This window comes from Nicotiana tabacum, chromosome 18, assembly GCF_000715075.1.
Source record: "Nicotiana tabacum cultivar K326 chromosome 18, ASM71507v2, whole genome shotgun sequence".
NCBI classification, from domain to species: Eukaryota; Viridiplantae; Streptophyta; class Magnoliopsida; order Solanales; family Solanaceae; genus Nicotiana; species Nicotiana tabacum.
Window position 1 is genome coordinate 82,199,924 of NC_134097.1, and position 72,089 is coordinate 82,272,012.

General features: G+C 38.0%; 1 protein-coding gene and 1 long non-coding RNA gene across 14 annotated transcripts; one reads left to right on the plus strand and one right to left on the minus strand.

Annotated features, from left to right (window-relative positions):
* Window positions 1–23,973: 23,973 nt before the first annotated feature.
* LOC107823697 (phosphoglycerate kinase 3, cytosolic-like) lies at window positions 23,974–36,783 on the minus strand. Of its 2 annotated transcripts, XM_075237021.1 has the most exons (5): window positions 36,099–36,717; window positions 25,428–26,133; window positions 24,890–25,207; window positions 24,643–24,798; window positions 23,974–24,555 (listed from the first exon to the last, which is right to left on the minus strand). In XM_075237021.1, the coding sequence occupies exons 2-5, from the start codon at window positions 25,434–25,436 to the stop codon at window positions 24,352–24,354; spliced, it is 687 nt and encodes a 228-aa protein (XP_075093122.1). In that variant the 5' UTR covers window positions 25,437–26,133; window positions 36,099–36,717; the 3' UTR covers window positions 23,974–24,351. The 2 variants fall into 2 exon arrangements, with proteins under 2 accessions (XP_075093122.1, XP_075093121.1); XM_075237020.1 differs by lacking the exons at window positions 23,974–24,555; window positions 24,643–24,798; window positions 24,890–25,207; window positions 25,428–26,133 and adding an exon at window positions 30,393–32,595 and having other exon boundaries at window positions 36,099–36,783.
* A 1,195-nt stretch (window positions 36,784–37,978) lies between these two features.
* Window positions 37,979–43,399, plus strand: LOC107769096 (uncharacterized). Of its 12 annotated transcripts, none has more exons than XR_012702168.1 (7): window positions 37,980–38,207; window positions 39,375–39,496; window positions 39,582–39,713; window positions 40,034–40,354; window positions 40,425–40,595; window positions 41,357–41,476; window positions 41,908–42,228. It is a non-coding gene; the product is annotated as an uncharacterized LOC107769096 (long non-coding RNA). The 12 variants fall into 12 exon arrangements; XR_012702169.1 differs by having other exon boundaries at window positions 37,981–38,207; window positions 40,425–40,545; XR_001644319.2 differs by having other exon boundaries at window positions 37,983–38,207; window positions 40,034–40,102; window positions 40,176–40,354; window positions 40,425–40,545; window positions 41,357–42,228.
* The last annotated feature ends 28,690 nt before the right edge of the window (window positions 43,400–72,089 follow it).

Sequence of the window (72,089 nt, forward strand, 5' to 3'; positions counted from 1 at the left end):
AAACCCTTGAAATGTTGGGCTCCTTGTTGACACTTCTTGAAGGCTCGGTATATCTCTGCGAGGATCATGGGCACTAAGCTGAATAGTTGCCTACCAATTCCCTCCATTATAGTTTTGGTTACCATAGCTAGCCTGGTGTGGATCCTTGCTTTTTTCATTGGAAACACTATCATCCCCAAGAAGCAGAACATGAAGACAAAGACCCTTCGGTGAATATGCCCCAACGATGTAAGGGCGAACTCATCCGGATAAGTACGGTAGGATTTGCTATGACCGTACCTCTCGCACAAATAATCAAAGGGAATATATGACTCTTTCAAGAATGTCAAGTTTGGATTCTTCTTTAGGCCCATCATTTTGAGAAAACCTCTACCCTTGCGATTTTCCGACATTAACAAACCTGGAGTCTCCCATGGTATACCAGCCAATCCTCCTATTTCCTCTAGTAGGGGTGTCATCTCAATCTCCCCGAAGCAAAACACGGACCTATCACAATCCCAGAACAGAGTAGCAGCTTTTATGATTTTGTTGTTGGGTTGGACCTCCAGGAGGGAAGGTAGATTTTCTAGGTATTTCCGAACAAGAGTCTGATCACTGGAATGAAGATACTCCCACCAGCTTAGCAACCTTGGGTAGACGTTAGTGACCATGCCGAATCTGGGAAATTCGTGCCTCATGTTTCTGCAAGACAAAAGGGTTAGGCCCTTACCCCCACCAGACTCGACTATTAAATACCAATAATTGGCATAAGATATTTAGTTCTCCAAATAAATGCACAGAACGTGGTAGTGTCCGTTTGGATTTTGGGAAAACCCAGTGGACTTTGGACAAGTCTATCTTAAAGAGTTATTATGCAGACAACATAACTGACCCACCTGGGTTTGACCATGATGTATGCACAATTAAATAGAGTACAGTTTCTATGGGGGTTTTAGACTGGTACCCTTAAGCGGACAACTCAAGGGGAAAGGAACGAAACCGTCGACTACACTGTTGATCGACTGGTTTTACCGCAAATATGCCTTTTGTGGATTTAGCGGGTGATAATATTGGAAGAGCGCAACCACTCATTATAAGCATTTCTATGGCATTTTGTTTGGCACGAGTGGAATATGATGTTGAAAACATGCTTATGCCATAATTAAAACAAGTTGTCACGCATTTGCACGTTCATAAAGTAATAATTACAATAATTTAAAACAGTAATAAAGGAAAGTAGTAAAGAAATAAGGGAAAGAAATAAGAGACAAGTCAGGTTTTGCGGTAGGAGAGGGAATTATCGCGTAGTCACTCATATCCATATATACCCTTAGTGAGGGGCTACACGTGATGTTATCGCATGGTCATCATATCTATATCTACCCTTTCCCTCCTCGTTAAGGTATTAAAGCTCAGAATGGTCTCGTTTACTTATTGCATGCTATTACCCGCCCCAATATTATCAACCCCGGAGGCACTTGGGACTACTAATCCTAAAGGGATGAGGTATTGGGCTTATTTGTGGTTTCAAAAGGTAAAATACTAAGTCGACAAAAAAAACACATATAACAAGTTTGGGGAAGCATATAAACAAATAAAAAGGGCTCAAACAGAGCTCTTTTAAACCAAAGAAAGGCTATAATGTAGCATGACTTGCATGTACTATTTAGGGTCTGATTAAAACTTAAAAGGTTGAGGCAGACTGATTTATTACATAGTTCAGATAATAAGCCCGAATCAGGCCTGCATGCTGGTTGTAGCATATAAAATCTGATTCAGCTTCTAAGCTTTCACCTTATAGCTTGCCGAAGTGTTAGACGAAGACCTTATAGGCATGATATTTACTGATTTCAGAAACAAGGATATGAGCTGATTACATACTGATTTAAGAAAAAGTTGTCAATTATTAAAGGAGGGCGAGTTTTAGCAAAAGATCATAAGTTCTGCAACTGGTAATGCATTATTATTGCTGGTTTTAGACTCATAAGGGAGTGAGGTGATTCAGATTTGATTAAAGCTCCTATAGGCATGCTTTCTATGCGTTTGCCAACTTTAGAACACTTTTATAGACATAGAGAAATGCATAAATCCTACAAACATGATATCTAGGTGTTGTATTTTTATGGACATGATATCTAATTGCAGTTGGTTATTTAAGACCTATAAACATGTTTGCCTAATGAAAAGTGGATATGCAAGATTCAGAAAGACCTATAGACATATTTTCTATATATGCATATGCAGAATTCAGATTTCGAGTAATTATAGACATGATATCTATATGAGAGGATGCAGGATTCCTATAAATTCTATATATGAGAATGCAGGATTCCTATAGACATGGTATCTGTCACACCTCCTTTTTGCGCGCCTACCCCGAGGGATAAATGCATGAGGGAGTTTCTCCAATTTAAGTGACAATATTCGAAATGGAATTATTTATTCAATTCAGAGTCGCCATAGAGAAATGCAGAAATTCAGAAACTCATATAGGCAGGTTATCTATATGGAAGTGTAGAAATCAGAGATTCCTATAGACATGGTTATCTACATGGAAATGCAGAAATTCAGAAACTCTTATAGCCGGGTTATCTACATGGAAATGCAGAAATTCAAAAACTCTTATAGGCAGGTTATCTACCCCTTTTTGTATACATAGTTACCCCTCTCTTTTTCACTAGCCATCCCCGTGAGTTTTCATTACAAAGTTATTACAACCCAGAAAAATAAAGTAAAGTAAAGAAAATACATCAAAAATTAAAAAGTACAGCTAAGGAGAGCTTGATTCAGACTTCTTATCTGAAATGTGAAGTAAACCAACTCCAAGTGATCATGTTCCAAAGCCTTTCTCCCATTTGGATGTATCAAAGTTCCCTAAGATTCTCATATGAACTCCGGACAGTGCTTACACCCAAATGTATTACCGGATTAAGATATAGTACAGTGTGGAAGGGCCAGCCCTCAGGTGTCCAAGTTTAGAGGGAACTCAAGGTCCCAAGGCAAGTCTCACAAGAAGGGGATAGAACGTAGAGACTAAGAGAGAGTGCAAGTGCAGAAATAGAGTGCTGAAAGGGAAAAGGGAAAAGCGAAACAGCCTAAATCAGTACACATAGGGGTGTAGGGGAATGGGGAATTTGCAAGTGCAAAAGAAAAGCAGGCTAATAGAAACACCCAGCAATGGGTGATGCTGTCACACCCTCCAACCTGTTTGCTTAGAGGTTAAGACCCCATTGGTTCAAACTTAATTCATGGGCAACAACTAACATTGCCATGCCTTAAGTCAGAACTCTCAAACACATAGGGGTAATGGGGATAGGGAGCAAAGAATCACAGCAGAAATAGACAGAAAGATATGAGTGTACTAACTTAAATATTGAACTTTACAGAAACAGTAAAGTAGACATGGACATAAAAGCTGTAAATGAACACATTGTGATGATGCTGAAGCTTAAATTAGGACATACCAGTTTCAAAGAAACAAATAGAGAAAATGCAGTAGCCTTGCAAAATAGGCCACAGTGCATACAAGAAGAGAATATTATTATTAAAGAGTATGAGTTCAGAAGGATTCTCAGTTGATGATGAGTTTGTGAAAGAGTTGTGCATTTATGGTGTGAAAATCAGGCAGAAATAAGGTAAGAAAAATAGTTAAGGAACTGATTGTCAATTAAGAATCAATTACACAAGACTTCCCTTAATTAGGGAATTCAGATTCAAATGGGTAAAAATGATTTAAGGAAAGAAATTGAATAAGCACTTTGTGCAAAGCATTCAATTAGGGGCAAATACATAAAATGTTATTTAATGATAGGATTTTGAAGTACACGGTTGTACAAATAAGGTAAGAAATCAATTAGTAGCCCGTAAATCAATGGTCAGGGATCTTGTAATTACTGATCCATGAATGAACCAAGTCATAAAGCTGAGAAGGGTTTTAAAATTAAGTCGAGTCATGAGGAAAATCAGCAAACAAGGAAGGAAAATCAACTAGTCTTATTAAAAAGAAAGTCTGAACTAATCATAAATTTGAAAACCCCTTTAGAGGGAGGTTCATCACATATAAAGAGCATACAAACATGTTGAGTTGAAAGAAGGTGTTGTGCCATTGCAAAATCAGTAGGTAGTGGTTCGTCACATAAGTCAGTAATACAGAAGAGAAGTATCATTCTGATAACATGCAAAAGATCCTGTAAAAAGAGTTTAGAATTGCCTGAAAACTAGGATGACCAAGCTCAGTTCAGAGACTCAAAATTGGTCTGAAAGAGTTGGGGTTTTTGAAATAAAACCTTAGTTCAAGCAAATCACATAGCCAAACCTGGAAGAACCCCCAAATTCTAGGGTTTCCGCCATTAATCGAGTGTAGAGATGAGAGGGCAAGTAATAAAATTCGAAACAGGTTCAGAGGTCTCAGAAAAGAACTGAAACTTCTAACATATTCCTTTCAGCAACAAAACTCATGAGAAAACAAGATAGAAAAGCAACATGCAGAACACAACAGAAGAGCTCAAAGAAAATAGAGTAGGAGAAGCTAACACGAAACATAATGGGAAAAATTGATAAAAACAGTAGAAGAAGCATGCTAAGAAGTTCTAAAAGAAACATAAACAGAGCTCAGTAGACGGAACTTAATAAGAAACACTTAAGAACATAGTAAAGGAAGTTACAGTAGGAGAAACACACAAGAACACAGTATAGGAAAACACCGTAGAAGAAGAATACAAGAACACAGTAGAAGAAAATACAAGAGCACAGTAGAGGCAAATACACAAAACGAAAAAGAAAGTCAGAGCAACATTTAAATGCTTTTCAGAAAACCCTAGATCGAAAAAGAAATGGTTTTGAAAGTAGTTTTTTGAAAGAAAAGCTAGAAAAATCGTTTAAAAGCTTAGGGAAAGCATACATACATAACGGAACTAAAGGAATCGGAAAAACCTCGAAGGGTTAGTGTTTCAGAAGAACCCCAGTAGTGAGAAAAGCTTGGAAAAGTTACCGATCTAAGTAGGAGAGGTCGTGGTCAGGCTCAAACAACCATAGTACGCCGAAGCAAAGCCGGAGATGACCATGAAACTTCGAATCGACAGAGGTATGGATACGACCCTTCATGGTCAGGCCTTGAATGTTAAGAAATCAGGCGCATGGATTCCATAGTAGGCCGGTGTAGGGTTTCTATAGCCTTGGAAGCCATGGATTCCGGTGGTTTTCTAAGTGGAAATGGTAGGAGGTGGCTAGGGTTTGAGAAGTTTTGAGAGGGTTTGAGAGAATGGGGGTTCAGAGGCGACTTGGTAGGTGGAAAATGATTTAGGTTTAAGGGGGTAATGGGTAATTAAAAATGGTAAGGTTGAAATGTGGTTGTTGATCATTTTGATCAACGGCCTGGATTAAACGGGGGGCGGGCGGGTCATTTAAACGGGCTGTAGGTCGGGTAATTTTAGGAATTGAGCGTGTCATTCGAAATTAAAATTAGGTTGGATTAGGTGTGCAAATTAGGCTGAAACTGAAATGAAATCTGATTAGATTTTAAATAGCCACTTTTCCCCATTTATTTTTATAAAAATAGCAAACTAAAATCTGGAAATAAATTTTAAGTACTAAAATGATTTATAATATATAATTATCAATTTAAAAATACTGGACTTAATTTTTATAAATATGAATGCAATCAAATCGTAAATGAGGCTAATATTGCAATTACATGCAGTTGAGCTTTAAAAATACTAAATAAATTTGTAAAAGCATGCAAAAATTATTTGAGCTGTAGTTTAGCATAAATATGAGAATTCAACAAGTGAATCACCAAAAATGATAATTTTTGGCACTTATTGGATTTTTCTTGATAAAATAAGCCAATAAAATTGATTTTAAAAGCCTTTAAAATTAAGAAAAAATAATGAAAATATTTGTAAATACTGATATATGCATACATATGCTATTTTCAAAATTATTTTGCATATAAAAATATACAGAAAAAATTGGGTATCAACATAGCGTTGTTCTCCCTTGATCCCTTGTCGGGACTCTATTTGTGAATTGGTTTTAAATTGTATTTGTGGATCGGGTTGCACGCCGCAACAATGATATAAATGTATCGTGTTGTACGCCGCAACAATGATATAAATGGGTTGGGTTGTATGCCGCAACAATGATATAAATGGATCGGGTTGCACGCCGCAACAGTGATATAAATGGATCAGGTTGCACGTCGCAACAATGATATGAATGGATCGGGTTGCATGCCGCAATAGTGATATAAATGGATAGGGTTGCATGCCGCAACAATGATATGAATGGATCAGGTTGCACGCCCCAACAATGATATGAATGGATTAGGTTGCACGCTGCAACAGTGATATAAATGGATCGGGTTGCACGCCGCAACAGTGATATAAATAGATCAGGTTGCACGCCAAAACAGTGTTGTTATTTTTTGCTGTAGAGCTTAAGTTTTTCTCATGTATTTCTCTTAATTATTGTTGGTATTGATATTCACCGCAGCATGTACCCCCCTCCCATCTTTACTTATTTATTCTGTATCATTTTCCGCTGCATATTATATACTGCACAGGTTTATTTGGAGTCTAGTCCTAGCCTGGTCACTACTTCGTCGGGGTTAGGCCAGGCACTTACAGGACATGGGGTCGGTTGTGCTAATACTACACTCTGCACTATGTACAGATCCCGGAACAGCAACTTTTGGATAGTAGCATTGGGTGACTGCCTTTAGTCCAGCTAGAGATCTCGAGGTAGTTCTGCAGGCATCCGCAGGCCCGGCGTTCTCTTCTATCTTTAGTTGTATTATGTTTTCATCTATTTCTGAGACAGACAATACTTTTCTTTCAGACGTTTGTATGTAGTATTCGTAAATAGTTCGTGTTATTGTGACACCGGATTCCGGGTAGAGATGTATGTTGGTGTAGTTGTACTGGTTATGGTTATTTCCTCAAATTAAGTCTTCCGTTTGTTCTTATTTATCGCTAATGTTTCACTGTTGATTACATGTTATTTTAAATTGTTAAAAAGGGGTAATAAGGGAGTTAGAAATTCTACAATACGCGGCTTGCCTAGCTTTCACGAGTATGCGCCATCACGACTCTTGAGGGTGGGAAATCCGGGTCGTGACAAGTTGGTATCAGAGCTCTAGGTTACATAGGTCTCACAATACACGGACAAGATTATAGAGTCTGAGGTATCGGTACGGAGACATTTGTTTATCCCCTAGAGGCTACAGAGTTAGGGAAAAACTTCACATCTATTCTATCCTATCGTGCGATTTTGTTTTCTTACTGCTAAGTTGAAACCTCTACTCTTGTTCTTTCGCGAATGGCGAGGTCACATATTGCTTCTTCAGCCGAGTAGCCGCACAGGCCGGTGATGGATCAGTTATGTCTGCCGATGCTTTGTGTATATTGGACAGGTTCACCAAGATCTTCACTACTACTTTCAGCGGTGCATCTTTTGAGGATCTCCAGGATTATCTAGATAGTTGTCATTAGGTTCTTAGGAACATGGGGATAGTAGAGACCAATAGGGTCGATTTTGCTACTTTTCGGTTATCTGGATCCGCCAAGACTTGGTGGAGAGATTATTGCTTAGCCAGACCAGCCGGATCACCAGCTTTGAATTGGGAGCAGTTTACTCAGCTATTTCTGGAGAAGTTTCTCCCTATTACTCAGAGAGAGGCCTATCGGAGGCAGTTTGAGCATCTCTAGCAGGGTTCTATAACAGTTACTCAGTATGAGACCAGATTCATCGACTTGGCTCAATATGAGACCAGATTCATACTTCCCACCGAGAGAGAGGGTGAGGAGGTTCATAGAGGGACTTATCCAACCTATTCGACTTTAGATAGGGAGACAGGGAGTGAGATTTCTTTTTAGGAGGCGGCTAATGTGGCCAGGAGAGTAGAGACGGTTCTGTCGTAGGGAGGTGGTCATGGGCTGGACAAGAGGCCTCATCATTTAGGCATATTCAGTGGTGCCTCGTCTGGAGGTAAGGATTCATATGATAGGGGCCATCCTCCTAGGCCCTTTCAGCCAGTACTTCAGGTTATCACGGTACTTCAGGTTGTCGTGGTTCTCATATGCAGTATTCTGATCAGCAGTCCTACAGTACACCACCATCTCCTATCAGTGCACCACCGCTCCAGAGTTTTTGGGGTGGTCATTCAAGTCACTAGGGTCAGTCTCAGTTTCCTCAGCCGCAGCACTCAGGTGGATGCTATGAGTGTGGTGAGTATGGTCATATCTAAAGGGCTTGTCTGAGATTGGTGGGTACTCAGTCACATCTGCAGGGTTCCCGTACTATGTTTCAGGCACTAGGTATTCCACCGCCTGCTCCGCCAGCTAGGGGTGGGGGTAGAGGTGCTAGAGGTGGAAGTAGAGGTATTAGAGGTGGAGATCAGACCGCTAGAGGTGGAGGCCAGCCAGCTGTAGGCCGTCCCAGAGACGTAGTCTAGGGTGGTGGGGCCCAGCCTCGATGTTATACTATTCCAGCCAGGCCTGAGGCTGAGGCTTCCGATGCAGTTATCACAGGTACTGTTCTGGTTTGTGGCAGAGATGCTTCAGTTTTATTTGATCCAGGGTCTACATACTCCTATGTGTCATCTTATTTTGCACTGTATCTGGTCATGCCTAGTGATTCCTTGAGTGCCCCTATATATGTGTCTACACCGGTGGGTGATTCTATTATGGTAGATCGAGTCCATCATTCTTGTATAGTGGTGATTGGGGGTCTTGAGACTCGTGTAGATTTGTTGCTTCTGGACATGGTTGATTTTGATGTCATATTGGGGATGGACTGGTTATCACCTTATCATGCTATCTTGGACTGTCATGCCAAGACTATGACCTTAGCCTTGCTGGGTTTACCTCGTTTAGAGTGGAGAGGGACTCCTGGTCATTCTATCCGTAGTGTTATCTCTTATGTTTGGCCTATTCCCTTCAGACCTGTTGGGTATGCCACCCGATAGGGATATTAACTTTTGCATTGATTTGGCTTCGGGCACTCAACCTATTTCTATCCTGTTGTATCGTATGGCCCCACCCGATTTGAAAGAGTTGAAGGAACAGTTGCAAGACTTGCTTGAAAATGGTTTCATTATACCTAGTGTTTCGCTTTGGGGTGCGCCGGTTTTGTTTGTTAAGAAAAATGATGGATCGATGCGAATGTGTATAGATTACCAACGTTGAACAAGGTTACAATCAAGAATAAATATCCAGTGCCGAGGATTGATGATTTGTTTGATCAACTTTAGGGTGACAAGGTATTTTCAAAGATTGACTTGAGATCTGGCTACCATCAGTTGAGAATTAGGGCATCCGATGTCCCTAAGACAGCTTTCCGTACTCGATATGGACATTTGAGTTCTTGGTGATGTCATTCGGGTTGACAAATGCCCTAGCAACTTTTATGGATTTGATGAACCGAGTGTTTAGGCCTTACTTGGATTCATTCGTGATAGTCTTCATTGATGATATTTTGATCTATTCCCGCAGTCGGGAGGAGCACGAGCAGCATCTTAGAGTGGTTCTTCAGACTTTGAGGGACAGTTAGTTGTATGCCATGTTTTCGAAGTGTGAGTTTTGGTTGAGTTTAGTTGCATTCCTGGGTCATGTCGTATCAATAGAGGGTATTCAGGTTGATTCGAAGAAGATTGAGGCAGTCAAGAACTGGCCTAGACCAGCATCAGCTACGGAGATCCAGAGTTTCTCGGGATTGGCAGGCTACTATCGTCAGTTTGTGGAGGGGTTTCATCCATCGCAGCCCCGATGACTATGTTGGTCCATAAGGATGCCCAGTTTAGGTGGTCGGACGAGTGTGAGGTAAGCTTTCAGAAGCTCAAGACAGCTTTGACTACAGCACCAGTGTTGGTTTTGCCCACAAGTTCAGGGCCATATACAGTTTATTGTAATGCATCTCGCATTGGTCTTGGTACAGTGTTGATGAAGGATGGCAAGGTCATTGCTTACGCTTCGCGACAGTTGAAGATTCACGAGAAAAACTATCCAGTTCATGATTTGGAGTTAGCAGCCATTGTTCATATGTTGAAGATTTGGAGGCATTATCTGTATGGCATGGTATGTGAGGTGTTCACGGATCACAAGAGTCTGCAGTATTTGTTCAAGTAGAAGGAATTGAACTTGAGGCAGAGAAGGTGGTTGAAGCTATTAAAGGACTATGATATCACCATCTTATATCATCCGGGAAACGCCAATGTGGTGGTCGATGCTTTGAGTAGGAAGTCAGCCAGTATGGGCAGTCTTGCTTATATTCTGTTCAGTGAGAGGCCGCTTACTTTGGATGTTCAGGCTTTGGCCAATCAATTCCTGAGGTTGGATGTTTCTGAGCCCAATGTTAGCTTGCATGGTCGCACATTCTTCCTTATTTGAGCGTATCTGTGATCGGCAGTATGATGATCCCCATTTATGTGTCCATAGAGACACGGTGCAGCACGGAGGTGCCAACCAGGTTACCTTAGGTGATGATGGAGTTTTGAGATTGCAGGGTCGAGTTTGTGCGCCTAATATGGATGAACTTCGAGAGTTGATTTTAGAGGAGGCTCATATCTCCCAGTACTCTATTCATTCGGGCGCTGCGAAGATGTAGCAGGATTTATGACATCATTATTGGTAGCATATAATAAATAAGGGTATCGTTGCATATGTGGCTCGGTGTTTGAATTGTCAGTAGGTTAAGTGCGAGCATCAGACTCCTAGTGGGTTGTTCCAGAAGATTGAGATTCTTGAGTGGAAGTGGGAGCGGATCACTATGGACTTCGTTGTTGGACTCCCACGGACGCAGAGGAAGTTCGATGTAGTGTGGGTTATTGTTGATAGGCTGACCAAGTCAGCACATTTCATTCATGTGGCAGTCTCCTATTCTTCCGAGAGGTTAGCTGAGATCTATATCCGGAGATTGTTCGTCTTCATGGGGTGCCTGTGTCTATTATTTCGGACCAAGGTAAGCAGTTTACCTCATATTTCTAGAGATCAGTTCAGCGAGAGTTGGACACACGAGTTGAGTTGAGCACAACATTTCATCCTCAAACGGACGGGCAGTCCGAGCAAACTATTCAGATTTTGGAGGATATGCTCTGAGCTAGTGTCATTGACTTTGTAGGCTCGTGGGATCAGTTTTTTCCTTTAGCGGAGTTTTCCTACAACATCAGCTACCAATCAATTATCCAAATGGCTCCTTATGAGGCTTTTATGGTAGGCGGTGTCGGTTGCCGGTTGGATGGTTTGAGCAGGGAGAGGCTCGGTTGTTGGGTACGAATCTAGTGCAGGATGCCTTGGACAAGGTTAGGATTATTCAGGATAGGCTTCGTACAGCTCAGTCCAGGCAAAAGAGTTATGCCGACCGCAGGTTCGTGATTTGGCATTCATGGTCAGTGAGCGGGTATTGCTTCGAGTATCGCCTATGAAGGGCGTGATGAGATTTGGGAAGAAGGGCAAGCTTAGCCCTAGGTTCATTAGCCCGTTTGAGATTCTTGATCGAGTGGTTGAGGTGGCTTATAGACTTGCATTGCCGCCGAGCTTATTAGCCGCACATCTAGAATTTCATGTGTCCATGCTTTGAAGATATCACAGCGATCCATCTCACGTGTTAGATTTCAGCACTGTCCAGTTGGACAAGGACTTGTCTTATAAGGAGGAGCCGGTACCTATTCTAGACCGGCAAGTTCGTCAATTGAGATCGAAGCGTTTTCCTTCAATTCGTGTTCAGTAGAGAGGTCAGCCTACTGAGGCATCGACTTGGGAGTTCGAGTCCGATTTGCGGAGCCGTTATCCCCATCTTTTCCCTGACTCAGGTACTTCCTTCTTATGTCCGTTCGAGGACGAGCGGTTGTTTTAGAGGTGGAGAATGTTATCACCCAAAAGGTCATCACTTGTTTTTGAAATGAGTTATATGTTCCGAGGCCTTAAAAGCCTCTTTTAGCTTCACCTCAATTTGCGTGTGCAGTCCGGGCACTTAGCCGGAAAGCTATTATGTGAAAATCTGTGAAAAATATTGAATTTTGACTTAAAATGCATTTAAGTTGACTTCATTTAACATTTTGGGTAAATGGACCTGGACCCGTGATTTGACGGTCCCGGAGGGTCCGTGGAAAAATATGGGACTTGGGCGTATGCCCAGAATCGAATTCCGAGGTCCCAAGCCCGAGAAATGAATTTTTAAAGAAAATTATTTTCTGAAATTATTTATGAGGTTTGGAAATAAATTATGATTAAAACATGATGGTATCAGGCCCATATTTTGGTTCTGGTACCCAATACATATCGTATATGTGATTTAAGATAAGTCTATAAAATTAGGTAAGTAACGGAGTTGAAACGACGTGAATCGGATCGTTTTTGAGAAAAATTGAAAATTTTGAAGTTCTTAAGAAATTTCATGATTTTGATGCTAAATTCATAGTTGTTGATGTTATTTTGGTGAGTTGAGTGCAGGAGTAAGTCCGTAGGGTATTTTTGAGGTAGTGTGCATGTTTGGTTTGGAGCCCCGAGGGCTCGGGTGAGTTTCGGATAGGCGTCGGAGTGTTTTTGGACTTAGAAAAATCTGGTTTTCTGATGTTGCTGGTGTCCAGTTATTTTGTACCATGCGATCGCATAGGAAGGTTCGCGATCATATAGTGTAAATTTCAGGGTCCTATTTTATGCTATGCGATCGCATAGGTCCTTCCGCGATCGCGTAGAGTAAATTCTGGGAGTCACAAATTGTTCTATGTGATTGCATTATTTCTTCCGCTATCGTAATGTGTTAAACAAAGCGTGGGAAGGGAATCCATTTTCTTCTATGCAATCGCACAGCCTTGACCGCGATCGTAGTGGCCAATCTCCCTTACCCTATTCAATCGCATTCCTTTGTCCACGATCGCAAAGGGCAATTTTGCCCAGTCATTTAAACAGAACAGAACACATACGGGATTAAACCAAAATTTCATAACTTCTTCTTCCAAACTTCAAATTGGGCGATTTTTGAAAGAGAATTTCACCACAAATTCATAGGTAAGTAATCGTAGACTCATTTTCTTCAATTTCCATTAACACCCATTATATTTCTAGGCTTAAATCATGTCTTTAAGGGCAGAAAATTAGGGATTTGGGTAGAGTTAGGGCTTTTTGTATATTTGGGATTTAGACCTCGTTTTGAGGTCGATTTTGGAACTAATTATATATTCGGGCTCGTGGATGAATGGGTGATCGGGTTTTGGTCCCAACCTCGTATTTTGATCAAGCGGGCTCGGGGTCAATTTTTGACATTTGGGAAGAATGATTGGAAAGCTATAATTAAGCATTGGGATTAGATTGTTTAGCGTTTTATTGATGTTATTAAGTCGATTATCTCTAGATACGATTGATTTGAAGCCAAATTCAAAAGGAAAAGCGGTGTTTGAGGTTTGAGTTGGTCGTGGAAGTTCGAGGTAAGTGTTCTGTCTAACCCTAGCTTGAGGGATTAGGAATTGTGTCCTATTTGATACATGTTACTTGTTGAGTACGACGTATAGGAAAGGTGACGAGTATCTATACGTTGGTGTCAAGCATGACCATGAGTCTTAAATTGAAATTGCAGCATTCTTAAATAATACTACGGATACTTAAGTTGATGATTTTCTGCATTGAGCAAGGATTATGATTATTCTCGTAAAAATTACTTGTAATTGAGTATTGGTGTTAGTTGAGGTAGTCAAATGTTGGAACAAGTTTGGTTATAGCTGATTCTCCCTTGCTGGGATGTATTTGCTTATACTGGTGATTCCCTTGCCGGGATAGCATTGTTTCTTCCTTGATCCCTTGCCGGGACTCTATTTGTGAATTGGTTTAAAATTATATTTGTGGATCGGGTTGCATGCCGCAACAGTGATATAAATGAATCGGGTTGCAAACCGCAACAGTGATATAAATGAATCGGTTTGCAAACCGCAACAGTGATATAAATGGGTCCGGTTGTACGCCCCAACAGTGATATAAATTAATCGAGTTGCACATCATAACAGTGATATAAATGGAACGGGGTTGTACGCCGCAACAATGATATGAATGGATCGGGTTGCACGCCGCAACAGTGATATAAATGGATCGGGTTGCACGCCACAACATTGTTGTTATTTTTTTGCTGTAGATCTTAAGTTGTTCTCATGTATTTCTCTTAATTACTGTTTGTATTGATATTCACCGCAGCATGTACCCCCCTCCCATCTTTACTTGTTTATTCTGTGTCATTTTCCGCTGCATATTATATACTACACAAGTTTATTTGGAGTCTGGTCCTAGCCACGTCACGACGTCGGGGTTAGGCCAGGCACTTACCAGCACATGGGGTCGGTTGTGCTGATACTACACTCTGCACTATGTGCAGATCCCATAGCAGTAGCTTTTGGACAGTAGCATTGGATGACTGCCTTCAGTCCAGCAAGAGATCCCAAGGTAGTCCTGCAGGCGTCCGCAGGCCCGGCGTTCTATTCTATCTTTAGTTGTATTTTGTTTTCATCTATTTCTGAAACAGACAGTACTTTTCTTTCAGACATTTATATGTAGTATTCACAGACAGTTCATGCTATTGTGACACCGGATTCTGGGTAAAGATGTATGTTGGCGTAGTTGTACTGGTTATGGTTATTTCCTCAGATTAAGTCTTCCGCTTGTTCTTATTTATCGTTAATGTTTCACTGTTGATTACATGTTATTTTAAATTGTTAAAAAAGGGTAATAAATGAGTTAGAAATTCTACAATATGCGGCTTGCCTAGCTTCCACGAGTAGGCGCCATCACGATTCCCGAGGGTAGAAAATTCGGATCGTGACAAATACTAAATAAAAAAATTAACAAACGTATTATAGTAAAAAAAAATGCATATAAGATGATGACGAGGATTATGTAAGGAATTTATGATTTTGAATATGTGTAAAACAAAAAAAGTAAATAATTATATAATGTTAAAAGTTATGGTTAACAAATTCAGACAATGGACAAAGATTATATATTGATTTTTTTATTAGTATTATCTAATATAACCATTTGAGGTGCTAAATATGTTAGCATTCTCTCATGTAAGGTTTACAATATTATTTTACAATATGCTAAATCTTATAATTATTTAATAAACATATATATTCATGATTATATTTATTAATTATCCGCGCGTTGTGCGGGTATGTATACTAGTGTATATTAAAAGGAGAAGATTTGAGGAACAATGAAGTACCTACGCATAAAGGCGAATTCAAATAATGAACAAAGAGGAAAACCTTCAAAAGAGTGACTGGTTTAACGTAGTCATGCAACTCAACAACTTAAGGAGAATACTTATAGACCTAAAAGGAGTTTGAAAAGTTTATCGAAATTTTACCAAAAATATTTAGGGCTTTGTCTTTAATCTATAAATTTTATACTCATTAATTGATACCTATACAATTAATTATCGTATCAACTTATATATACCGCACTTTCAATCTTTTTCTTCTCCATATAAATAGTCCTCTAAACTTAACTTACTGAAATACTCAAAACATTTACCTAAAATATGTAAAAAAAAAAAAAAAAAAGCCTTACGTAATTAAAATTGTTACTAACCTTTTTTAATAAATTTGTTAAATTATATAGCTAATAAGGAAATATTTAATATACAAAATTTAGTCGATTTAGAATTCCTAAATATTAGGAAAATAATTCAATGGTTCCGGTGTACAAGAACAAAAGGGATATCCAGAATTGTAACAACTATAAGGATATTAAGTTACTAAGGCATACCATGAAAATTTGGGAGAGGGTGGTAGAAGGGAGGATAAGAAGGGCGGTGTCTATATCGGAAAACCAATTCGGGCTCATGCCGGATCATTCTACCACGGAAGTTATCCACCTTATCAGGAGGTTGGTGGAACTATACAGGGATAGGAAGATGGATTTGCATATGGTATTTATTGACCTAGAGAAGACGTATGACAAGATCCCTAGAGACGTCCTTTGGAGGTGTCTGGAGGTGAAAGGTGTGTCAGTGGCTTACATTAGGGCAATAAAGTATATGTATGATGGAGCTATGACTCGGGTTAGGACTGTGGGAGGTGACTCAGAGCCTTTTCCGGTTGTTATGGGGTTACAGCAAGGTTCGGTGCTCAGTCCGTTCTTATTTGATCTGGCTATGGACGCACTGACACACCATATCCAATTAGGGTGCCTTTGTGTATGTTGTTCACTGATGATATAGTTCTTATTGATGAGACGCGAGGCGGCGTTAATGGGAGATTGGAGGTATGGAGGCAGACCCTGGAGTCTAAAGGTTTCAAGTTAAGTAGGACTACGATAGAATATGTGGAATGTAAGTTCAGCAACTTGACGGGGGAAGCGGAAGTGGAAGTCAGGCTTGACTCACAGGTCATCCTCAAAAGAGAAAGTTTTAATTACTTAGGGTCAATTATCCAGGGAGATAGGGAGATCGACGGGGATGTTATGCACCGTATTGGGGTGGGATGGATAAAATGGAGATTAGCGTCTGGAGTCCTGTGTGACAAGAATGTGCTATCGAAACTCAAAGGTAAGTTCTATAGAGCGGTGGTTAGACCGACCATGTTGTATGAAGCTGAGTGTTGGCCAATCAAGAATTCACATATTCAGAAGATGAAAGTAGCAGAAATGAAGATGTTGAGATGGATGTGTGGGCACACTAGGCTGGATAAGATTAGGAATGAAGATATTCGGGAGAGGGTGGGCGTGGCTCCCATGGATGCCAAGATATGGAAAATGTGACTTAGATGGTTCGGACACGTGCGGAGGAGAAGCCTAGATGCACTGGTTAGGAGGTGTGAGCAGTTGACTTTGGCAGGTACGAGAAGAGACAGAGGGCGGCCAAAGAAGTATTGGGGCGAGGTGATCAGGCAGGACATGGCGCGGCTTCAGATTTCTAAGGACATGGCTCTTGATAGAAACATGTGAAGGTCGAGCATTAGGGTGGCAGGCTAGGGATAGTCGAGAGTTCTTCCCTCTTTATACCGGGTAGACTGATAGAGTTTTGTTCAGGTTTGTTAGCGGTCTATGCTGTGTTCACATGGTTGGTTGCATAGTTTTGTGGTATTGTCCCTTCCCTTATTCGTTGTTGTTATTTTCTTTCTGGCATTTTTTGTTGTTACATGCCTTTTCTTTTGGTTTCTTTTCTGATATTATTGTCTCTCTTGTTGAGCCGAGAGTCTCCTGGAAACAACCTCTCTACCCTTTTCGGGGTAGGGGTAAGGTCTGTGTACACTCTACTCTCCCAAGACCCCATTTGTGGGATTTTACTGGGTATGTTGTTGTTGTAACTATTACGAAATAATAGAAAAACAATTATATGAATATTTTCTCTAGTGTGAAATATGTTTTTAAAAGGTAAAAAAGGCAAACGATATTTCGCTAATAGCATTCGTACTTTTAATATTAGAAAAATAATTAAATTATAATATTAAATTATCTACCTTTTACCATAAAACAATAATTAAACACGTGCAACTTTGTCCAATATGAAGTGATGGTACACTAAAACAATTAACAGAAATAAAAGGTAAACAGAACATAAAAAGGAAAAAACTTACCTAACGTGTTATGCTTTGTTCTCAAAGATCCAAAACAGAACGAAAATTAAAGGATAAAAATTAAAAGAACCCTCAATTTAATTGTATATGGCCAGCAACAATCTTCCTAGAAGAGTCATCAAAAGTGATATTTTCCGTTTGCACTTTTGATGTTTGTGTTCTTTGTTTGACCCTTCGTTTGTTTCATACAGAAGTTTTAATTTTAAACCAATTTGTGTATAATCACTCCTTTAGGTATTCATTGAGAGGCATAGCCTATTCATTCCCCAAGAAGGAAGTAATTTGTGTTCCTAAAATAAGTAAATACTTAAAGGACCCAAGAAAAAAGAGAACCTAATCTGTCAAGAAGTAAACTCTACTGTTGAAGAATCCTAGTAAAGTTAATAATTATTATGACGTGGTACGTAGCTAGTTGAAATAAGAAAGGATTTACATAAGTGAAATTTATCTATTCTACACTATATTAAAAGTACGAAGGCACTTAGCGAAATATTGTTCGTCTTTTCTACCCATGTAAATATAGAGTTTACACTAGACAAAATTATCAGTTGCGTATATTTCCTAATATTTAGGAATTGTCATTTATGTAGAAATCCATAATAACAAAATTGAACTTCCAGATTCTTTGGTTATTCCCTTTACAACTGAAAAAGAATCTCTAGATCATTTATTCACTATGACATTCTCAAACGTACAAGCATGCTCCTCTAATTCTTGTTCGACAGAGTCTCATGTTATCCTAACCACAAAGAATGATTTTGTGAATGAAATCAATGATATTCTTTATAGCAAAATTTCCAGAAAAACCAACTACATTTATTGCTATTGATGAAACAGTTGAACCAAATGATCAAAGTTAATTTGAAGACCTATTACACACTTTAAATCCTGCTGATTTACCTCCTTATAAATTAACTTTGAAGGAGAACCGGCCCATTATAATGTTGCGTAACTTGAATCCGTATAAAAGTTTATGCAACGGTACACGATTGATATGCTGTGATATTAAGATACATGTTATTAGTGCTAAGATCGTGACATGCGATTTTAAAAATAAACACGTATTTATCCCAAGAATACCATTATTATTCACAAGATGAAAGATTACTAGTTCAATTTAAAAGAACACAGTTCCTAGTAAGATTATGCTATGCTATGACTATAAATAAGGCACAAAGTCAGACTCTGGATTTCGTTGGAATATATTTGCGAGAACCTGTTTTTTCCCACGATCAACTTTATGTTGCCTTATCGAGAGCAAAGAGTTCAAATTGCGTCAAAGTGCTGATCCGGCCGTCCACACTAGCCAACCATGATAACCATTCTACATATAATATTGTTTACGACGAAATTATCCGAAAAACGTCCTTGTAAGTCTTCTGTTATCCTAAACTAGAATAATTTTTCTGTTTTATTCTGTCTTTCTACTCACGTACACTTTATTTTATTTTTTATATGATTACCAGTACTCATATCTTGTTTTTTTCCTTGCCGGATAGGCGATAAAGTTGCCACTAGACCTTTACTTACCTCAAGCTCCGAAACAAGGTCAGTAATAGTTCACCATCATAGTTTAATATTAATGCTTATAAGATCTTATTTGATCAAATATAATTGATCATCTACTTATTTTACCAGTTGGTTATATCTTGTTATTTCAATATTTTCCTAAAGTTACTTGGAATCTTGTGTTACGCTTGGTCATTTACTTATTCAGTTCAAACTTAATTTTTGAAAGTCAAAAGATATTATCGTCATGTCTGAAATCAACCCAACATATTTACTAATCAGCTACAGAATTATTTAAGTTTGCATCAATGTTTTCTATTTTGGTTACTTATGGCGGATATAATTACAAAAACAGAAAGACGTGAAATGCTCATTTGCAACTGAGATAAAAGTTATACAACTAAGATTAACTCTATAAACCATGTAAGATCATTGCTTAATGAATTCAAAATAGTATATGATTTGGAGTTTGGAGTTAAATCTGACAGCTATCCTTTTCTTTCGTTTGCTTGGTAATATTTTTAAATATTTCATGCTTGTAATTGACCCATTAGCTGGTCAATCTTTTAGACAAGCTTTTCTATTATACTTTTTTCCTAGAACCATTTTAGCTGTGGAATGGGTTTCCTGTAGAGACATGTGCATTATTTGTATCCGATATGGAAAGCGATTTTTGTTTCCAACAGCTGTTAATTATCCCTAAATCTTTTATTAGTGAAATCTGGCTTGTGCAATATCCTTCGTAAATGATGCCTGAAATTCAATTATTTTGTTTGATAATAGATGTCTTCTTATCTGAGTTGATATGCTGGAAATAAGGGAATTATAGTTGTTGGTGAGAACTGTAAAAAAATTACAGATCTTAGCCTTTGGTTTTGTGATAAGTATGTGACTTTTTCTTTCTCAACTAATGTTACCTTAGTTTTAGTTTGTGTCTCAATCAAGTGTCTTGATAAGATTGGGGACAACCTCTCCCATGCTTGCATTACTTTCTTCTTCAATTGTCATATAAATCTATTCTTCAATGCTCTTTGAAATGAGCATTTATCCTTTTGGACATGGTTTTATTTGTATAGCTGCCTCTGCTGCTGCAAATGGTTGCTTGTCCATTGAAGATTGAGTTTGTCTAGGCACAATTTTCATCTTCTTTTAATCCTACCTGGCTGAGTCCCTTGGATATGTTCCATATTACGACGTTTGACAAATAATTATATTTAGTTGGTCCTTGCCTTCACAACTTCTCTTTCATTAATATTCACCAGTTATATTCTTCCACCGGAGATAGTTTAAACTTTTTTTTAACCAAATGCTCGTTATTAGCTACCTGATTACTGATATTTTGGCTCAAATAAGTCATTAATCTCTATTTGATTACCAACGTAGGGAATAAAACACTTGTGGCTATTACTAAAGGTTGCTCTCTATATCATTTGAATGTAAGTGGCTCCCACCAAATTGGGGATGTTGAAACAATAGCCATCGCAAGAGAATGCCCTGAACTTAGTTACTTGGATGTGAGTGTTCTCCAGATATGTCCATTTATACTTGTTCTATAAAGTGGGATAAACAATGGATATGATGCAAAGACTGTACGTGTGTGTTTAACATGTCTACTTACATTTGTCAACTATATAAATTGATTAACTTTTCTAAAGTACATGATACTTCGGTATTTCAATCTATTGGGGTAGACACTATAACCTTGGTTGCAGTTCACTGTGGAGATGAAAATTCTTGAGATTTGAATTGCCTAGGGCTTCATGTTGTTGGTAAGTTATTGAACATTCTACTTGAGATTTTGTTGTATATGCAAACTGGGACTTTGTCAGGATAAAAAGAATCAGTTGGGGATGGGCATAAATTCATTTGTATGGAGAATCTTGTCACTTATTTTCCTCTTGATATTCTTAAATTTATCATCTCTTATTAGGCATGCCTTCACAACTACCAAGCATTAGGGAAGTTGACAGTCATGCGGTACAGTTGCCAGGTAAAATATGTAATAAGAGAAAATTACTGGGAGTAAAAGAATATAACACCTTACCACCACCAAAGTAAGAAAGAAATGTGTTATATTTTGACAGAACTTCTGATGAAAATTTTATTGTAACAAGGATCATATTAGAAGGCTGCGCGTGTGTTACGCCCTTATCGTCCAACAACACTACGCTATCGGAGTATAAAAAGGTAATTTGAGTGATAATCAACGTCTTTTTGCTGCTGAAATTCCGTCTTCACTTCCCCTCGACAAACGATGATCGTAATATGGGGTCAAATCTTGTGTTGTCTTGTGTTCACGGACAAGCGCTGGAATAAGAAAGTATTACTAGAGTACCAATAGTTGGTTATACAGTTAACATTATTGTATTTATTGGTTCATACATAGCTTTTGTTATGTAATATTATATGTTTGTACTTTGCTTAAGATATTTGAATAAAACGGGACCAGAACTTTTTTCCTTCTTAATTACATGATCTGAATAATCTAGGAGCAGAACTTTTTTCCTTGTTAATTACATTATAATCTTTTATCATTACATGTCTTGTTATTTTATTTGCTTATTCTATTCAAGGTATGGAGTAGGTGTGCGGCTTGTTCCCTTCATATGTGTAGGATAAAATGGTTAAGGCAGCCATGATTGTGGTATGCTTTTTCAAGGCAGCCATGATTGTTCCCTTCAAATCTTTTGCGATTGTTCTTATATTCATTTAATATAACCATCTTTTTTTTTTCTTCCATTATATTTTGAAGCTTTTGAACTAAAAGAGATTAAGAGAAAAATATAAAATGGGATCTTTAGGTGGAGAAGTAGTACAACTGAAGAATAACAAGGTGATGTGGTTATATCCAAGGGTGATGAGTGTTCATCCTTCTGAAAGATGGGGTCATTCTTCTTGTTGCTCTATTGACTGTATTTTCCTACTCCAAAATGGATGTTATGGATTGAAAAACTCTGAGTTAGTTTGGCCGTGCTTTCATTCCTTCATGTTATTGTATAGTTTTGTTTTCATATATTATATACATCTTTTTTTGTTTTTCTTGTCCTAATGTTGATAATTCAGCTCAACTGAATTGGTGTATACATGCATGGTCCTTTCTTGTTTCTTCGTCCAGAAAAAGAAACAAGAAAACGAAAGAATACAATTAAAGGGAAAACAAAATGAAGGAACATTCAATTTTCTGCTTTAAGTTTTGTCTCCTTCAATTTGTACTTACTGCAGTTAGAACGGTAGATGTTACATTAATCTCTACCAAATGAACAGCTCGCCAGGAGTATGATTTTCTGAAAAAAAATTCTTTTTCTGTATGTAATTTGTTTAAAGTTTTCACATCATGTATTTGCCGGCATAAAAATTTTTTATACTAATATATTTTTAAATCATGAGTACATAAATTAAGTACTTGGGAATTTATATAACTTTCTCTTGTTTTCACTTACACACTTAAAAATAGATCATAGTTGAACACATTTACATAGCATATAAAAATCCTCAATAGAGTCATGCCGTAGTTTTCGATGTGAAATGAAGAGCTTCCGAAGTGAGTAGAGTCAATTGAGATGGCTTAAAGAACAAAAATTTCAGTCTTTACAAAGCTCGACGTACTACAGGAATAAATTAGATGTCAGGTTTCAAGACTATCAATTTAACTGGCTATTTAGTGGGAATTGGGCCCGGGGCGACCCGGGCTTCTCCAACTAGTGTATATATATATGACTTTGTTCTTGTTGGGCCCGAGTAAAGCCCAGGATCCCCTTACTAGTTTATTGAAAAAATGGAAAAAGACGATTCCAACGATTTAAAAACACCCCTGAGCTGTTGAAGGAAATGCCAGCCTGCCAAGCCTCAAAGCGGTCAACCCGCGCCATCTACTTCGGAACTGCAATCTCTTTTACACAAGACTGCAGGCTCATACAAACGAAATACTAATTGGACAATAAACTTCTTCCTATTTTCCTTTCACGTAAATATAACCTCTCCTTTTGACACAAATCTTAGCTAACACAGTGCAACCAAAATCTGAAATTAGTACGTAAATGGTTTGCGCACACACTCAAACTTGCTTAATGCTAATATGGATAGTAGGTCATACTTACTCGATGTTAGTCTGGTATAAGCAAGTTTAGTATGAATAGCGTGGTCATACTTATCCGATGTTAATCTTGGTATAATCAAATTCAACTCGCCGATAGCTGGGGAATAGCAGCTGTTGGAGCATCCATTGAGAACAAGCAAAAACCGTACAAGAATTCTTTGAATTGCATTAAGCCAATCACTCATAGTCTCAAAGAGAAAGCTATCCAAACCTTCAAGTTTAGTTCTACGTAGATGACGGGTCGAGTAGTCCAAGTAGTCTAAGTTTCTGTGAACACACAACATCAATACAGCAGATGACGGGTCGAGTAGTCCAAGTAGTCTAAGTTTCTGTGAATACGCAACATCAATACACACTTAGGGGTCGTTTGGCAGGATGCATTAGATAAGCTAATGCATGCATTAGCTGTGTATTAATAATACATTGTTTGGTAGACATTTTGAACTTATGCATTAGTTATACATCCTATTTGGTATTATGCTAGGCATAACTAATGCATAAAAAACAATGGTATTAGCAATGCAATGAGTTTTAATGCATGCATTAGCTTAGTTAAAGACAAAATTGTCATTCAAAATTTATGTTTGATTAAATTATGCTAGTTAGTATATTAATGCAAGTTCAAAATAATCCAAATAGTGAGAAATAAAATTATATCCCTAGTAAATAAATAAATACATAGCATATTTCTTTTTTTATAAATAAATATTTAATTTTATTTTACAATATAGGTAGACAAATAAAATAATTTTTTTAAAACTTATTCATATAAAAACATTTCTCAACATATGTTTCTTTTAAAAAATTAGAGTGTGGACTAGTTTTGAGGGCATTTTTGAAAACAAATAATTCTTTTAGAAACTGTGCAATGCTTTAATACATCAAACCAAACAATGGATAAGAAATATGACAGCATAACTAATACCATCATAACTAATGTAAGCATAACTAATACCAGCATTACTAATACACCCTATTCAGCATTATTCTTATATACCCTACCAAACGACCCCTTAGAAATAAAATAAGACGCTCATCGCATAATTACTCTCAAACTATAATAAGATAGGACTAACAAAACCAGTAACTGATTAGTACGACCCTCAAATTATAATAAGATAGGACAAACAAAACCAGTAACTGATTAGTAAGCAAAGCTATCAACATAGATAGGTGCAGCAGCATCTGGCGCATCTGGGAGCCCCGTCTTCTACCCGATAGTGTCATCATCAAGTGCCATCACCCCAGGAAGCGGTACCCCCTCCAGAAACTCCAAGCTGGCAAACCCTCCCATTGAAATGTGGCTCATCTTGTCTGCAAGCCTCATCTTTCTAACAGCCGCAACAGTATCGCTACCCACTACAATTGTTTCAACTCCAGTTCCACTAAGTTCTGCCAATTTTTTTGCAATAGCCTGGATAATATACGCCAAGAAAGAAAATATAAATGCAAAACATCAATTAAACTCATGGTAAAACTAAACAAAATCTTCATTTTATACCTTAGTTCCAGTAGCAAACTTGTCATACTCAGACACTCCCATAGGTCCATTCCAAAGGATTGTTTTGGCGGTCTCTAGTTCTTCAAAAGACGAAATAGCACGTTTTCCAATATCTAACCCCATCCGATTATCTGGAATTTTGGCTGATGGAACAACCTAAAAGGCAAAAGGAAAAAAGAATCAGCCATCAAAAGTCAGAGACAGTTGCTACAAGTAGACAAGATAACATTGCCACAAACCATTTTACCTCAGATTTAGCAGCAGGCGAAAACTTGTCGGCTATCACTACATCATCAGGAAGCATTATAGATACACCTTTTTTTTTTGCCTTCGAAATAAGTGACAGTGCTGAACCAATCATGTGATCCTCTACAAGTGAGAATCCAACAGATAAATTTTGGGCCTTGTAGAAAGTAAAGATCAGACCTCCGCCAAGGATTAAAATGTTAACCTTCTCCAAAAGGCTTTCTATCAGGTCAAACTTAGTTGAAAGTTTTGATCCACCAACAATGGCAGCAAATGGCGTCCCTGGTTTTTCTAGACGTTTAGAAAGATAGTGAAGTTCCTAAAAGCATCAAGTTTTGCGGTTAGCAACAACTGTGTACAAAAATTAAGCCACCAACAAAGCAGTAAAAGAATTCCAAGACAAACACAGAAACTGTTTTAACCACCAATTTAACCATTCAGTTGTACTCTAAGCAGTTGAGCTAATTCTCAGTACACGGTTCTCCCAACCTTAAGAAATTTTTTCCTTACATTTTCATGTCCAAAATCATAATTGGTACCTTTTCCATAAGGAGTCCAGCTGTCTCCTAGATACAATGCCTCTTTTGGCAACAATTTTCTGATGATGTATGGGCCTTTCCAGTTAGGAGCAAATTTTCCTATGGCTTCTTGATGATGGGGGAGAATACGCCTTAAGACGAGTTGCCCCACTTCAAAGTTTCTTGGCCGCACTTTCTTATTGTAGGCACGAGCCATTCTTTGTTGATACAACTACCCGTGGCAGACTGCAGCCATTCACTTTTCATCGATCAGGGTTTACTGTTCCAAATGGGTTTTAACCCACTCACAGTCTTCAATTTCAGCTTCAACAATGATCCGGAGAGAAGGGATTTCAACTTCCGCGGGTATTACGGATTCCGTCCCATAAACCAAAAGGTACGGGATTGCTCCGACCGATGTGCGCACAGTAATGCAATACCCCAATAATGCAAACGACAACTTTTCATGCCACTGCCTGGAACTTTGAATCATCTTTCTCAAAATCTTGATTCATTATTTCACAATTCCACTGCCTGTGGAAAATTTTCATGCCACTGCCTGCTCACAATTCCCATCAAATTGTTCCAATTCTCGATTTATTCCTTAAAAACCTCTTCTTCATCATATTCCATTTCTTGATTCATTATTTCACAATTAGACAGCATGTTTGGATCTGGGCATGAAGTCCGCAATCATGTCATGCTATTTAAAGCCGCATTATTAGAACTGAAAGAAGAAATAAGAAAAAGTAACAAAATCAGAAAGAATAAAGAGAGATGAACGATGAAATATTAATTTCATTTCATTGAATTTTGAAAATAACAGGGTTTACATTAGCATTTAAAGATAGGAAACTAAAAGAAAAACATCTAAGTTACACCCTGAAATAACTCGTGATGCAGAAAAGGTGGCAGGACTGGACTACTGGGATTCTCGCCTGATTGGGAACGGAGTAGCCTTCCAGTTTTGCAACTTGGCATTGGGCCCCATATATAGCACCTCAGCGGTGCTTGAGCCTTCTCCCGGCTGAACCATGTGGGTTTCATACAGCATTTGCCTCATAGCCCCACAAATTTTTTCAATTTCCTCGGCTGTGAAGGCCTCATTTTCTTCTTCTTCATTGTACTTGGGCCTGACAAATGTTCTGTAGAGATGCGAAATTGGCTGAGATAAAACCCAACCATTGCTCTTTCGTTGATTTGCCCACGTCACATCAGCTTTTGTGGCGTGAAAACCCACACCGAAGAACTTCTTGGTGGCAAGTAAGGTGATAGGTTCGGTGATACCTTGCAATGATGCCCCGAGCCCCTTCCCGGGTTTATAACCATGCCTGATCATTTCCTTGGCAACCATAACTGACGCTTTTGAGAGAAAAGGTTGAGGGCAAGGGCTTCCTTCTTCATATTGGTCTGCGACCACAACCTCGAAAACTTGATAGACTATATGTTCACTACCTTCCCTAGCTTCGAGGCATGGGACCGACGGGTCCCGATAGATCGATTGCTCATCCTCTCCGTGGACTATGATCTCCTGATCTTCATATTCCAATTTCACCATCTGGTGGAGAGTGGAAGGTACTGCTCCTGCCGCATGAATCCAAGGCCTTCCCAAGAGGAAATTATAAGAAGTATCCATGTCTAGGACTTGAAAGGTCACCTCAAAATCCACAGGTCCAATAGTGAAAATCAAATCGATCTCGCCTATGGTCTCTTTTGATGCCATCAAAGGCATGAACACAGACGTTGTTGGGCCTGATTCTCTCAGTCTCGATCTCCATTCTTTGCAGAATTGAGAGATGGCAGATATCTACTCCGGAACCGCCATCCAGCATGACTCTCTTCACATAGTACCCCTCACATTTAACTGTTAAGTGGAGGGCTTTATTGTGGGTGACCCCCTCCGGGGGCAGGTCATTCTTGCTAAAGGAGATCTGATTGATTGTGAAGAATTTTTCTGCCATCCTCTCCAGTTGTTCCACAGTAATTTCAATCGGAACGTAAGCTTTATTGAGGGTTTTGATCAATACTTTCTGATGTTCAGTTGAATTCATTAATAGAGACAACAAAGAGACCTGAGCAGGAGACTTTCGGAGTTGGTCAATTATCTCGTAGTCCGCAGTTTTCATTTTCCTAAAGAACTCTTCTGCTTCTTTGGCACTAACTGGCTTCTTGAGTGGGAAACGCTTCTTCGTAGCATTATTCACTTCCTCCAGATTGAGGTATTTCTCAGCCGGGTTAGTTTCATTTACTTCTCCAGGACTTCTTTTCCTTTGTAGGTTACTACCGCCTCGTTATAATTCCATGGGATGGCAGTAGGATCTGTCATGGGCCTCTGCGGTGTGCGGCCAATAACCACTGGCTCATTCAGCCTTGGTGAAATTATTGGCCTCCGTACCACATAGGTCCCTTTTGGCACATACATTTTAGATCCTTTGTTCAGCTCAAACCTTCTTGGAGGGCTCAATGTCACTTTTCCTTTCCTAGGACCCCGGGGCACATAAAGGATGGCATCTTTCGAGGGTACTACCTCAGTTTTGGTTTCCACTGTTTTTTTTTTGTGTTTTGAGGGGTGGGTTTACTCTTTTTCTCCCCTTTTTCTTGCTTTGCATCAGCCTTTGGCTTTTTCTCGATGTCAGCGATTGCAATGATGGCTTTCAAGGCAGGATCAAACTCTTTATCTTCACAGATCATTCCAATAACCGGTCCATTGTTGTGAGCCGGTAACGGGTTGTTGGTCACATTAGGAATGTCTTCATCCTTTAACACTATGCGCTTTTGTTCTATGAGATTTTCAACAACCCTTTTCAAAGTCCAACAGCTCTCAGTGTCATGCCCTTCCACCCCAAAATGATAGGCACATCGAGCGCCAGGTTGGTAAGAAGGTGACTCTGGGTTTTGCCTATTTTGGGGTACGGGTTGTAACAAACCCATTTGGACCAATTTAGGGAAAAGGCTAGAATATGACTCACCAATAGGTGTGAAGTTCGTCTTCCTAGGCGGTTCCCGAGCACGGGCATTGTAGGGAAAATTATTTTGTGGAGGTCGGGGATTATACTGAGCTTGGTGAGGAAGTTGATTTCTGGGAAATTGAGCTCGGTTTTGGTGAAATTGTTGTTATGGCCTAGCGTATGGTTATGCATTCATCACTGCATGTGGTTGAAGATCCATAGCATAGGCCACATCTTGATGGGGGTAGTAGTGTTGTGGGGTTCTTTCAGAGAAATGAAGTCTGGCCGAACGGGGTTTTCTTACACTTGAAGTTGACATTGCTACTTCTTCCTTCTTCTTTCGGTTTGCTAATTCTCCAGACCCGCCTTGGATTGCTTAGGAGATAGCCCTTATAGCAGACTGACTCAAGATTCGCTCTGTTTTCAACCCATTCTCAACCATTTCACCGATTTTGATGGCTTCGGCAAACGGCTTTCCCATTGCAGACATCATGTTGATAATAATTAGCCTCTTGGGCTTAAAGGAAGACACTGACCATTTCTGTTTCGTCCATTGGAGGCTTGACTCTGGCCGCTTGTTCGCGCCATTTGACAACATACTCTCGAAAGCTCTCCGAGGACTTCTTCTTTAGATTTGATAATGAATTTTTGTCAGGGGAAATGTCGATATTATATTGAAATTGCCTGACAAAATCCCGAGCCAAGTCGTCCCAGTTATGCCAACGAGATATATCCTGATCCATATACCATTCAGAAGCAATGCCGACCAAAGTCTCTCCAAAGTAGGCCATAAAAAGCTCTTCTTTTCCGCCCGCGCCCCGCAACTGGTTGCAGTACCGTTTGAGGTGGGCAATGGGATCCCCATGCCCATCATATTTTTCAAACTTTGGGGTTTTGAAACCCAAGGGTAGATGTACGTGCGGGAATATGCACAGGTCAGCGTAAGATACGTTCTTTTTCCCATACAGACCCTATATATTTTTGAGACTTTGCTCCATACTTCTCATCTTTCTGGTAATTTCCTCTTGTTCAGGTGTTTTTTTGGCCTTTTCCTGCCCTGTGGTAAACTCGTACCAGGGCGGCTGAGGGTAAGCATTGGTAGTAAACTGGGTAGGTTCCAGTGGGAAAAATGGTGCTTGAAATGTGAAGGAAGATGAATCGAAGTTAGTCCTGGGTAAAGTAGGTTGTGCCATAGCTGAACAAGCTGGAGCGGTGAATATGGTTGAAGCTACACCTGAAGCTAACACCTGGGGACGAGACTCAGAAGGTGTTCCAGCAAAGTGGGCTGAAATGGTAGGATATCCCAGTGGGGTATTTGGATAACTCATGGGGATGTTGGAAGTCCCAATTGTCCTGGGAAAAAGCTCAGGGAATCCAGGGATCGCACTTAGTGGTTCTTTTCCATTGGCCCAGTCGTCCCACATTTCCATCATACGGAGACGCAAAATTCTATTTTCCTCAGCAGTTGCTGACTCAGAAGTTGGGATGGTCGAGATCGGACTATCCTCTGGAATAGGAACTGTTGGCAGAGGAATTTCCGAAGACATTTCAATGCTTCCTTTTGACCTTGTGAAGTATGAATGTGAAGCCAGACTACCACAAAACCAACCACCTTACTATAGAACCTAACTAACAGTAAACAACAAACCGGTCAGTTTGAAGCAATTAACACATAGGTAATCGCACGTTGGGGTGTGATGCACCTATACAGTTAAATGTATTTCTACATGTTTCGCAACGATTGCATGTTTCATCCCGGCTCTGCTTATTTTCCCCAATTTTCTTTTTCTTTCCACTTTTGGCTTTTGTACTTCTCCTCTTATTCCTATTTTCCACTCTTTTCTTTCCTCTCTTTCCTTGCTTTTTTTTCGTTTTTCTTTTGGTTTTTCTTTGGCTCTCTTTTTCACATCCCTCTCTTATTTGAGTTATTTACAAAAATGTGACCGGATCCGATGAGGATTGCCTACGTATCACGATGCCGCGTGAATCAGATCATTACGTAGTTCAAGAAAAACAAATGCGAAAAATAAAGAAACAATTTTTGGGAATTTTCAAAATTTTCATTAATAAAACTCCTAAACTTTCTATTACAAAAGACTTTCAATTACTCATTTTCTTGGAATTTTTAAAAACTACCAACAGACTCTAAAATAATTTCCAAAATACAGACTCAATAAATGAAAAATCATGAATACATCAATTCTTAGACTCCTGGGGCCCGTGGGACATCATTCGGTCTCACGGGCCTACGTGCGAGATACCCTTGAAGCCGCTCCAAATCAATCATTATCTGGCAGACAAATGTCATTACAGCAGCGAAGAAAGTGGTCTGAGTCATATCCTCACATGCATGGCATTTCATGACGATATAGTAGGCAATGGCTCTAACCCTCTCTCGGACAATACCCTTTTCCTGAAGTAAACGCCCGATTTGCTGATTTCGAGCTTCCAACACTTGAGTGTCATGATGATTTTGATTCCGTAATTGTTGCATAACTTCGTCCATTTGGGCCATCAGAGCATAACAATGTTCCCTATCGTCTTTAAAATTCCTGTCATGTTTGTCCGCCTCATTTTCAAGAGTGGTTAGCTTTCTCTTTAAATTGGCGATTGTCCCCTCATATTTTCTTTTCATTTGTCGCACAAACTCTGCCCGCCCTTCTGCATTCTCTGCCAATTGTGCTCGGACTTTTGCTAGACTAGCCTCAAATTTTTCTAGGTCATCTTGACACTCAAGTACTTTCTTTCTCATACCGCTTATAAGCATTTCATCTGCCCGGCTTCTTTCCAGGTTTCTAGCAACTATTCTCATTTTATGGATTTGAGCTTTGAGAGCTTCGTTTTCCTGAGTTAGCTTTTTCTTTTCCCCTTCATCTGCGGCAGCTTGGATACTGTGACCAAATTTGAGGTCCCTGATTTGTCCCTCTAATTTACTTATCTTGGCCCTATAGCTTTCTTCTTTTGCCAACCAGCCCCACTGTTCCTGCGAGTCGTTAGTGAATTGTTGGACATGGGGTCTCTTAGCGGGTCTCTCGGGCTCTCGAGGAATTTGAAACCTTTTGCCAAACCAAACCATATAATTGGGGTCCACCTCACCTTTAGCTAGATCCCGCACCATAGTCTTGGGTTCGAGAAATCTGCACTCATTCCAAACTTGGCGAACTCTTCCTTCTGGAAATACAGCCTTTGGGCCCAATTCGACGACATGTACACTTAAATCTTCGTCATGGGGGACGGTTTGAAATCTTCCCAGTTGGCGCAAAACCCTGTGAGGAGTATATGGTTGGATGCTTCGGATGCTCATTAGGAGAAAGTAGCACACTTTAGCTGACATGTATACGACTTCGGTGGCAGGGAGCCATCCGAACGTCCACTCAATTTTATCCGAAGTTAAAGAACTCAAGTGTGCAAACCAAGCTTCGGTACCCTCTGGAAATTCAACCCCCACCACTCGGCATTCAAATTCTTCGATGCAATCCAAACCGGTCATGTCGTAGTTCATATACCCGACATGGTGGCAGAGATGTTCCAGTATCCACAATTGTAGTAGTAAGTTGCAGCCTTGAAAGAATTTTTCCCCTTCTCGATAGATGGTCAAAGCTCGGTAAATCTCAGATAAGATCAGGGGAACCAAAGTGCCATTAGCTTTCTTGATTGCGACATCAACCATTCCCACGAGGCCCAATTCTATGTTGCCGTCTTTTCGCGGACATATTATAACACCCAAGAATGCTACTATAATAACCAAACCCCGCCTTGCCTCCCATTTATCTTTATTTCCGGTATGGGTCAGACCAGTATTCGGTGCTTCGAAACCTTGGGGATTGCCATAGCGTTGGTACAGGAACTGGAAAGTGCAAAACCCTTCAGATAAATTCCCATCCTGAATATCCCGGCTAATACTCAACATATCCAGAAACTTGTGAGGAGATACTGGTCTCGATGACACTAGGTACCGACTTCTAAAGTTTCCGCTAAGGCCGGCGTAACCCGCAATTTCCTCTAGCGTGGGTGTGAGCTCAAAATCAAAAAAGCGAAACACATTGCGAGTCGGATCCCAAAAAGGTATCAAGCCTTTAATCACGTCCAATCTTGGCTTGATGTTCAAAAGTCCGACAAGACCACCCAAAACTTTTATCACAGTTCCTCGGCTACCTTTTCCTAGGTCATTCCACCACATGTGGAGCTGTAAGGGGATCTCTTCAAGAGCTGCGAAGGGTTCGCTTTCATCTGTGCTCATCCTGCACATTTATTAGGGTGATTTAATTTAAAAGATTATGACTCATTTTGACTCAAGAAAAGGTTATCACTATTTATTTTTAAAAAATTTTCATAAAAAATCCGGCTTTGCAAATACGGCCTTTCAGTACTTCGGGGAAAGAAGATTTTAACGCTGTGTTTGCTAAACGGCCAAAACCTTAAAAAAACTACTAAAGGTGGCTGTTCTTGCAAAAACAGCCTTCTGGCGCCCTTTTGGGGACATTCAACTATTTTAGACAAGAATGACATCACATTACTTATTTACAATCAAAACATAAAAATTTTGTTCTTTTTGTGCTATTTTTACAAAACTGAAGCTGGACCCGATGGGGGTTGCCTACGTATCCCACATCCAGTGAGAATCAAACTAGCGTAGTTCGGGAAGACCAGAAATAAAGTAAATAAACTAACTCTTTTTTTATGGAATATTTTAATTTCCGCAAGAAAGAAAATATTTTTGATTTCAAAATTTTTTTTTTTTAGGGAATTTCGAAAGAAATATTTTTTTTAATTTAGACTTTTATTGTTTTTTTTTGGAATTTCGATAGAAAAAAAAAACTTCTAAAGAAGAAAGAAAAATAATTTTGGAATTTTATTTTGAATTTATGAAATAAATGCTTCAAAAAAATGAAATATTTTTGAATTTTGATTTTTCTTTTCAATTTTGAAAGAAAAATGAAAATATTTTTGAATTTTTGGAAGAAATTAAAAGAAAATATTTTTGTATATATATATATATATTAAAACAATTAGGATCTAAAGAAGCAGTAAAAGAAAATATTTTTGTATATAATGTTTTTAAATAAACAATTAGTTTCTAAAGAAGCAAGTAATGAAAAATATTTTTTTTTGTTTTTTTTTTTTGGATTTTTTGAAAATTGGAGTCTAAAAAAAAGACTTTTCTAGAGAGGAAGTAAAGGAAAATATTTTTGGATTTTTTTTTTGAAAATTATGGGCCGGAACCGATGAGGTTTGCCTACGTATCTCACATCCGGTGAGAATCAGACCCGCGTAGTTTGCCAGTTTTGACAGAACAGGGGAAACATGGTAGTTGAAAACTTTGGCTCATTTGGAGATGACTTCTTTTTTTCGGAATTTCGGCAGAGTTTCAGAATTTTCTAAATACCTACCTCTCACTCCTATATTATTATTATTTTTTTTTTTTGATTTTTTATCTTCTTCCTCTGTTCTAGAAGTCGGTCAACATGCAAGACGAAACAAACAGATGCGCAAGTAGCACGTAAGATGCATCAGGATGGTCTTTTTCATTTGAGTACACCTGTCCTAGACAGACCCAACCCCTGTGTTGAGTCTCCAAGGTCAAATGCACGTGATGCAAACAAACGTTCCTACTAGGGATCCGGCATGAGGCTTGTTATACTAGATTTAAAAACTTGGGTTTATTGTTCTAGACCTAGCTTACCCGAGCGGACAACTCGAGCCGGGGGGGAGGGAGCATACCGGGAATACAGAAGCTTCACCGGCTTTGCAACTTGTTTGAACCTCGTTCTAAAATTGGGATAAGACTCTAACAGAAAAGAAGTCACACGAAGTGCACACTTCTTAGATGATTTAGAAGACTTTGGGAGAGGAGGGTTTCGTAGCAATTTATATACATTCCAAATAATATCAAAGCGGTAAAAACGACATTTAGCACATTAGGCTCAACATGTAAAAATCAAATAAAACAAGCCAACTATAACAGTTATTCTAAGCTCGAATTCTTGAACCCTAAACCAGAGATTTTGGGTTCCTTCCCCAGCGGAGTCGCCAGAGCTGTCATACCTCCTTTTTACACACCCGAAGGTAGTACAAGGGAGGTTTTCCAATTTAAGTGACATTATTCGAAAAGAGATTATTTATTCATTTTTGTTTAGAGTCGCCACTTGGGATGGTTTGTTTTCTCGTGTCCCAAGTCACCGGTTTATTTTTAAATCCCAAATCTAGGAAGATTTCGACTTTCCTTTTGAAGTCTGCGAACCATAAATTCTGAGTAAGGAATTATGTTAACCCGAGTGAAGGTGTTAGGCACCCCCGGATTCCGTGGTTCTAGCACGGTCGCTTAAACTATCATAATTGGCCTATTATCTAATTTTAAAACATGTTTTAGCCTATGGTATAATTTTAAATTATTAACCACTTTTAATTAATTTTAGAAAGATTCAACGTTATCTAAAACACGTCTTTGAACCATGCCACACGAAATGCACCCGTGGTCCACGACACATTTTATTTAACGTTGTTGAGATTTAGATTTGGGTCACATGAAATGCACCCCCGAGTTTAAGGAAATTAATTTAAATAGCGCGCCTAGAGCAACTAGGCACTTTCAAGTCTGCGAGGGCCATGGAAATTCAACTAATGGCACACCTCGATTCTAATTTCAAAGGACTGTACTCAACTAAAGCAAACTACGGATGTTCATGATTAGTGAAGATGGGCTAGCTTATTAATATATATATGAATAAATATATATATCCTCTGTTAACAAACAAGCAAATTAGCTGGATTCAACTACTTCTGAAAAATAAAATCAAATAGAGCCCATATTGCATTAGCAAACTTATTCAATCTACACCAATTACTCTAAATCGAAACTTCATTGATACAGAATAACAGTGAAAAAGAACGAAACACTACTAACAAATAGATTCAACTATTACACCCACTTTGCTGCCAAACATTAAAATTCTTAGACACCCAAATCTTTATGTGCGAGAAAGATAGCAAATTCATATATCCTTATCTCCATATGCCTAAAACCTTCAAAGACCATCTCTGCCTTTTAAATTTCAATGAAAACTATTGCTTTTAAAGTTTAAACCCAAAAACCACAACCCTCGCCTCAACAAAATAGATTAAAATTAAACACAACCTTGCCAATCAACAAAACAAAAGAAAAAGAATTAAACACAGATTTGTTTCCGCCGGCTTCATCATCCAGCACATAGTAAAGGAAAACCAAAGTGAAAGAAACTAAGTAATGGAAGCAAAGTGCACTACGTACACCCAACACAAATAACACCTCTATCCATGTTGAAATTATCAAACTTCTAGTTACGTTCTTCCACTTTATAGGCTTAAACCAATGAATCATAAGAAAAACTAGAAGCAATTGACACACGTACATGTCTGACATTTCAAATATGAAGTCATTTTGGAGTAGTGAGGTGAGCAGAACCTTAAGTGTTTTAAATCAATGCCAAAAATAAAAGTAGAGAAGAATAATGCACGAAACTGAATTGAATTCCACAGAAGCCAAAAAAACTGCCAAAATAGCTAAATCATGAGGCTAGTAACCAAACAACCAATTGACAAAATTGACAACCACAAAATATAGGAAAACAATAGAAACTTCAAATCGACTAAATAATGCCACCTATTTTGCACGGACAGAATACTCAACAACTGAAATCGAGCAAACAAATCTGAGGGTAGATTCACATTAACCAAATAAAATGAAGAAACTAAAGTAATAATGAACCTGATAATCCAAAATCTCAGTAGTGAAGAAAAATCAGCAATTCTGTTTCCGAAAATTCGACTGAAAAACAGCATCAAAATCCGAGGCAACACAGAACCACGACACGACCGGAGAAATCAAACGCGATCTCAACGGCAAACTCGAACTCGGCTAATTTAGGTGGTCGTTTCAGCTGGGTTTCACTAATGTTCTGCCGCTGCTGCTTTCTCTGAATTTCCAGTAAGATGGTCGGTTGAAGATTTAGATATGTATGTGTGTTGCGTAAAGAGGAGATGGTTGATTTTCTGGTTTCAACTCTTTGTGCTGTTCTTTAGAATGGAGAAATTAAATTGGCTTCTTTTTTTTGTTGTGCCTTTTCTTAATTTTTAAGAGAAAGAGGACGATGATGATTTTTTTGGGTAAGGGAAATGGCTGCCCTTTTTAGCCAAAATCATCTGCCGTTTTTATTGGGAAGAAAGGTGTGAGATCTGTTGTATTTTTCTGTTGCTTGGAGAAAGAATTCAAGAAGAAGAAGAGAGCTCTCTTGTAAAAAATGCGCTCTTTTCTATACATAATTTTTTTGAAGGTAACGTCTTGATGTGTGTGTTATAGGTAGAGAAAATGATGAAGAGTGGGTAGATGAAATATTTGTTGGGGAGAGTGAAAAACATGAGTGGGGAAAGTGGGGAAAGTGGGGAACATGAGTGGAGAAAGTGGGTAATGAGGGGAGAAAGTGGGAGAGAGGGGTACATGAGTAGGGAAAATGAGGAAAGTGGGTATCGAGTGGAGAAAGTGGGGAAAGTGGGTAGTGAGTGGAGAAAGTGGGAAAAGTGAGGAGAGTGGGGAACATGAGTGGGGAAAACAGGGAAAGTGGAGAAAGTGGGGAAAGTGGGTAGTGAGCGGAGAAAGTGGGGAAAGTGGAGAGAGTGGGGAACATGAGTGAGGAAAATGAGAAAGTGGGTAGTGAGTGAAGAAAGTGGGAAAAGTGGGTAGTGAGTGGAGAAAGTGAGGAAAGTGGGGAGAGTGAGGAACATGAGTGGGGAACATGGGGAGAGTGGGGAACATGAGTGGGGAAAATGAGAAAAATGGGTAGTGAGTGGAGAAAGTGGGGAAAGTGGGGAGAGTAGAGAAAAGTAGGAATAAATTCAAACATGGTAAAAAATAAGTTGTTCACAAATGGCAATGTGAGTGCACTTTGTCTTATTCCTTACCCCTTTTATTTAATTACATAATGAGCACAAATTCGTTTTCCAATTTTGGCCTAGTTGAAAGTTCTTTTATAAATCAACCAAGGTCAAATGCGAAAAAAATCTGTGATGAAGGAATAACATCTATCTATTATTAAAAAGAAAAAAGTTATCCATGATAATTTGCTAAGTGTTGCGTTAATAAAATACCATTTGGCAATTTCAGGACAAATTAGTTGAAGTTAGATAAAATTAGTTTGTTTTTCTAAATTTGAATTTTAAAATACTGAAACAATTACTATTTTTTTAAAATGATTTTTGAATTTGAATTTCAAAATACTGAAATAACTATCTTTTCATATTTTAAAAAATTAACTTATCAACAACGACTAATTTTTAGGAAGTTACCAAGAAGTAATAAATTTAGTTTGTTTTCTAAATTTGAATTTCAAAATACTGAAATAACTATCTTTTTAAATTATTTTTTGAATTTGAATTTCAAAACACTGAAATAACTATCTTTTCACATTTTAAAAAATTAACTTATCAACAATGACTAATTTTTAGGAAGTTAGCAAGACGTAATAAAATGTGGGAACGACATACTCTAATGATGATAATTATTTTAATTTAAAAATAATGAAATATCAAATGTTTTACATTCTTTAAAAAATTAAGTTACGAACAAGGGCTGGAGCCTTTTTATTTGCTTTATCATCGCGCCTTTCTGTCTAAAATTTTAAACCCTAGGTAGTGTGCACTTTAAACACCCCACAATGTACCTCCACGATTTCTAACTCCTAACCCACAAATCCAATCTTAAACGGATTCTCGGTAACATAATTCTTCAAATTTTTCATGTCTGTTTCACATTTTTACAGTATATACCTCCAATTCTTTCTCTTTTCTTCGCATACCACTCAAAAATTCTGAATTACAGGAGGTAAGTTATATGATTTGTAGTTCTAAAATACTCATTACATTTCTAAGAGTATTCTGCGTTAATTCATTGATTACACTATGTATTAGTGTCTTTATTTTGATTTACATTTCTTCTCAATTACCAGAGGACTTAATGGCGGTTGAAATAAATTTTGTTAGCGAAATTAACAGCAAGTCAATGAGTTAGAAATTGAAGCTTCGTATTGTTAGGCTTTGGGAAAATTTGGATCGGACAGACCTGATAGCCTTTTTTCAATTGACATTATTCTGATGGATGAAAGGGTGTTGTTTTCAACTTTACGATTACTTTCTATTTTGTATTGTTTACATATGCGTAAGTATATTATAGTCATATATGGAATAACTTAGTCATTTTTACTAATTGAGTTTTTTTTCGGGCAACCGTATTCATGCAAGTATTGGGCAGGTCTTTTATCCAAAGGTTCAAACAAGAAATTAAGGAAATGAGTTTGTACATCATGAAGAATTTTGTGGTTGTCTAAATCAATTCTAATAACAGTACATAAGATCAAAGTTTAAGTTTTAGATTAAAGATGAATTTCTTGATATTGTTAAATCCTTAAGCATTTAGGTGGGCAATTAGTTTTGCTTGCGGTAACTTTATCCTTCTTTCTTTTATTTCTTCTATCTGTCATTCTAATGAAATTTTAATAATGAAGATAGTAATTTATTTTAGAAGACTCCAAAAGATCTTTTTTTCCATGTTGGTATTATATTTTATAAGAAGGTGAAAGAACAAAAGACTGTGTTTATATATATTTATGTTTGAGTAAACTTAAGTACCATGGAAGAAGAATCATAAGAGTAAATGCAGATGGTAAGTTAGGCAAGACGCCTATAGTCAAAATCCTGCCAAATATTTTACATAAGTTGTTATACATACTTGAAAGGTAACTACTTGCCTTTTTTGTAACAAATGAAAGTAATTATAAAATTGAGGTGTTCTTTATCGAAAATGACAATCTGATTGCTGTCTTATAATATTGATTTTCACTTTCAGTTAACATTCCGTAATCTATTTTTTGTTCTTTTATGTTTGGTATACCAATTGTTATTTCTTTGGTATATCGTAAAATTTATTAATTCCTTTACAATCTTCATTTATATTGTCAATAATAATTACCAATTGCTATATTATTTTGCACAGATTTTCTTCACCAATATTATTGTAAATGTTATTGGGGAAACTGTGAGCTATGAGGATGTACAGTCTATAAAACAAGATGATAACATTAGTATGTTCATGAACATTGTGATACAAGATTATGAGTAAGTTTTCCACAATCTTTTAACTAGATAAATATTTCAACAATTCTTTATTTTGATTCCATGCTTAACCTTATTATAATTGTAGGAGCAATAATATCTCTACAACTTTTTGGGGTGATTTTGTGGAACAGATCAAGCCACATTTGAATAGATCCAATGATAAGCCAGTTGTCGTCGTCATGCAGTTGATTAGAGAACAGTGCACACCGATATCGAGGTTATTAAATTATATACTTTGAAATACAATTTTCTCTATTCAAGTAGTAAACTCTAATAAATTACTTTTAAGGAACAATATTCGGTGAGTAACACTTGGCACACGTGGAAGCTTTGGATCAATTAAAATCTTCCTCAAGTTGTTGACTTTTGCTTCAGGCCTCTATAAGTTATACTAAATTTATGGCTATTTCAGATTAAATTTTAGTCTTAATATTTATTAATGTATCTCAAGTTAAAAAATGATACATAATAGTTTTGTGCGTGGAGAAAGCTCACAAAGAATTACTCAAATTTCATATCACATGACTCATTCTGTAGTTGATGAGCTAGCATCTGGAAGTGTTGGAGTTAAAAAAATTTATTGCGGATTTGAGTGACTGTAAGCATGTAAGTACCTACTTTTTAAATTTGTTAATTTTTAATTAGCACAACTTTTATCTTATCTTTCTCTACATAACAGTTGTATATACAATTTTTATGCGCAACAAGAAATTTCTGGGTTGTAGCAACTATAGTACATGTAGAATTAGACCGTGGATGATGCTATTTCACATGCAAAAATTGCGCAAAGAAAGCAGTCAGAGAGGAGAGGAAATTCTATTTTAAAAAATGCGGGCAGATTCAATTTGCCACTCATAGGTATGACCATAATTTGTACTTTCTTAACTATTATTAAAGATTAAAAATTTAAAAACAGAAACTCTTTCAGGTACAAGCTACAAGTCAAAGTGATGGATTATACACGTACAATTTCTTTGCTGCTGTGGTATAGGGATACAACAAAGATTATCGAAAAGTCGGGAAATAATTTAAAGAATGCTATAGTTGAGGTATAATACAATTGTTTGGAAAAATAAAACTATCAGCATTGAAAGAAATGGTACCTGATCCTTTTCCCTGCATTCATTTCCTTTTTTATTTTTGCGTAGTTGAATTTGTGTCTATATTTGTGTCTATATGCATGCGATGACTGTTAAACTTGAAAGAACTTTAGGTTAACCAATAGCGTCAAAGTTCTTTAAAGTTTAAGTCACAAGGTCATTAAGATCTGACAATAAATTTCAAATGAGCTTACTGCTATATTTGTATGCCTTTGCTCTTTTTAGATTTACTTGAGATGTTTAATAAGTTTGAAAGGATGATAATAGTTTTCTGTTTTTAGCTGTCCCATAAGTTTACTAAAGTTAAGATAATTGTAGTTAATCACTAAAAAAGTTAAGATCTGTTTATAATAGTTCTCTATTTTTAGCTTATCACTAAAGTTTTCAAGATAGGTATCCTGCAACAATGGTTGAAGAAGATTCGAATGCACAGTTATCAGAAAATAAGATCAAGAGAGTATTAAAAATAAGAAGACATCATAAGTTGTTTGGATGTGTAACTGTTGGAGAAACTAAGAACTGTCTGATTAGTTAGTTTATTGGTTTTATTAATTATGAATAGAATGTTTGAATCATTTCATGTTTTTCCTGGTATTGAACTTTTCCTGTTTAGTTAATTTGGTATTTTCATTTGTTATGGACAAACTATTTGAATCAGTTCATGGTTAGTTTACGAGGGAGAAAGAATAGATAATTTCTCTAATAGTTCTCTTGCCCGATATGAGTTCTGCACAATATGATACATCATCTAATTATGCAGTGCCGTCCTAGGATAAATCCTCAGAAACTCTCTCGTGTTGCTCCCTGCTGCCAAAAATGGACACCCACGACATATTTCTTCCTGGACCTTCATAATAAAGTTCACAGTAACTACAAACAGGTGACAAAACATTTGGTGTACCATTCTTACTATGAAGCAAATAACCATAATATTTATATGAAGGCACAGATGTACCCTTCAAAGTCTTTGAATACACGTAGGAATTAGAGCCTTCCACCAAATAGTGTGTTGCTAAATTTGCTTTGTCTTCCAAGGGAGAAAAATATTTAGGATAAGTGAGAGCACATTTCACCTTAGGTTTGGTGAGAGCGTTGGAATCTTGCAGTCAGTATTGATCTCAAGGCTACTAGATCTAATTTGTACTAGCAATTTAAATTATTTTGCCATAACTTGATAGGACCATATTTTGTAACATCAACTTAGATTTGAGATACTCTAAGTTGGTCATGGCACCAAGTACAATTGTGGTGGGAATATGAGATTTTGTATCAAGATTTGGAATAGGTTATGACATTTATGGGAATATTCAGGCAAAGTAGCTGAAACATTAAAGCAAAAAGCAGTAGTTGCTGGCTGGGAAGATGCACAAGTATGACACCATGTGGGAGACACAATATTTAATGCAAAAGTTAATGAAAATATTTGGTATTTTCAGTAGGAGCAAAAGCGATGATTAGTTATGCTCCGGACGATGAGAAGGGTATTGAATAAGTTGACGCAGAACCTTTTACTGTCCTTATTTTGTGAAGGAAATGAACTTCAATCCCCTCCAAATGAAAATGTAAGACTGCTCTTTTCTTGATTATCTATATTGATTTTATTTTAAATTTGATACAAATTTTATCCTTGAACTTTGCGTGAATGCATAAATATTGGTGATCCCTAGCATGGATACAATCCTATGAAGTCCTCGGCATAGATACAATCCTATGAAATTCATATATTGTTTTTCGATTTAATTCTTTTGAATGTGATTGCTAAATTTATTCTACCATATAGATCTGTTTCTACTATATCAGTTTTTTCCTTTAAAACAATCCGCGCATCACGCCGGTACGTATACTAGTTGAAGTGTACAAAGCAAGGTCAATTTAGGTCATTTCCAATCCTCCCCCATTTCTCCATAACGGGGGCAACTTTTACCATAATAGAGCTCCAACCCTCCCCATTTTTGCCTTCAAAATAGGGATGAATAGTGTTCCTCCAAATATAGGGGGCACTATTCATCTCCCAATTACTATTCATACATATTTTATTATTTAATTTCTTTAATTTATCTCTTTATATATACCTAATTATGTTTATGTAATATCTTTATAATATTAATTTTTACATCTTAACTTTGGCGTATAATTTTGATAAATTAATTTTCGTGCATTTATTATTTTTATGTAAAATTGTAAGTTAATTTTATTATAAGTTATAATTGTACAAAAAATATATAATCATCTCAAAAAATGAATGGTGCAAATATAAAATATTAGATGTTGCTAAAATTGAAAGGTGTGAATATAAAATATTAGATATTACTCCTCCCGCTCGTTATGTTATTCAAGGACAAAAAAATAATATGGGCTATTATTTAGCTGACGGTATATATCCGAAATGGTCAATCCTTGTGCAAACTATTCGTGAGCCACGTTCGGTAAAGAAGAAATATTTTGCGATGAAACAAGAATCATGTCGAAAAGATGTTTAACGTGCATTCGAAGTTTTGCAACAACGTTTTGCAATTATTGCAGGACCGTCACGTTTTTGGGAAAAAGAAGTGCCGCATGATATAATGCTACATGTATTATACTGCACAACATGATAATCGAGAATCAGCGTGATCTTAATGTACCAATTCAAGATAATTTGGAAGGTCCACCTCCAACAGTATAAATGACAGTAGATGAAAATCAACGATTTCAAGAATTTTTAGCTCGACATTGAAGAATTAAGGACAAAGATGCTCATTTTGTACTTTGTAATGCATTAATAGATCATTTATGGGAGAATACTAGAGGTTGAAGTTGAATATTTATGTAGTATTTTGAATGAATTTTATCGTTATGTAATATGTATTTAATTAATTTTGTATCGCAATGATTTCACTTTTATTTGAATTATTAGTTAATCTATAATCATTGCTTGCAAATTATATTATTTAAAATTTTATGAAATTATTTTAATAGAAATTACAAATTAATTAAATAAAAGATGAAATTTGTTTAAAGGGAATTAAAAATAAAATTGAAATGAAAGATAATAATAATGTAATATTGAAGAGTGAGAAGAATATAAAAAAGAATTGGGGTAAAGGTTGGAAATGCCCTTATTAAGATCTCCATCAGCATATCTATGCCCATTTGATGCGAATGACACATTAGCCTTTTCCAATGCGGATAAAAGACAATAAAATAAATTGGTTAAGTCTTATTGGTTTTTGAAGCTGTTTCAACTCTAAATATCAGAATCAATGTCCCGTGAATGAAGTTAGTAAATTGGTTAAGTCTTTTATCTATGAGAAGTTTTATTTTGTATCGCATACAACTGACACAATGTTTCACAAATTTGTGGACCCCAATCTTACACTTCTGAATCCACAGAAATTTGGGTCCACAAAACTATGAGACAAAAAAGTTATCTCATACAATTAGTGTCAGTTATATGAGAAACAAAATAAAATTTTCCTTTATTCTATGATGATTGTTTTAACGGAAAAGGGTTTAAAATGCCCCCAAATTATTGAAAAAGGTTTAAAAATGACTTTCATCCACCTATTGGGCTAAAAACACCCCTCTATCCACCTTTTTGGTTCACCGATGCCTTTTAATCGTTAGGTCAATGCTGAATTAAAAATAATTACTTTAAAAAATATTTTGCAAAATATTTTCATTTTTTTAAACTAATGCACCAGTAGTCCACTAATTTAGTAATTTTTTTTAGTTTTCACAAAAAAACAATTCAGTTTTTACAAAAAAAATAATATATTTTTTTCATTTTTTTTTGAGTTTTTAAAGCATTTTTTTGTAAAAAAATGAATTTGTTTTGTAAAAAAATGATTTTTTTTGGTAAAAACAGAAAAAATTGTTTTTAATAAAATATTTTCGTTTTTTAAAACTGAAAATACTTTATTAAAACTGAAAAAAACTGAAAGTATTTTAAAACTGAAAAAAATTACTAAATTAGTGGACTACTGGTGCATTAGTTTAAAAAAACTAAAATATTTTGCAAAATTTTTTTTTAAGTAATTATTTTTAATTCAGCATTGACCTAACGCTCAAAGGGCACGAGTGAACCGAAAAGGTGGATGAAGAGGTATTTTTAGCTCAATAGGTGAATGAAGGTTACTTTTAAACCTTTTCTAATAGTTTAGGGGCATTTTGAACCGTTGTTTTAAAGATTGACGTTTGAAGGTGACTTTAAAAAGGCAGGAAACACTTTGAGATAGCCCTTTTTTGATTAATAATATACAATGTAGGTCTTGTCACCCTATTCAACCCTAGAAAACATATTTCCTATGTGCAATAAAGAGTTCCAAACATAGACAAGATCACAAGACGACAAAATTTTCAAGGAGGAAAAAAAGCTCTCTACCATGTAAAAACAGTGCTTACAACCGCTACCATTATAGAACATATCTACTGTTTCCTTAAAACTTCCTCATAAACACCACATATCATGGCTGATTCCCTCAAACAAACAGACCAGTGTAATCAAGTTTCAGAACCACCAGATTTAGGATCCATGCAAATTGACGACGTAACCCTGCAAACACAAACACTTTCTTTTCTACAAACACTACTAAGCGAGAAACATCTTTTGCCTTGTTCCTCAACCAACCTAATACACTCCTTAAACACTCTAGATCTAACAGATGAATTACTTCATACTACCGCTGACGATGACTCTTTTATACCAATTTCCTCAACTGATAAGTCTTGTATATATGAACCTTGGAAGTACTCTGTTATAGTAAAGTTTTTTGGTAAAAGGATTACACACCAAATCATGTATGATGAGCTGATGAATTTATGGAAACCTACAGAGGTACTTCCTCTAATTAATTTGGGTTCTGATTTTTTCCTCATTAAGTTCCAAAAAGAGGAAAATATGATCAAAGCTTTGCATGGAGGTCCTTGGTTTATTCTTAGTCATTTCCTAACTGTACGAGGATGGGAGCCAAAGTTTAAAGCATCGTCCACTCAACTTACATACTCAGCTATATGGGTACGCATGCCTGAGTTACCTACCGAGTTTTATGATTTAGAAATACTCTGTGGGATTGGATCAAAGTTAGGAAGACTACTAAAGATTGATACTTGTACCTCAACTACTACACGAGGTAGGTATGCTCGTATATGTATTGAAGTACCATTGGAGAAACCTTTAAAAACACATCTATTCATAGGACACCACAAACAGGTTCTTCTCTATGAAGGACTGGATTTACTTTGTACGCACTGTGGTAAATTTGGTCATCCAGTTCTTAATTGTCCTGAGATAATTAGTCTACCTATGGAGAATAACCAATTCAATAAACAACAGGACAATATTAACACACCTACTGCTACTCTCTCGAAGGATAATGAATGGAAAACGGTGGTTTTTTCCAAGAAGAAGTTACAACCACCCAAACAACCACAAATGGGAAGAGAACAGGCAGCGGTAAGGGCGGCTACAGAAGTGGTAGAGGCGGTGCTTCCATTACCAGGTAAGTCTGCTAACCCTACATTACCTGTTTTGGGTCGGGTCACTTTACAAGAGCAAATGAATCTGAATCAGCCCAATATGAAATTATACAATCAATTTCATATGCTCTCTAATGCTGGGTCGTCAGACTCCCCCCAAAATCTTTCTAGTAAAGGCCTAATAGTTGATAACTTGGGCAATGGGTCTCTTTCTACACAACAAATACACAAAACCCATTTCTATAAGCATGAAAAGTGGCCGACCATATCAATCAATCCCTTTATTCCTAACCCTAATTCTATAGCTCCTCAATCACCATCTTTAGTTAATTCTCACACGTCTTCCCAAGAGTGCATGCCACATACTCAAGACATGCCATGTAACCAAGCCTTTACACCCTAAAACCTATTAAACATAGACAACTCAGAAGGGACTCTTCCTAAGATAGACACATCGGACCAGACAATTAATAGTATAGTATCAACTTTGCATGCTACAGTAAATTTTGTTCCTTCTCAACCTAAACTTCCCCAAAACTAAGGTAATTACCATGTGAAGATCATCATGATCAGTCCTCTATCCTTTCTACTCTAAATTCAAATACGTATCCTCACTCAACTCAAACTCCAAACCCTTTTACTGGTATAACTTCTGCATCACAGAAACATCAAACATCCTTAGATAATGCAGAGGCCAACGTTATAGGTATGAGTCGGAATCTTCGATCCAGTAGCCAATTCTTCCATCTACCTCGTCTCAAAATGGCTGGTCCTCAGTTGCCTCAGAGCTCATCACCTCTGATTTACACATCTCAGCTGATGACAACCTATCTCCCTCTCCAATCTTGGCTAGAAATGGGGTTGCAGGGTTATGCACTGATATTCACCCTATAACTCAACAACCAAAAGGTGCTGTTGTTGATACAAAATCTGACTCACTTAGCGGAAATAGTGACGGAAGGAATGAGGTTGGGAATAAAGGCTTTCAATCTGAACCAATGGTATACAACACAGACTCCTCTTCCGATGGACCAATAGGCTTCAAGTTCAACTCAACAACCATGGTCACACCAAATGGCACAAATGAGTCCAGCGTGGGAGAAAACTGTAAGCCTCTTACCCTTCTATTCACCACATCACATGTGCTAGATTTTTGCCTCGTGGTTTCAGCCCCTGGACACATTCAATCAACTCTCCCTTTATTCCAGTCCACTCAGTCCCTTAGAGAGTCTTACTCCACCAAACAGCCCAGTCCACTCTCCCCCTTCCATCTACACAAGAACTAGATAGAGAGACAATAGAGGAATTGATAGCAATTCTTGCGGAGATGAGGGAGACAAGAACAAAATTTTGGTGGTTAAAAGGGATTCAGTTTTACAACCTCAAGGAACAGTTCGAAAAAAGTTTATTCTAAAGTGTTCACCAGAAATGGTTACATGCAGCCTCAATTTTCGACCAACCACCAATCCCGACGTAGGAATGTATGCTATGGTGATCATACCAATACTTCTTCAACTTCCACTGAGTCTGGATTCACTAGTGACTCAAAATCCTTTGTCCCAACCCAGGAACCCTAATTCTTACATGAATTTTCTAGTTTGGAATTGTAGGGGTTCTCACAATCCAAAGTTTATGAGACATTTTAGGTCTTTTTTAGATAGCCATAGACCTACTCTTGCTATTTTACTTGAAACCCACATGCATGACCATGAAAGGCTACATGAAGAATTTAACTTTAGTAACATGGCTCAATCTCCTGCAAATGGGATCATAGGAGGATCAGTGGTTCTTTGGAATGTTGTTCTCATCAATGTAACTGAAATGAGAGTTGGGGAACAGGAAATACATTGCCTTGTCCAGGTTAGTCCTACAAAACCTACTTGGATTTTATCTGCTATTTACGCCAGTAGACTCTATCAATTACGTGATATGCTTTGGAATAGTTTAATTAACCTGTATGTTAATAATGGTATGCCTTGGCTAATAGGGGGAGATTTTAATAAAATTTTAGAAGCTAAGGAAATGTTTGGGGGTGTACCAATTAATAACAATAGGTTAGATAAATTTGCTAATTTTATGAATAGATGTAGCCTTATTGATTTGGGTTTTCAGGGCAGTCGGTTTACCTGGACTAATAAACAAAGAAATGGACGTACCATATTAGAAAGGCTTGATCGTTTTTTGGCTAATTATGATTGGCTAGATTTATTTCCAAACTCCACAGTTATACATTTACCTTGTACTCACTCTGATCATTGCTCTTTGCTTATTAATTTGGAACCTCCTCAACCTCTTTATAATAGAATTTTTAGATTTGAGACTATGTGGACATCTCATCCTCAATTTCAAAAACTGGTTCATGCAACATGGATGAATGATGTACCTTTATTACCTACTACTGAAAATTTTAAGAGAATATCTACACATTGGAATTTCAATATCTTTGGTAACATTTTTGAACGAAAAAGAAAATTACTAGCTAGATTAGCAGGCTTACAGTCTTTAGTACATTATCCTACTAGTGTTTTCTTGCATAATCTAGAAACACAATTAACTTTGGGATGCAGTCACATTCTTCGTTCAGAAGAGGAATTCTGGCAGTTAAAATCTAAAATAAATTGGTTGAAGGAAGGGGATGCTAACACTAAATTTTATCATCTATCTACCCTTCATAGACGTCGTAGAAATAAAATAACTGCTTTACAAGATAATGTTGGGAATTAGGTAGACTCTAGTACTGAAATTCGTAATCTAATACTAAATTACTACACTAATTTATTTCATACTGATCATCTAATCTCAAAAGATATAACAAGGACTTCTTATAATTGTCATATTTCTTCAAATGATTTACTTATGATGGAATTACCACTTTATCAAGAAGAAATTTTAACAGCTTTGAATAGTTTTAAACCATACAAATCTCCAGGCCCAGATGGATTACATCCAATCTTTTACCAAAAATACTGGAGGGAGATAGGTGCTAAAGTCACCTCTTTCTGTTAAAATGTGTTTAATTCTAAAATTATCCTAGTAGATCTTAATAAGACTCTTCTTTACCTTATACCTAAGGTAAAACATCCTACACGAATCCAACAATTTAGGTCTATCAGCCTTTGTAATACGGTCTATAAATTAATTACTAAAATAATAGTTAATAGACTTAAACCAATTATAGGAAATATTATAGGACCAACACAAAAAAGCTTCCAACAAGGTAAAAGAGCGTGTGATAATGCCATAATAGTACAAGAAGCCTTAAATTATCTTGCTAAAATGAAAGGGAAATTTCCTGCCATGTTATTAAAGCTTGATTTAGAAAAAGCATTTGATAGATTAGAATGGTTCTTTATAAGACATGCTTTAGTTTACTTTAATATTCCTCAACCAATGATCTCTTTAATTATGTCCTGTGTGACAACTACATCAGTCTCTATTTTAGTCAACGGTTCGAGTACCCAATATTTTACACCTTCAAGAGGAATTCGTCAAGGAGATCCTTTGTCACCCTATTTATTAATTATGTGTATGGAATTATTATCTAGAAATATATCACAATCAGTGGACTACTTAAATTGGCAACCTATCCGGATTTCTAATAAGGGTCCATCACTATCGCATCTTTTCTTCGCAGACGATATAATATTATTTTCTAAAATAACTACTAAAAGTTCCTATGCTATTATTGATGTGTTAAATAACTTCTTAGAATGCTCAGGGCAAAAGATTAACTTTGATAAATCTAAGTTATTTTTCTCTAAGAATTGTAGTACTAATGATAAGGTTTTTGCAATAAACTCATTTATTATGAAAGAAGGAACCTCTTTCAGAAAATATTTAGGATTCCCCATGTTCCAAGCAAAGCCTAGAAATGCTGATTTCCAATTTTTGCTTGATAATTTCAAGAATAAATTAGCAGGCTGGAAGTCTAAATTCTTAACACTAGCAGGAAGAGCCACTTTAATAAAATCTACATTAAATCAACTTCCTAATCATATAATGCAATATATACATATTCCTTCTAATATTCTCCATAAGCTAGATCAGTATCAACGAAATTTCCTATGGGGTTCTACTTTGGAGAAAAAGAAATTGCATCTTGTCAAATGGGAGGATATTACGAAGCCAAAATATACTTGTGGATTAGGAATACAAAAGTTAAGATATAAGAACAATGCTTTATTAGCAAGTTTAGCATGGAGATTATTTAATTCACCAAACACTATGTGGGTTAAGGTGTTACTGTCCAAATATCTACATACTTCTCATGCTAAAAGGAATTACAATATTTGGTCTAACATCATCACTGGTTGGAACCTATGCCAGTTAGGCATAAAATGGAATATAGGAAGAGGCACACACATTAGGCTATGGGAGGATCCATGGATTGCACCTGGTACAACTATTAGATCAACTATCTATGGACCTTTACCTTTGGAGTATCAAGACATGACTATATCATCCTTTACTGATAATGAGAGATGGGATTGGAATAAAATTCCTTTTGACCTAGCCAATACCATTAGACATCTAATTCAATCAGTTTATATTTCAAAATATGGTAACAAAGTTGACAAAATTTTCTGGGATTTAACTCCTACAGGTAATTTCAGTACTAAGTCCATGTATAATATATTAGATGCACTAAATAATATTAATATAACAAATTATATAAATTACGACTGGATTTGGAGGCTACCTATTCAACCCAAAATCAAAGGGTTCATATGGTTGCTTTTTAAAGAAAGACTACCCACTATGGAATATCTCAAACATTGCAACATCATTCAAAATGCTACATGTCAATATTGTCATGAGAAAGATGAAAACACTAAGCATCTGTTTCTAGAATGCATTAGTACTAAAACATATTGGCAGACTTTGGGTATACTTGATTATATCATTTACTTGTCACAAGATTCGAATGATTCTAATTGGATTCATAAGCTTATAACTTTCAAAAACTTTTATGTTCCATACAAGATAAATCCAACCACATACTTATCTTTGAGTTTATGGAATATATGGTTAGCCCGGAATAATAATTGTTATAAACATAGTACATCAATAGCTTCTACAAAGTTAACTACTCAACAAGCTGCTGAATTTACATATCTTATTGCTAACAAGCATACTATTAGGAGAAAGAGACAACAAAATCTTAAATAGAAACCTCCTAAATTTCCTTTCTATAAACTAAACACTGATGGTGCCCATAATAATAGTAAGTCTGGTATTGGTGGTTTAATACGAAATGCAAATGCGGAATGGGTAATAGGATTTGCAGCATCAATTACAGCGGAGTCACCAACTACATCAGAAATATATGCTTTAATGCAAGGACTCCAATTAGCTCTTGATCGTAATCTACTACCACTGGAAGTAGAAGTGGACTCAAAGGATTTACTAAGATTACTCACTTCCACTAAAAACATACCTAATAATTTAATTTCTGATTGCAGGTACCTCCTGGACAGGTTGGGTAAACCTATAGTAATGCATGTGTACAATGGAGTTGCGTACAAGCTATCAAAGGAGGGCTGCAATTTTGACTTACAATCAATGGTGCATATTTTTGATGACAACCCAGTTTTAGCAAGGTCACTTTTTGAGAGAGAAAAAAGTGTAGTGCAGGGACCTGTTTTGGATAATGATAGGCCTAACTCTAGTGATTACAATATTGTAAATATGGATGTTAATAGTAGTAGACCTATGCGTAGTAGTAAAATAGTTGGACAAAATATTATAGCACCCAATGAAGGTGCATATGCTTGTAATAGGATGCAAGGTATGCATCCTGCCTCTGTACGCAATGTTTAATATAATATAACTTATCTTTTAAATCAAAAAAAACATGTGCGGAATGGGAGGTGGATGATGCAAATCGTTTGTTTTTGCATTGTCATGAATAACCTGGTTGGTCGTGCTTCTAAAATTTGCTTATTTTGGAAAGAACTTTTAAAACAAATACTTTTGAACAGAAGTATTTTCTAAAAAAAAGTATTTCTGGTGAGAAGCATTTTGTGTTCCACAAATAAAGTTTAAAAGTAAGTTTGAGCAGTAATAAGTGTTTGCCAAGCTTTTAACAAGTGTGTTATTTTTCTGAAAAGTAGTTTCAAAGTTCGTTTAGGGAGAAGCTATGTTTTTTTGCTTTTGAGAAATATGCTTTTGCGTCTACTCAGAAGTATTTTTTTCCTCCTAAAAGCTTGTCCAAACATCTTAACCTTAGAAAAAAGTACATTTGACAGAAAAACACTTTTGACAAAAAAAACACGACCAAACAGGCTATAAGTTACCTGGTTATGGGAGATGTTCCTCAAGTTGGATACCAAAGTGGTCGTCTCTTTAAAAGAAGCTTTAGTATTTATTCAGGATGCAAAATCTACATCGACAAGTAGAGGTGTGCGTAGTTCCTTCTTGCTCTCACTTGGTGGATTTGGAGACAAAACTATAGTTGTACGAAATGAAAAATACAATTTTTTGTTTCTAAATAGCTTTTTGGTGCAATATGGAATATGGCATTCACATGTTAGTTGACTTTCTTAGTGTTTGAGCAAAAAGTGTTTTAACTTTTTTATCAGATCAATTAATAATGAATTAAATGGTGAATCGTAGTTGAACTTAATAAATTCTAGACCGAATAAAATAGAGCCCTTATGAAACGAGAAGTGCTCAAGAGCATTAAATAACGGATTCAATATCCTATGATTGACAATAAATAGGATAATGCGAATTGTAATAAATGTAAATGATAGCGATGAATGCCATGAGAAAGGATCTACCACCCAATTATTGCATGACTGGGATTTTCCTTTCTTCTGTTAGCAACGTGGAAAAGTGAGAGAAGCAGATGGGTATGGAATATTTGGATCTTATGAACGAGAATTGAACAACGTGTGCTTCTAGAATATAATCAATGAACAAGACAATTTTTGAATATTTTCTCTTGTCAACCTTTACAATGTATTTCTCTTCAAAACTCCAGTCCCTTTTTGTTCTCTATCTCTTCCTATTTATAAGGGATATTCCTAAAAAACCCTAAAAAGTATAGTATAAAGAATATTCAAAGGAATATTCGTTATCTATTTTCGAACCCATTCTACCGCTTTTTCTTCGTCTTGGCTACCCGTTCTTGGCTCCAACCTTTCTAAGAGCAACCTTAGGTCGTCAGACCATGGTAGACCCCGTCCTTTGTCTTATTTAACCGTTACTGCCGAGTTGCCGATTTTGGGCCTATACAGTTAGTCCCTGCGCTTGTTGAGGTCGTGGTCCTGCACGCCCTCGATAAGAGGACATGACTTGCCTTTGTTTCAATGGAATTTGGCTGCTTGAATAACCCGGGTCGACCAAGATCGAGAAAACGACCCAACCAGGGGAGTCACGATTGGTGTGATTGCCATGGGGTGACATCATAGCCACGCGCGTCATCATTACGTATATTCCCAAGACAGCATCTGCGTGCCAGTTGCTTTGATTTTGATGTTGTTGAAAATCCTTTGACTCGATTCTCGTGCCATCCACCTTATAAATAGATAGGGGTTTCATTTTTCAGAAGTTTCTACCATCATTTTCCTTGCATGAGCATTGCTTTCCTTCGATACTCTTTTGCCAGCTTGTGTTATCGACTCTGTTTTCACGATTCTTTCTTTCTCCTTCATACCCAGTTGTTGCCCTTTTCTTTAGGTTTAGTAGCATACCTTTCATCGTTGAGATGTCGCAAACCCTTCGAATTTATGATGAAATTTCTGATGCCACTCCGTTGTCGGTGGCTCCCCCTTCCGCTAGCAAGGATCTTGTGGCTGAAAAGGGTGGGAGATTTCCAACCATGGAGGAGATAGTTCCAAGAAACCCCTTGTCTAGAAGCGATTTTCATAAGGAACATGCTCCCGCTCCCGTTCAGGTGATCTCCGAAACTGGGATGTCTCATATAGCTGTCCGAAACTGGGCCGTCTCATATAGCTGAGCTCCAATCTACATATCGTATCCCTTCTCATGTTGAGATAGTGCCGGCTGGTGGCGACATCGTGGAGGTTGATCGAGCTGGATAATGTGCCTTTTATGTCTATCCTTTCTTAATTGGTTATACTCTCCCTCTTCTCCCGTTGGTAGAGGAATTCTGTAGATTCTACAACGTCTGCCCAGCACAACTATCCCCGTATTTATATAAAGCTTTCATGATGCTGACAAAGTTTGTGGAACTGGCCGGTTGCAAGGTCGATATTCGCCACCTATTACACTTGTTTTCACCAAGTTTTTACAGAGGAACTATGATACACCTATGACATCGCGATACCAGAGGGCTCGCAGTTGAAATGGATGATAGGACGAATCAAAAGTTTTAGCACAAGTACATTTTCATCAAAACCGAGCACTTGGTATCGGACCTTGCTGGATTTCCCGAGCAGTGGAACCATAAGCGTAGTTGTTATTGGCATACGTGTGTGATATTCTTTTCGTCCCTTCGTTCTTCATTCATTTGTGGTTTCTTTGTGTTGTTGCTTGTTTTGTCTTTTTTTAGTCAAGAAGCGTGCACCCTTTCCTGTCGTCGGCATTGAAGACTGGGTGGCTCGCGTGTTACCCTACATGGCGGGTATTCGTGACTGGGTGGTTTTCTACAAACATTTTGTACCAAAGGTCCCGTCTAGTAAGTGTTACTTTTGTTTCCACCTTCAGTTATCTACCATCGTTTGTTGATATGATCTCCTTATGGTGACAAGTCAACGGGCTTCCAAAAAACATATCCAGTGCCAGCATTTCTCCAGGTTATTGCATCGGCATGGATGCAATTTACTCTGGCTGAGTCCGTCCGTGGAGGTCGTACTCAAGCCCTATCAGCTAAGGACTCTCCTCAGGATGCTGCTGTATAGGATGAGATCTCCTCCGGACCTATCTACCACCCTGTGAATGAGTCGTCTGATGGAAAGGAGTCGCCATCGAGAAAGAGGCAATGAATGGATGTCGGGAAGACCGTCGCCACTAGTGTTGAAATGAGGAAGGGCATTGTCCCGAGGGCAGCATTCGTGCTTGTGCCTGACGCTGGGGCTATTTTTATGGCGGATGCTATTATGGCATGGATTTCTCTCAGGGCCGAGGGGGTACATCAAGGCGGGGAGCCTGTACGGGCCATTGAGGGTGGTGCGCCATCGGTAGCCGTAGAAAATGGGGTGCCGCTTGCAAAGGATGATGGTTCGGGGTCAGACATTGATCCTGAAGAGGTGCGTGCCTTTTTGGATAGACACACCTGCGTGGAAGTAATGACGGAGGTTCCTAACCGACACATGATTGTTCCCGTGGGTTATGACCTTTTGGCTAACTGTGAACATGCGGTATCGTCCTTCTCCCCCTTATGCGCTGCTTCTAAGAACACGGTGCTGCAGACGATGAGTGATGCAGAGCTCTTGTTGAGTATTTCTAGCATGGCTTTGCGAGTAAGTGTTTTTAATGTTAGGATTTTTTTCGCATGCGTAATCTGCTTATGCTGACTATATTTCCTTTGTATGTCAGACTCTCATCATAGGGAATGAGTGCGACCGACGGGATGAGCAGAGGACGATCATTTTTAAAAAGATGACCTCCAAGTAATAAGAGTATCGTACCAAGCATCGAGCGTTGGCCGACATTTTTAACCAAGATAGCGAGTTTCAGCTATTTCGTGACGGGCTCAAACAAAGAGAGGAGGAATTGGCGAGAAAGGTTGAGGAGCTGAAGGAGCCTGATGAAGAGCTGATGAAGGCCATAGGTCAATGTAAAAGGCCAAGGAGGATGAGGTCGAGGTGAGAAAAGGGGTGATAGCCGAGAATACCGACCTTCAAACACGGGTGGTTTCCTTAACTGTTGAGCTTGCGCAGAGATAAATGGAGGCTACCGATCTGAGGGGCGAGTTGAGCTTTAAGGCTGAGGAATTGACTCGTTCCAAAAAAGGCAGGGAGGCCGCCATATCCGAAGTAGCGGCCTTGGATGACGCCCTCCGTATTTGTAGGTCTGATCGGGATAATGTGATGGATATGTCGGCGCTCAAGGTAGCGAGGTTAGAAGAGCGGATCCAGGATCTGTAGGTGGAGTTGTCCGGATTAAATGCACATGTTGTTGCTGTGTATTTCCAAATTGTTATTTTTGTTTGCTACGCGGTGAAGCTCCTGGCTTTTCGGCCGCTTGTGTGTAATGTTTTGGCGTAGTCGATTATAGATCCTAAAGTAACTCGATTGAGCTCGAGTGTAAAGTAATTCGAGCGAGGTCAAATATAAATGATTCTGTCGAGCAAAGGTTGTAGGGGATGGCCATTGACCATAGGGGTGTCATTTCGAGCAAAGGTTGAAATGTTAATATGTTATGCTTCGAGCGAAGTCGAATTTTTCTTTTGGCGATGGCTGTTGGTTGTAGGGGTGTTATTTCGAGCAATGTTCGAATAGTTAACCCATTATAATTCGAGTGGTCAAATCCTTCTTTCTGAAATGACCGTTGGACGTAGGGGTGTTATTTCGAGCAAATGCCGAAGTGTTAACCTGTTATAATTCGAGCAAAGTCAAATTCTTCTGTTGACGATGGTCGTTGGTCATAGGGGTGTTATTTCGAGCAAAGGTCAAAATGTTAACCCATTATAATTCGAGCGAAGTCGAAATCTTCTTTGATAGTCATTGGCCGTAAGGGTTTTATTTCGAGCAAAGGTCGAAATGTTAACCTGTTATAATTTGAACGGTCGAGTCCTTCTTTTGGCGAAGACCATTGGCCGTAGGGGTGTTATTTCGAGCAAAGGTCGAAGTGTTAACCCGTTACTAGCGGTCAAATCCTTCTTTTGGCGACGGCCGTTGGCTGTAGGGGTGTTATTTCGAGCAAAGGTCAAAGTGTTAACCCGTTATAATTCGAGCAAAGTCGAATTCTTCTTTTGGTGATGGCCGTTGGTCGTAGGGGTGTTATTTCGAGCAAATGTCGAAATGTTAACCCATTATAATTCGAGTGGTCGAATCATTCTTTTAGCGACGGTCATTGGCCACCGGGCTATTATTTCGAGCACAGGTCGAAATGTTAACCCTTATAATTCGAGCGCAGGCGAATTCTTCTTTTGGCAATGGTCGTTGGCCGTAGGGGTGTTATTTCAAGCAAAGGACGAAATGTTAACTCATTATAATTTGAGCGAAGTCGAATGTAAAGATGTTGCTTTATTTCATTCCTTGGAGAATATCTTAGTGGAGAATACAGAATACTGCTTTACTTTATTCACTGGAGAACACTATACATGTTTGTTTCATACATATATTGGAGAAGTCTCCATGTATCTAGTCCATTCATCGTTCGGCCTGGAGAAGCAGTCGGTAGGCTGGACGATGAATTATACTAGAACTTCGAGATGTCCCCTTCGTCGCCTCGTTAAAAACCTCCGCGAGAAAACCCGATTGGGACAAAACCCAGGCGAGGGAAAAAAAGTACGACTTAAAGGGCGTCCCTTTTCAGAAGTTGAAGTATTTAAGGTGGGCGACATTCCAATTGTTTTGTAGTAGTTTTCCTTCCATTGTTTCTAGTTGGAATGCTATTTTGCTTACTGTTGCCGTGATTTTGTATGGCCCGTCCCAATTGGTTCCTAGTTTGCCTTCTTTTGGGTCTCTGCTCGCTTGTGCTTTGACCTTGAGAACATAGTCTCCAACTTTGAGTGGTCGTATTTTGGCTTTTTTGTTGAAGTACCTTTCTGCTTGTTGTTTTTGGTCTACCATTCTTACGTAATCCATGTCTCTTCATTCTTCTTCCTCGTCAAGATCTTGTTTCCTGTTCTCGTCATTGTTTTGTCCGCTTTCATTGAAGTATCTCAGGCTTGGCTCCCCGACCTCGACGGGTATCCTAGCATCAGTCCCGTAGACTAGTGAATATGGCACTTTGTCTGTGCTAATTTTTTGCGCGGTGCAGTAGGCCCATAGTACTTCTGGTAGCAATTCTGGCCATAATACTTCGACGTCTTCAAGATTTTTCTTTAAGATATTCAATATTGTTTTGTTGGAGGATTTGGCTTGACCGTTACTGGTAGGATGATATGGCATGGAGAGTATTCACTTGATGTGCCATTTTTTGAAGAACTCGGTGGTTGTTTTCCTGGTGAATTGAGGCCCATTATCGCAGTTGATTTCTTTAGGGATGCCGAAACGACATATGATGTTCCTCCATATGAATGTGGTGACTTCCTGCTCGCGTATTTGGGTGAGCGCACCTGCTTCCACCCATTTGGAAAAGTAGTCAGTTAAAACCAAAAGAAAACATATCTTACCTCGCCCTGCCGGGAGGGGTTCGACGATGAACAAGTGTGAGAGATCACCCAAAACATCTTGGTTTTTTCTTCTCTTTATTTTTCTTGCAAGTTTTATGATGAATATTGTTTTAGTTTATTTACCCATAGTTATGAGTAGCTAAATCCTTTGTCTAAGGTTTTGATGGAACCTATTTGGGGATGAACTTCTTGTTTATGTTAATACAAATTGCTAGTCTCAATCTTTATTTGTTCAACTTTGTGTATGTTGTAGTTAATTGACAGGATCCTCAATTAGCTGTGCCTATTTAGTGTGCATAACTCGGGAGAGAGTGCATATTTAGGTTATTGTTGAGCAACACCACTCCCAAAGTATAAGAGGGATCTATAACTGCGGGTTTAAAGGCGGGATTAGGGATAACGAAGCCTTGGGTGCAATCTTAAGTGAACTGTGTTAATTAAAGCTAGCTAGTGTATCTCGGGAGAGTGCAATAGTATATTACTGTGATTACTCGGGAGAGATTTATGGTAAGACGAGAGTTCAATAGTATATTACTGTGATTACTCGGGAGAGATTTACGGTAAGAAAAGTGTTCATGATTGATAGAGGTGTGTTGGTCAATTTGTATGAAGCATAAACAGAAGGGATTCCATCAATAGGGGAAGTCATTACCTTAGCGTTTTCTCATTATTGTTTACAACCTTAGCATCATTAGTTTACAGCTGTTTATTTAATTGCAATTTTAGTTATTGAAGACACCATCAACTGTTATTCAAAAGTTTGGGAAATTGGTTCTTAAGAATTTAGTGGGTCTAAAGATTGTGATTGATAGGTTAACTCTCTGTGGATTCAACTCTGGGCGTAATACTCGGGTTTTATTTGCAACGTCCGCAGAGTCCTTTTTAGAGGGCATAGTTGGGCGTGATCAAATTTTGGTTTGATGAACGGCGATGGTGAAGTGATAGACTGGAGGTGTTCGCCTGGTTAATGTATCATAGGTGCGTACATTTGTCACTATTTGCACCTCTTAACGTAATATACTACTTCCTTCTTCATAGTGGGTCAATAATAACCTGCCCGAATGAGGCATCTGACGAGGGCTCGGTTGCCTGTAGGGCACCGCAGTGGCCTTCATGTACTTCATCGAGCACGCGCTTTATTTGATTCGGGCCTAAGCATTTTGCAAATATATATATATATACATATATATATATATATATATATATATATATATATATATATATATATATATATATATATATATATATATATATATATATATATATATATATATATATATATATATATATATATATATATATATATATATATATATATATATATATATATATATTTTTTGTCTTGTGGGAGTACTCCCTCCTGCAAATATGTCATGATGCGGTTGCGCCAGTCCCAGTTAAATTTATAGAGAGTACCTCAAGTTGGTCTATTGACGAGTGAAGGAGGGTGACCACATTTTCTCTAATGATATTTTTGGTGGCTGCTGCTAATTTGGCAAGGCCATCAGCCTCGATGTTTTGTGCTCGAGGTATCTGGTCAAGTCAACATTCATCGCATTCTAGTAGTAATTTATGAATTTCTGCCTGGTACTTTTGTAGCCTCTGCTCTTTGATTTGGAAAGTCCCTGTAACTTTGTTGACGACAAGTTGTGAGTCGCATTTGAGGACGACTCGTCGTGCTCCATATTTGAGAGCTAGCTTTAATCCTACAATTATAGCCTCATACTCGGCCTCATTGTTAGTCATATCGGGGCACCGTATGGATTGGAGTATAACTTCGCCTGTTGGGACATCGAGTACGAGTCCCAATCCAGATCCTGACGCATTGGATGTGCCATCGGTGTATAGGACCCATAGGTCGGGTAGCCAATGAGGGGTGCAAGAGGCTTCTTGCTCAACCTCAGGCATTATTTTGGCAGTGAAATCGACGACGAAGTCGGCGACTACCTACAATTTTAGCGCTATTCATTGCTGATATATTATATCGTGGTCGCTCAATTCTATGCCACTTGGCTAGTCTTCCCGATTATTTAGGTTTATCCTGCAGGGAAAAGGTCGTTACCACCGATATGGGATGGCGCTGAAAGTAGGATCTAAGCTTTCGTAAAGCTATAACGAATGCTAGGGCCAATTTCTCGAGGTGGGGTACCTCGTTTTGGTGTCGACCAGGGTTTTGCTAATATAATAAATAGGGGATTGCGTACCTTTCAACCAAGGTGGGTTGCTGTGATGGTAAGCACCCTCCATTTCTAATCAAGAGGTTGTAAGTTAAAGTCACCCCAAGAGCAAGGTGGGGAGTTCTTGGAGGAAAGAATGTCGAGGGTCAATTGGAAACAACCTCTCTACCCTAGAGTAAGGGCAAGGTGAGCGTATACACTACCCTTCCCAAACCCCACTTGTGCGATTATTCTGGGTTGCTGTTGTTGTTGGGGATTGCGTACCTTTGTTTTTGCGGACCAACACTGCGCTTACCACGAGCTTTGAGACAGCCAAATATATCTGGAGGCATTTGCTAGGTTTCGCTTTGGCGAGCAGTGGTGGCGAGGACAAGTATGCCTTTAGTTCCCTCAAGGCATCGATGCATTCTGAATTCCACTGGAGCCTGTTGTCTTTTTTCAGCACGTTGAAGAACTTGTGGCATATGTCGGATGACCGTGAGATGAATCTCGATAGGGCAGCTGTACTGCCAGTCAGTTTTTGCACCTGTTTCTTGCTGGTTAATGTTCAGGTATCCCATCGATGGATTTGATTTGATCTGGATTAACTTCTATGCCTCTTTGTGATACCAAGAAACCGAGAAATTTGCTCGAGGTAATGCCGAAAGTGCATTTTTTGGGGTTCAATTTCATGCCTTACTGCCTCAATATACCGAAGGCCTCTTTCAAGTGGTCGATGTGATCTTCTTTCCTTTTTGATTTGACCAACATGTTATCGATGTAAACTTCCAACATTTTTCCGAGTTGATCTTTGAACATCTTAGTGACCAAACTTTGGTATGTTGCCCTTGCATTCTTCAACTCGAATGGCGTGACTCTGTAACAGTACGTTCCCTGATGGGTGATGAAAGAATTTCTCTCATGGTCCTCCTCTTCCATGAGGATTTGGTTGTAACTCGAGTACGCGTCCAAGAAGCTTAATAATTCGTGTCCCGTTGTTGCATCGATGAGCTGATCGATGTGAGGCAACAGAAAAGAGTCTTTTGTCCATGCCTTGTTTAGGTCTGTGAAATCCATGCACATCCGCCATTTCCCATTTTTCTTTTTTACCATGACCACATTTGCAACCCATTGGGGGTATTTTGATTCCTGGATGGAATCGTTAGCGAGTAGCTTATCCATTTCATCGTTGACGGCCTCGTTGATTGTGGTGTTGAATTTTCTTCTTACTTGCCACACTGGTAGGTAGAGTGGGTCGATATTTAACTTGTGTGTGGCAACGTCTTTTGGGATACCCGGCATATCTGCATGGGAGAAGGCGAACAAATCGACATTGTCAATTAAAAACTTATGAAATTTACCTAGTTCTGAGAGTTTATGTCCGATGTAAGCCTTTTTGCTGCTATCGTTGTCGTCCAATTAGATGGGATTGAGGTCTTCTACAGTTGACTCAGTGGCTTCCACGATGTCGGGGTCACTGATGACGTCTGTATACACATCGAGTCTGGTCCAAGACTTTGGTAATTGCTATGCTTTTGAGTTTTTTCCCTTTAGCTGTTGAGTGTATGTGCAATCTTGGGCGATAAAATAGCATTCTTGGGCGGCATGTTGTTTGCCTTGGAGGTTGAACATTCCCCACGGAGTAGGGAACTTGATCACTTGATATAGGCTTGACGGGGTGGCTCTCATGGAGTATATCTATGGTCGTCCTATGATGGCATTGTAGGATGTGTCTTGGTTCATGACGTGGAACATTGTTTCTGGGATAACGCCTCCGGCCAGAATAGGTAGCATTATCTCCCAAGAGGTTCGCTCAACTGCATTGTTAAAACCTGTTAGTGTTATGCAACATGGTACTATCTTGTGTTAAAGTCTCATTTATGTGAGGACTCGATGGTGGATAATACATGCGTCATTTCCGTCGTCTACCATTATTCTTTTCACATCAGTATCTGAAATACGTAAAGTAATAACAAGACATCAATATGTGGGAAATTCAAACCGTCGGTATCTGGCTTATCGAAGATGATACTATCTTCGAAGTCATTATACCGTTTGTGGGTGATCGACCGCTTCAATTTGTGTGTGGTGGTGAACTTCACATGGTTGATCGTTTATTTATCGCCCCCGCGGATGATTATATGGATGGTATGGGCAGGGGAGGGTGGCTTTAGAGGACCTTGGTGTTGTTCACATCCGCGGCCGAAGTTGGCTCGTCCCCGGTCGCTCATCAGTTCCCTTAGGTGCCCTTGGCTCAACATGTTTACTACCTATTCCGTAGAGCTATGCAGTCCTTGATTTTGAGGCCCCGCTCCTGGTGAAATTCGTAGAGGACGTTCGACTTTCAGTTACTTAGGTTGGACTTCATCTTTTGCGGCCATTTTACCTTTGCGCCCAACTTCTCTAGTGCGTACACTATCTCTGAAGGGGAAACACAAATATTGTGAGCAGATAAGAGTGGAGGCATACCTTTTTCGTTTTGTTGAGTCCCTATGTGTGGCCTGGACGGTCCTTTCGCATGTCGAGGACACGGTGGGAAGGTTGTTCTGACGTAGGGTTGATGCCTTTCACGGTTGGGACGGGGGCTCGACTGATCTCTTCGACCATCGTTACGACGATCTTTTCTCAACTCCGTTTGAACTGATGTCAACCATTGGGTCGAATTATTAAGGTCGTCCTCATCGGCTCTTACCTTGGCGCAGTAGGCATTGTGGATTTCTTCCTAAGTGGTGGGAGGGTATTTCATGAGCCTGCTTAATAACTTTCTGGTTGCTCTTGACCCGTTCATGTTCAACCCATTCTGGAATGCTGCTACCGCCATCCCTTCTGATACATCTGGTAGGCTCATTCTCACCCTGTTAAACCGGGTGAGGAAGTCCCTGAGTCCTTCGCCAGGCGATTTTCTAACAGCGAATATATCATTCACCCTGGCCTCTACCTTTTTAGCCTTGATATGGGTGGTGACAAACTTATTAGTCATTTCCTCGAACGTTGCTATTGACCATGCTGGCAGTTGTGAATACCAGGTTAAGGGTCCCCCCATTAGGATTTTGCCAAACTTTTTCAGTAACACTGATGGTACTTGCTCCTTCGAAAGGTCGTTTCCCTTCACCGCTGTGACGTAATGGATGATGTGATCCTCGGGTTCTGTAATACCATCGTATATCTTCAGGTATAGTGGCATTTTGAAGGTCTTGGGAGTGACATGTGGAGTCGCTTCCTCGCTGTACGGTTGCTTAATGAACCAGGCCAACGTCTCATTTTGGTAGCAACTTTGGAGCACCCGATATATTGTCGGCCCTTTCATGGTACTCCCTCATCTGGTCGCGGAGTTCCTTGTTTTCGTTTTCCATTTCTTCCATTTTCTTCAGAATGGCTACAAGTTCTCATTACCTACATCCACAGTGGTGTAGGTGTTACCTGTTTGGGGAGCGGGTTGTTCGTCAGTGATCGTTGTGATATCTGCTTGTACAATGCTTCTATTCTCCCTCTGAACGGGTTTGTCGAGTATGTTATTCAGAGTACTCGTCAGCCATTCCTCCAATAACTTCTTTACTACTGGCGATGCTTCCTCAGCTGTGGACATTGACGCTCATCTCTCGTGTGAAGTGGTTACGCTTTCATGAGGGAGAGGTGAGTCACTCTGCCTGAGCGTAGCGCTTGGTGTCACATTCTCGTTGCCTTCCCGGTCATTCTCATTGATGGTGTTCAAAATGTTGGTGGTGACACCTACTATTGCTTTCTGTCTCGCCTCTTCTTTTCCTGCCATTGTTGGTTTGTACAAACGAATGAGGGATGGCTGTTTTTTTTTACCTAGAAGGAACTAAAATTTCAACTAAATAGCTCCCCACAGACGACGCCAAATTATTTGAGCAAAAAGTGTTAAACCTTTTTACCGAACCAATTAATGATGAATTAAAGGGAGAATCATAATTGAACTTAATAAATTGTAGACCGAATAAAATAGAGACCTCGTGAAACGAGTGGTGCTCAAGAGCATTAAGTAACGGATTAAATACTCTATGATTGACAATAAATAGGATAATATGAATGTGTAATAAATGTAAATGATACCGATGAATGTGATGACAAAGGATCTACCACCAAATTATTGTATGATTGGGATGTTCCTTTCTTCTGTTAGCGACGTGGAAAAGTGAGAGAAGCAGATGGGTATGGAATCTTTGGATCTTATGAACGAGAATTGAACAACGCGTGCTTCTAGAATATAATCAATGAACAAGACAATTTTTGAATATTCTCTCTTGTCAACCTTTACAATGTGTTTCTCTTCAAAACTCCAGTCCCTTTTTGTTCTCTATCTCTTCTTATTTATAAGGGATATTCCCAAAAAATCCTAAAAAGTACAGTATCAAGAATATTCGACGGAATATTCGTTATATCTATTTCTGAACCCATTATGCCGCTTTTTCTTTGTCTTGGCTACCCGTTCTTGGCTCCAGCCTTTCTAAGAGCAACCTTAGGTTGTCACACCATGGTCGGCCCCGTCCTTTGTCTTATTTATTCGTTACCGCCGAGTTGCCGATTTTGGGCCTATACACTTAGGGCATGTTCGAAAAGTCAAACAAAACTGCAAAACATTAAGTGGACAGATAGAATGAAAGGACAAATGGCTCCGAATTCATCTAGTATGCCAATATTATTTCTTTTACGCTATACGTAGTCTGCACCCACTTGGTGTTGTCTTTAAGGAGCTGATAAAATGTTTTAACCATAAAAAAGTAAAAATCTTGAAGGTTAAAAGCACAGATGTGTCACTTTATTAGCATTTTGATGTAAACATTTGAAGGTATATGCCGCATACAGTTTGATAGAATTCAATGTTCCTATGGAATGGTATGATATATTAGATATCACACATAAAACATGACGATTAAGATGTTCTAACACCATGCTTATAGAAAAACAAAGCAGTTTCCCCTAGTTGTTTCCTCAGGTTATAACAATTATCTGTTGTAGCCTAGATGTGTTAGAACTGCCAATTCTTTTTGCCCTGCAATTGTTTCATGTAAAAAATTTTTTTTTTGTCAACAGACGAACTTATGTTGATTTAAATTGTAACATTACAAGGAGCTTGTTGCAATACATTACAAAAACTGTAATCAAAATGTTGATCATTGGAGTGATCATATTCTAAAAATGTGGGACTGTAGGACAAGTTTGTCATGCATGTAGGCTTCACCAATCTTGGGTAGGCAGTGCCTTGTTGATCAGCCAGAAGGTGTGGTAGAAAAAAGGTTGGTGGCTAGGTGAAGATGGTTGTATAGTCTCTGACATTGATAGATGAACCATGTTGAGCTAGAGTATGTGCAACATAGTTTTGCTCCCTGTATCTGTGGATAATTGGAGGATTACCCAGCTGCTGGATTAAGTACCTACATTCCATTAAGGTGGATGAGTAGTGCAAATATCTTTGTTAAGCATTGATATTACCTCAGTAGAATCCACGTTCACTTCCAGTGGAATGAATTGATGAAGCCATGCTAGTTGCAAACCCTGTAAAAATGCATTTAATTCCATGTAGGTGGAGTTACCTGGTTGGTCGTGTACCCATGAAGCCTAGTAAATAGTGTCCCATGTCATTTCGGAATACTTCTCCTATGCCATTTTTAGTTGGATGGACTTTGGTGGCTCCATCAGTGTTTAATTTAATTTTTCCTAAAGGAGGTGGATGACATTTGACATACATGTGTGTGCGTGTTTGTGCTTGTGCATTTTCTATAATAAGGTAATGATATTCTACTGCCTGTGTTATCAAATGTTGTGTTGAAGGAGGTAGGTATGAGTTTAGATTAAAAAGATAGTTGTTCCTTAGCTTCCAAATATGCCATACTATGTATGGGATAAGGGTGCTTGATGGCAGGTTGAAAGAAAGGCTGTGAGTGTTATTGATTAAATGATGTATGATTTGGATGGGTGCTAGGAGTTGGATGTCACAAGCCTATAAAGTATTGTCAATCCTCAATTGAGACCATATGGTGGTCGTGATAGGGCACTGGAATAGTAGGTGGTTAATTATTTCTGTGGTTTGAAGACAAAGAGTGCACATATTTGATTGGGTGACGTTTATATGGTATAAGTAAGAAGTTGTGGCTAATCTTTGATGTGAGACTAGCCACAGGAAATGAATTATTTTTGGAGGTAGTTTTAATTTCCAGAGCCAATCATGAGCGTAGGTTGCTGTTGGTTTTTGTAGAGAAAGGTATAATGATTTAGCAGAGAATTGGCGATTGGGAGTGATCCCCCAAATAAGCTGGTCAAAAGCGTGAGGGTTAGTTAAAGTAGGGATATGGATTTGATTAATCAATGAAAGGATGTGTTCCGGAAATACAAAGGATAATGAGTTTGTGTCAATTTTTTGTGTTGATGATGTGGTGGCTGAGTGTGTCATGTATTTCATGAGAGTTTAGCGGTCTCTGCATAGAATTTCGAAGGGTAATATTAGGTCCAAGTCATGGCTCGTTCCAAATGTTGATATGTGTTCTCCTTACAATATTCCATACTAATCCTAGTTGGCATAATTTTCATCATACTTGTATATTTTCCCATGTAAGGAATGTGGTGGATATTTTGGGGCTGTTTTTATATTTATTCAATAGTAGAGATGCCCAGAGGGTATTTGGGTTTTTAAAAAGGCGCCAAGCTAGGTTTCCTAATAAGGCATTATTTTTAGTAGTTAAATTTTGAATACCTAGGCCACCTTTGTGCTTAGGTCTTTGTACTAGTGACCAATTAAGCAAGTGAATTTTCTTTTTGTGTTCAGTGGTACCCCGTAGGAAATTTCTTTGATACCATTCATTCTTAGGATAACTTGGGAAGGAATTTTAATATATTGCATTATGTGGTTTGGTAGTGTATTCAAGGTAGATTTTATTAAGATAGTATGTCCCGCTATTGAAAGCATATTAGTTTTCCATCCTAACAACTTAGCTTTAAAGTTGTCTAAGATGTACTGAAAATTGCTTGATGTTGGTTTATTAACAAACAAAGGGAATCCAAGGTACTTACTAAAAACGACACCCTCCCTCATGTTAAAGGAGGTTAGGACAAATGATTTGTCCACTGGTGTGGTGTTTCTGGAGAAATAAATTTTTAATTTTGTGAAATTGATACTTTATCCTGATTTTTGTGTAAAATTTGTAAGTGTATCAATTATTGTGTGTACACAGGATGTCGTTAGTTTGGAGGTCAAAGTGATATCATCCGCAAAAAGAAGATGTGAGAATTGTGGTCCTTTGTTAGATAGTTTGATTGCTTTCCATTGTTGATAATCCACCGATTGGTGTATTTGTCGTGAGAGTCTTTCCATGCATAAAATGAAGAGGTAAGAGGATAAAGATCTTCTTGCCTGATTCCCCTCGATGGATAGAAGAAATGTGAAGGGTGATCGTTGACAAAAATTGAAATAGAGGTTGTTGTGATGCAAGACCATATTATAGGGATGATTTTATGAGGGAAATTAAAGAAGTGTAATGTTTCTTTAATGAAGCCACATTCCATCTTGTCAAAGGCTTTTTCTAGATCTAGTTTAAGCAAAATATTTGCTGCTTTACCTTTCTTCTTTCTAAAATATTGAATAATTTCTTGAACGATTATGGCTTTATCTGCTGCCCTACACCCTTTTAAGAAGGCAGATTATTCCGGACTAATTATTTTATTAATGAAAGGTTTGATACGATGTACAATTATTTTAGTGATTATTTTATAAATAGCATTGCAAAGCCCGATTAGGCGATATTGAGTGATCATTGAAGGGTTTTTGACCTTAGGAATGAGGCATAGATAAGTTGTATTAATTTGAGTTGGTATTTGGAAAGAGGTAAAAACCTCATTACAAAAGGAGACTACTGAATGTGCAATTTGCGGCCAATATGTTTGATAGAAAAAGGGTATAATCCATCAGACCATGGTGCTTTAAGGGGTTGGAATGAGCTAATGGCCTGATGTATTTCCGGAGTGGTTAATGGGCGTGCCATGATTGTATGATCTGTGACAGTGAGTGTATGAAAATCATGTGTGGGCTTCTTAATGTAGGAGTGAATGTGGGTAGTTGTGAATAAAGTATTGTAATAGTTAGTTATTAAGGAATTTACTAGAGGCTGTTCCGTAATCCAGTTACCTCCTAGATCCTTAAGAGTTGTGATCTTATTCCTTCTCCTTCGTTGGAGTGTTGTGAGATGGAAGAACATAGTATTTGCATCTCCTTGTTGTATCCAATTGATTAGGGATTTTAAGCGCCAAAAATCCTCTTCCGGCCTAAGCAACTTATTAAATTCAGCTATGAGGTCTTTTTTCTAATATTTGGAGGAAATAGCTAGTGGTGTAACTAGGTGATGATTGTAGACCATTGAGACGGACCAGAATATTTTTTTATTTTTTAAAAATGTTCCCAAAAGTGTGTTGATTCTAATTTTGGACATCTTTTGTGAAATCCTCAATTGTTGTCAATAAGTGTTTATTAGGAGTCCAGTTATTGGTAATTAGAGTAGGGAATGATGGTGGGATGTTTAAATTGTTTCAAATCGAAATATTTTTTTACGAGGAAATTTATGTTTTAATTAAAGGAGTAACGGACGATGATCCGAATGGCTTCTAGGAAGATGTTGTACATTGGATTCAGGAAATACATTGAGCCATTCATAATTACAAACAAATCTATTTAAGCGTTCCAAAATTCTATTAGCTAGGAACCTTTTGTTTGTCCAGGTATATCTACTCCCTCTAAAGCCTAAATCTAATAAATTACAATAGTCAAGACATTGGATGAATTGGTCACATATGTAATTATTGATAGGAATTGCTCCATATTTTTCATTTGCACGTGTTATTTCATTAAAATCATCCCCGATTAATCAACACATATGGATATTATTATGCATTGTCATTAAGTGATCCCATAAAGAATTACGTGCATGCAAGTCATTTTTTGCATATATAGCTAAATGTCGACGCCCCCTTTTTCTACATTTGGAGTCGAAATCGGGTATACGACATTGGGAAGGACAACTCTATTCCCTTTCGAGAATTGGGTTTTGGAGTTTTGAAGAGTCGCCACCTAATGATTATAGTGCATTAGGTCACTTTAAGAAAGGTTTGAGATGTAGAGACCAGAGATTAGTGTAAGGACTAGAAATTATCCCGAGGGGAAGGTGTTAGGCACCCCTCAAGATCCACAAGTATGGTTCCCGGCCATACTACAATTGTGACTTTAAGAAGACAAGTAGAAAAATAAAGTAAAGGGCTTCACATTGCTTTGCAAACAGATTTAAGAGTTGAAGAAGTAGAGAGTTTAGAAAATTAGTTTTAAAAGAAAACTTAAAAATTAACAAGTAAAGGGGAAAGGGGTCCTAGGTTTACAAATAATATGGATCACATCAATGCAATATCCGGCAATCGCTCCTCAGAAGAGGGGTTGCACGTGATATTAGCGCACCAGTCATCATATCCATATTCTACCCTTCCCACCCCGTTAAGGTATTAAAGCGCAGAAAGTTTCGTTACCTATTGCATGTTAGTACCCGTCTCAATCCTATCAGTTCCGGAGGCATTTAGGACTACTAATCCTAAAGGGAAAAGGATTTGGGGCCTTTTGAGAGTTTTAAAGGACAAAATACTAAGGCGTCAATCAAAACACGTAATACAAGTAAAAGTGGAGGCAGATAAGCAAGTAAGGCTCAAGTAAACCTCCTTAAATCAGATAGGCCATAGAGTTTAGCATGTCTTGAATGTACTGGTTTGGTCTTAAAAAATTAAAGCGATAAGCGGACTGATTCAACACATACTTTTAGACAGGAAGTCCTCATTAGGTTCACTCGAATGCAGTTGTCAAAGACTGAATCACTTCAATTAGTCAACTTTACCTTAAATGTGGGATAGAACTACTGATTTTAAAGGAGTTGTAGAATAAGATAAGTTTCAGAAAAGATTGCAGACTTTAATACAAAGAAAATGGTTTAAAACGAGTTTCAGAAAACATACTTGTTTAAGAAAAGAGTTGCCGAGTTTTAACAAAAGAACTGAATTGCAGAATGATTTAAAAGGTTTACCAGATAAGTATAAAGAAGTGAATTCGGATTGATTTTAAAAGAATTATTTGTCAAATTATCAGGAAAGCGGTAAGTTTTCAGAAAATGTGTACTGATTTAAGAATATTTATTAAGAAGGAAAAAGATGCACTGATTTGGTTGCAAGAAAAGTTTTAAAGGTTCAGAAAACGTGCAGAAAGTCACTTAAAAAGGGTCAGTACTGTTTTAGACGAGTGAAACAATTCTGATTTGAAGTTCCTATAGGCATGATCTCTATGAGTTACTGATTTTAATACCTTTCAAACGTTAACAGCCTTATAAACATGATATCTATATGCTGATTTATCATTAAACCTAACGATTGCCTAAAGTCATTATAAATGCAGAAATGTAGATCCCTATAGGATGGTATCTATATGCATAGTTGCAGAAATCAGAAAGTTAGATCTTATATGCATGGTTTCTACTTGTGAGATTGCATAGATTACCAGCAGAAGTCCTATAGGCATGGTTTCTACCCTTTTGTGCATAAAAGTAAATCCCCCCCCTTTTCACTAGATCCCCGAGTTTATACAAATTATTACAAGCCAATAAAAAATAAGGCAGAAATTAAAAGTACATCAAAAATCACAGCTACATCCGAGCAGCCTAATTCAGACTTAGTATCTAACAATATGAGATTGAACCACTTCCGAGATCCAGATTTCCAAAGCCTTCTCTTATCTAGGATGTTTCAGAGATCCAAGGAGTTTCAAGAACTCCAGGCAGTGCTTACACCCGAGATATTAATCAAAAAGAGTTATAGTACAGTGTGGAAGAGCCCACCCTCAGGTGTCCAAGTTCAGAGGGAGCTCATGGATCCCAACGCAAGGCTCACAAGAGGGGAGGGGGCAGAAATTAATGTTCTAAGAATGAGTGCAAGTGCAATAGAGGGGTTAGGGAGTGCCAAGGCAGGCTGGTGGTCATACCTAGTCATAAGGTAGACTGGAACACCCCTGACCAAGCCTGTTCAGCCAACAAATGTGAGCACAGACCTGTTGGAGGTCAGGCTATGGTCTAGACAATGATTAGGGCACTGTGAGACCATAGTCTTAAACTCAGAATACATGTAAAAGGGGAAAGGGGAATGGGAATTGAAAGAGTTTAGGACTCAGAGAGTCCAGTCCATATACATGAACAACAATGTTAAGTGTTGTCATGTTTTTCTAAACCATAACTCAACATACAAAGGGAATTGGGGGGTGGGAATTCATGTAAGCACAGAGAAAAGCAGTAAGTAACTTGCAGAAATCGAAACAATAAGACAAACAGAGGAAAAGCTAAAGAATAAACATGTAGCGGAGAGGCAGAATTCAAACAAAGAGGGACATACCAGTTGCAGAAAAATAAGCAGGAAGAAAAGCAGAATACTTGAAGCCAAAGCACAATCAGAGAAGAGGACTCTAGCTTATGAGTTCAGAGAAAAACTCGCATGCTCTTAAGAATAAAACTAAGAGTATTTGAGATAAGAAGTAGTGACTTATGATGTGTGTGTTCTGTTTTTTTTTTTTGAAAGAGAATAATATGGCATTTATAGTTTTGAAA

Bases quoted from the DNA above. Each gene is read 5' to 3' on its own strand.
- LOC107823697 (XM_075237020.1), bottom strand. From the start codon at position 36,172: ATGCTGTTTTTCAGTCGAATTTTCGGAAACAGAATTGCTGATTTTTCT. The intron at 32,596-36,098 runs GTTCATTATTAC...ATAAATGTGCAG, and splicing joins CTGAGATTTTGGATTATCAG to GATGAGCACAGATGAAAGCG.